Genomic DNA, 72,089 nt, shown 5'->3' with positions numbered 1-72,089 from the left:
AGAATGGGTGTACCTCACCATGACTTCTACATGATTTGTGGAAATGAAGAGAAATTGAGTTAATACAACACCTCCGCCTTGAAGCCGTGCCAAACATCGTGCGATTATTTCATTGCAGACCTGGGAAATTTGCAAAATGTCTCACTAGAGGCACTAGCAACCTTCTTAAAAAGATCTAAGTGGTTTAAGCAACTTAGATAGGGGAATGAAATTAAATGCAGATATGCCAATGGGCCTTAGGGCTACCGAGTGTTTAATGTTAGACAAGCAATCCAGCTAAACTAACCTTTGAAGAATGGCAACGTGATCAGGTCCAAAATACTACCACCCTAAGCTTTGATTCGCACCTATAACTTCCGCGTATCGGCTGTCGCTTGGCTTTTGGTGTGTTGTGATGAATCTGTAGTTTCCTCGCTGATTACGGAGGGCGCAAAAAATCATTCGGAATCGATCGAGTAAAGCCTGATACCACTTGAAAAAGCCCAGCGATTACGTTTATTGTCAATTTTGAGCAAATCTGGCATCTATTTTGCGAATATTTAGGTTAGGTTATGATGGTAGTTGGTCCGTATGACCAACTCAATTAGACCTTACAGGTCCGTTATGATGGCACTGCACGACACGGGAACTCATTTATTTTTCTTCGCGAAACCATTTTGTGGCTCTTATGAAGCGCAGATTTGGTCCAAGCACCACGACGAACAGTTCTGTAAGAGAGTTGGAAAAGTGTCTACTTAGAAAACCTGCTCTGATTTTAGCTAAGGCTGGCCAATTGCCAAGGAAGTGCTCAACTGTCTCTTCCTCATTTCTACAAATTCTACAATATTCAAAAAAACCAAAAAATCCTAGTCACAAGGAACGCCTGCCAAATAGCCAATGGTCGGTTATAGGACCCAGGACCCCTTAGCCTCTTGAATAATAATAGGACTATGAATAAGTTCGTTACGGTTTTACAACAGATGGCGTAACTTGATTATTATTCCATCGATCCACATTTCCAAACATTCATTGGAGAGCTACTGTCGTAAGGCACAAACGTCAGTATAAGTTTTTTATTTGAAGCGTAAACAACAATATTTTTACCACACTTGAAAATGTCGAATTTCGTGCCAAATAATGTGTTTTTGCGGGGAATTCTTCTTCATTATTTTAATATGAAGAAAAAAGCAGCCGAAAGTCATCGTATCTTGGTGGAAGTTTATGGTGAGCATGCTCTATCTGAGCGAACGTGCCAGAAGTGGTTTGCACGCTTTAAAAGTGGTGATTTTGGCTTGGAAGACGAAGAACGCGAGGGTGCGCCGCCAAAGTTCATGGATACCGAATTGGAGGAATTGCTCGATCAAGATCCGGCTCAAACGCAAGAAGAGGTTGCAAAAACTTTGGGAGTTGATCAATCAACCATTTCCAAACGTTTAAAAGCCATGGGAATGATCCGAAAGGTAGGCCATTGGGTGCCGTATGAATTGAAGCCAAGAGACGTTGAACGCCGTTTTATGGCATGCGAACAACTGCTTCAACGGCACAAAAGAAAGGGTTTTTTGCATCGAATTGTGACTGGCGATGAAAAGTGGGTCCATTACGACAATCCAAAACGTCGGGCAACGTATGGATACCCTGGCCATGCTTCAACATCGACGTCGGCGCAGAATATTCATGGCCTGAAGGTTATGCTGTGTATCTGGTGGGACCAGCTGGGTGTTGTGTATTATGAGCTACTGAAACCGAATGAAACGATTACGGGGGATGTCTACCGACGACAATTGATGCGTTTGAGCCGAGCACTGCGAGAAAAACGGCCGCAATACGCCGATAGACACGACAAAGTTATTTTGCAACATGACAATGCTCGGCCACATGTTGCACAAGTGGTCAAAACATACTTAGAAACGCTCAAATGGGATGTCCTACCCCACCCGCCGTATAGTCCAGACCTTGCGCCATCCGATTACTATCTCTTCCGATCGATGCAACATGGCCTGGCTGACCAGCACTTCCGTAATTACGATGAAGTCAAAAAATGGATCGATTCGTGGATTGCGGCAAAACCGACCGAATTTTTCACAAAGGTAATCCGTGAATTGCCAGAAAGATGGGAAAAAGTAGTAGTAAGCGATGGACAATATTTTGAATATTAAATTTGTAACCATTTTAAAAAGATTGAACAGACCTCATTTCGACTATTGTAGAAGCTGCCAGAATGAAGAGGAGAAAGAGTCTGTCAGACATCTTCTCTGGCACTGTCGTGCGTGGCATGCCACTAGGTTTAAGTGTCAGCCAGATCAATGCGTTTGCGGTTGAAACAAAATGGTTTAACGAATGGTAGCAGATAAACTGGTTTCACAATGAAACAGCAGCGATCTAAGTGAGTTGGTTTAAAGGCCGGCTGCCACTTCTACCTAACTACTTACCTCTCTAGGGACGAAAAGATCTTGTGACCATCCATGTGAGTTTTCTCGCCTAACACTCATTGAGCCGGCTCGAGGGTGATTTTTTCAAGAGCCATGAAGAGGTCATGAATAGTCAAGCGAAACTTCACTCTCTGTCCGCACTGAAATGTGTCTGTGATCTGGTATCCATTATAAGCCAAGTACAGGATGATTCAGTAAGATCGTAGATTTTCCTTTATAAATGATCAGTATACACACATGGTTTCAGCAAGATGGCGCCACGCCGCACGTGACCAGAGAAACCAAGGCATAGTGCTGCGTGATTCCTCCCCCATTCAGAACTTTTTTCTGTGGAAAGTAAAGTCTATGAAACAAACTCAGAGACTGTCTCAGCATTAAAGGAAAATATCCTACTCGAGGCTAACGACATTCTGATGTCATTTTTCTGGCGAATAGCATGGAGTGCGGAGACCATATTCGAAGAGTGTCTCCAAAGTAATGGTCAACATTTACCGGAAATTATTTAAAAAAAATTAAATCCGCTATTGTCTTCTTTGCAATAATTATTGAAATACCCTATGATCAGAAAGTACCGAGAATGTTTAATTTAAACGAACCGCGCACGTGGGAAACGGCCCATTTTTTTGTCTTATGTTGGTAGGACTGTAAGACACACATCTGTCGCTTTTTAGCGCCATCGGATTTTATAGATGCTGTACGTCGCAAACGGCCGAAAATGTGGGCAAACAATTCTTGGATGTTGCATGATGATAACGCGCCATCGCACCGAACCCAAATTGTGCTGGATTATTTGACCAAACACCAAGTAAATAACATCGTGCAAGCACCGAGTTCACCTGATATGGCCCTGTGCGACTTTTTTTTTGTTCCTCTAATTGAAATTACCACTTCGTGGAAGAAGATTTTAGTCGATAGAGGAGCCCAAAGAGAATGCGACGAAGGAGCTGAAGGCCATCCCTTCGTCGACCTACCAAGCGTGCATGGAGGACTGGGTTAAACGTTGGCAAATGTGTGTTGCTTCATACGGGTCATATTTTGAAGGAGATAAAATAAATTTGCCTGAAATTTAATTCTATTTTGTTTTATCCAAAAATTCCAGGTACTTTCAGAGCATAAGGCACACTTTTGTCATTCGTAACTCTTTTTTTTAATTTAGCTTTCAATTCCCAATTCCTCCACAGCACGCTCAGCATTTTCAAAAAGGTCCTTCTAAATAATAAATAAAATAAATCAAGTCATCGCGGGAATTCTCTTATTGTCTATGCACTTTGAGTCGTAAATGCACTTTAAAATAAGGCCACCGCAAGCAGCTGAGTAAATGTAAATTTTATGCACACTAGTCAATTGGAGGAGCCGCCTCTCCGACCCCCTTCTGATAAGCAAATATTTAACTGAGCAAATAAGGCAGTTTGCGTGCGATGTGAATCTTTTGAAGGGTGTGAAGTGGACTTAGCGCAATATTTTTTTCCTTTCTGGACATGAAAAACGAGTAGAAGAGTAAAGAGAAAAAAATAAAGAAATACAAAAACACATCGCTTCAACGCAATTCAACTGTACATAACTGTTTATCATACTTAAGTAGCGGCAATTAAATGGCCAAAGAAGTGAAAAGGTTTCCACAATATGCCAAATGCGGCAAAAGGCCAACTGACATATGATCCTTCTCGTATATAACAACAAATACAAAGCAAAGTCCTTCCCAAGCACCCAATGCACTGCCGCCTTCCTTGCAATTTTTTTGTTTGTATGCGTGCTGCCGTTAAGCAGCAGCTACTTACATAAATGGACGTGAGGGTGCGAGAAATTAAATATAAAAGGCGCGTCGATGCTCTTGCGTATGCATCGGTGCTTATGAATAAATTAAACTCCAACTTTCATGGGAAAAATACGAAAGTGTATTTATGCTACTAAATACTAAATATGTACAAAGGCAACAACAGGCAACCATAGCAGAAGCAAAAAAGTAAGTTATAAAGAAAGCAGCTCTTTAGGAAAAAAACTGCTGCTATTTCACTCAAATTAACGCGCAAAGTTTCTGCTTTGCACTCTGGCAGCGATTTGACGTGCGGGTGATGGGTCACTAGAGAGCAAACACTTATAAAATATCCCAAACGAAAGTATATGTACGACCTACTCCACCCTACTAATGTGCCACTGAGAGGTCAAAAAAGCACGCGCAATCTGCCGCACATACCCACGAACAACTGACTCATCTGGTCGTACGCCTGACTGCCTGGAGTTGTAAATGTAATTAAATTAATTAAGTTAAGTGAGTACCATTAGAATGTTTCTTGTTTTTTTTTTTTGTCTTTTTAAGAGTTGGGATTTTTTACATTTTACTGGCGCTTATTTTCAACTTTATTCCGGCACTCGATTTTTTCTTATCTGTGCCTTTATTCTGCTTTCTTTCTTTCTTTGAGAGGATAATAAACCCATCACGGCGTGTTTGAAGTATCATGAAACAAATTTGTAAATTGCGCCTAAAATTAGGCATAATTAAGTGCGTGGTATTAGGGAAGCAAGTAAATGCGCAGGATTAAAGTGGCCTCAATAGACAGGCCAGAGCATTAAATTAGCGCGGAAATATAAAAAAATGCGTAAATTAAGTAAAAATGGATAGTCAATTTTGAAAATCAAATTGTGCCTGCTAGAATTTAAATTTACGCGCAACTTTCTCTTTTGTGTCAATATTAAATCGAAATACTCGAAAACAGCACACAATGCCACACGGATACGTGAATAAGAGCACAACTTAGTGCGATGATTTTCATGCTTCACTCGCGCCTAGTAGGTGAATTGTAATTGCTGTAAGCGGTATTGTACCAGTAGGTTTCATTCGTCGCTATGCATATGAATTTTCTGTTCCGTATGCCTATAAACTGCTCTTTAGTGCTCTTGTTCGTTCTCACCTAGAGAACGCGAGAACGCAGTTATCATTTGGAGACCTTAAGACCAACTTTTGATAAGTACAATAGAGTGCATTCTATTCTTAGTTCTTAACCAGACATTACGTTCCCTACGATTTGAATCGCCTGTTCCATCCCATAATTCTCAGCTACAGCTGATTAATCTAGTCCTTTCATTTTCACAAAGTAGTTTTTGCCATGTTTACCCTTTTTATGGGGAGAACTAAATTTGCGAGTAATTCAACCATCGCTCGCGCCCTTCTTCTTCCATGCTTTTATCCCATTTCACTTGGGGTCAGCTCTCCTAGTACTAGTAATCTCCAGATTCTTCGATCCTGGCTCGTCTCGGTGTTTAAGCTCGCACGTTTTAGTCACTTCATACTACATAGGCCAGCATTCGGCTCCATCTAACAAAGTGGGACGCAAGGCGGTTTTATATATTTTGCCTTGTAGGTGAAGTAACATTCTTTTGTCACATAGCACCCCAGTTAAAGCCTTCCATTTTAACCATGCCGAGTTAACCCTACTCTGCACCTCTTCATTAACTTCTTCATTATTCCAACAAAATTGGTGTTAAACTTGTTGTTGTTGAGTTGGTGGAAAACTCGCAGCACATAACCTCTGTCTTTTTCCTGCTTATTTTTAGATCATGCGACTCGAGGTTGTTTTCTCATTCATTTAGTGTGGCTTGGAGATCATTTGCCTCTTCGCTCACTAGCACAATATCATCTGCGTATGGTCCACGAGACGTCGCGTTTAACGCTGGCGGTTTTGTAGTCAATGATCAGGTTGAATAGAAGAGGGCTAAATAGGGAACCTTGGTGTATCCACTTTTACGGCAAACTCATTGTTTTCTCCAGCTGTTGCTCTAACTTTTGAGACGAATTAACAAAATAGTATTGAACTTATTTCGCTTACAAGCAAGGAGTTCATACGAGAAAAATAAGTTCCTTCGATACTGAATGGAAAGTCCAGGATAGGGGCAGGCAAAGCAGCTTAGCCCTGCTTCTAGAAAAGCATCACAAGCATCTCCTAAACCTGGATAGAGAGCAATTACGAACTCTCAGTAGATGCTATATGGGGCACTGTGGTCTTCGTTACCATTTCAGCAAACTAGAATTAATAGAAATAGGCGCATGTCGATTTTACGAACTGATTAATGAATCTCCATATCACATGCTCTGTGAATATGCAGTTCTTGCAAGAGGAAAACTCACACATCTTTGTGGTACGACTCTAAATCTATCTATTTTAATTCCCTGCTCAAAAATTTGTTTGTCCTTGGAGCCAAAATACGTTTCGATATCCCTTTTTATAGCTTCTTTTAAGGAGAAGTTTTTCTTGCTCGTTGTCGTGGTGAAACAAAACTTTGCGTATATTCACTAAAGACGGCCGATTTTTGTTAAGTGCCTCATTCAGGTTTGATAGCTGATGGGAATAATAATCACCAGTTATCGTCTGGTTTGGTTCCAGAAGTTCATAACAAACAATACCGGCCATATCCCACCAAATAGACAGGAGAATCTTCTTGGGGTGAAGACCAACTCTAGGGGTCGGTTCTGGTGTTTCGTCTTTATCTAACCATTGGCATTTGCGAACAGGATTATTGTAAGAGACCCAGTTTTCATCACCAGTAACGATACGGTTCAAAATACTTTCATTTTGAAGCCGTTGCAGCAGCTGAGAACACACATTCACTCTCTGCTGAAGGTTGGCGACGGAAAGTTTATGCGGAACCCATTTTCCTAGCTTTGAAACCTTTCCCAACTGAACCAGGTGCCTGTGAACTGTTCCATGCGATGAATTTAACCTCTGAGCTATCATATCGACTGTCAAATTTGGCTCAGCTTCCACGAGTTCGAGCAAGGCGTCGGAGTTAAAGACTTCAGGACGAACAGTTTGAAAATCACTTTTGCGCAGTCCTTATACTCACGGTATCCTCTCCGTGAACAGTGTTTATTTCTGCAGTAGCAGTTGTTGCATTTTTACCACTTTTATAAAAAAATACAAAATATGCCTCTTATACGCGTTCGAAGATTCCATTTTATTTTTAACAACACGTGCTTCTATTCGCGATTAGAATCACTTGTTGAATGCACAATATATCAAAGAAAATATAAATATTTCCGTTATATCCCGCAAAAATCGTACAAAAGTGAAATTATGGGTAAAATACGCACGAACTTATGGACTGACTTGGTATTTAAGCTTACAAATAAACCAATTCTTAAAAGAATTGACGACATGCACCCATTGACGAGGAAATGCTCTAATGATTTTCATAGTATACAACGATCCACAAGACCTATAGGACTAAGCCATGAAGTACAACCATTTTGCCTATTTTTTAAATTTGTCGATGTCACTTGCATATTGTGACCCCCGATAGTTAAATCCGTTTTTCGTCGCGGCACAAACTTTCTCAACGTCTTATATCTTATAAACTCAAGCACTGGACAATCAGAAGGGAGCCTTTTTCTGCCTAGTTCAGGGCATTTGGACAGAATTTGTTCTGAATTTTCAGTGTCCATTTTGCAGTGATCGGCAGATGATGGCTAATTTTGATTAAATGAAATCGCAGGCTACAGAAGACTGTAAAGTAACCAGTTAAAAGTGATTTTCAGATATGAAGGGGAGATGCGAATAAGTAATTCTTTACAAATAAGTGGTCGCGAAAAAGCAGCAGATAGGAATAATAAGTACGGCCAGTAAGTCAATAATCCCACAACGTGGGATAATTCGTCCGACTGGCAAGGCCAACTTATACATAAATAAGCATTCTGCTCTAATTTCACATCGTAGAGTCTGTCTTCATGTGACGAGCAGATCAAACTGCGTCGGTCTCGTAGCGAGAAATTATTTTTGAAAATGCTATTATTTGCAAGAGCAGCCGCATCGCGAGAATAGGGATTCTAGGCTAACTACCTATTACTCCGAAATCACATTGTAGGTGAAGCCAGACTGGCACTATGCATCCAGTGATCGGCGGCATTGGAATTATTTATCAACATCAAGTCGGTTGGGAGCATCAAACTAAGAGATGTCTCAGAAAATAAATAAATTTTTTTAAATAAAAGAAGAAAAATTAGTCCTCTGATGATATGGGGTACAAAGATATATATATATGTAGATATTGGGTTGCGGAAAAAGTAATGTCGTATTTTGTCAATAGAGCGCGACATTTAAACATATCTTGCGTTGTACTTATTGCATCGGGTCACACTAAACGGCGATTTCAAGACGATAATCTGTACTACAAGTGTCTCTTTGACAGTATTGTGATCGTAAGTTCCAGTCTTAAGTTATAGCGCGTCAAAGATGGAGTCCACCAAGCAAGAAATTCGTCACATTTTACCTTTTTTACTACCTTAGAGGTAAAAATGCAACGAAGGCGGCGGCAAAAATTTGTGAAGTGTATGGGCCTGATACTGTAACGATTCGCACAGCGCAGTGTTGGTTCGATCGATTTCATTCTAGTGTAGTAGATGTCGAAGATGCACCCACGTACTGGTAGGCCAATCGTCGTAGAGACTGATAAATCGTTGACATTATCCAAAGAGGCCGGCATGTGAGCATTCGCTCGATTAGTCAGGAACTAGGTGTAGTCCACAAAACCGTTTGGAGCTGGTTGTTTGGGTGCAACACGTGTTGACGCAAAAAAATCTCTTGCACCGAATCAACGCTTGCGATTCTCTGCTAAAACGGAACGAACTTGACTCATTTTAGAAGCGGATGGTGACTGGCGATGAAAAATGGATCACGTACGACAACGCCAATAGAAAAAGATCGTGGTCGAGAAGCGGCGAGCCGGTCCAAACCATCGCCAAGCCTGGATTGACCGCCAGGAAGGTTTTGCTTGTGTTTAGTGGGATTGAAAGGGAATTATCCACTATGAGCTGCTCAACTATGACCAGACCCTTAATTCGGTCCTCTACTGTGAGCAACTTGACCGTTTGAAGCAGGCGATTGACCAGAAGCTGCCAGAATTGGTCAATAGGAATGGTGTTGTGTTCCACCAGGACAACGCTCGTCCTCACACATCTTTGATGACTCGCCAGAAGCTACGGGAACTCGGATGGGATGTCCTATCGCACCCTCCATATAGTCCGGACCTGGCACCAAGTGACTATCATCTCTTCCGGTCCATGCAAAACGCCCTTGATGATGCCAAGTTGGCCTCAAAAGAGGCTTGCGAAAACTGGTTGTCTGAGTTTTTTGCAAATAAGGAGGGGGGTTTTATAAAGGGGGGATAATGAAGTTGCCTTCTAAATGGCAATAAGTTTGCGAACAAAACGGGGCATATTTGACTTGAATCGGATAATTCTAAGTAAAATAAAGCGTCAAATTTCGATCACAAATACGAAATTTCTTTTCCCCCAACCCAATATATAATTGGCGCGTACACCCTTTTTGGGTATTTGGCCGAGCTCCTCCTCCAATTTGTGGTGTGCATCCTGATGTTGTTCCACAAATGGAGGCACATACAGTTTCAAGCCGACTCCGAACGGCAGATATTTTTTTATGAGGAGCTTTTTCATGGCACAAATACACTCGGAGGTTGGTCATTGCCTGCCGACTGTCGACCGCTATTAGAAAACAAATTTTCTTCATTTTGGTCTTTCAATGAGACTCGAACCTACTTTCGCTCTGAATTCCGAATGGCAGTCGCGCACCAACCCTCTCGGCTACGGCGGCCGATATGAAGCATAGAAAAGCAAAAAACTCAGCCTTAAAAAGATATGGAGAAATGTTTCAAAGTAACTTTTAAGTTCGTTAATTTACAGAGGAACACCAAATAAATAAAATCTCAAAAGCCGGTTAAAAAAGTAAAAAAAAATATTATTTTTTTAAATCAAAAAGAAAAATGTGTCCACTAATAATTTGGTAAATGAATCCCCCTTAAGAAAATCGATAATATTTCAGCCTTTTGAGCTGGCATCAATTTTATTCGTTGTTTGCCAATGGAATTACTCTCCAAATTGTATATCTCTTTAATACTTAACGCACAATTACACAACCCCTCTTCCACCTGTCCCTCCCCCCAGGTATGTCACGAAATCATCAACATTGCCGGAGAGGATTTATGGGGCATAATCAACAGCAACCGAAAATCGTGCTGCAATCACAACAGATTTAATGCAACAGCGCGTATGTGAGTTGACAGCTGAATGAATGCAACAACAACCACAACAACAACGGTAACATAAATTGAACAGCAGCTAAATGGCAGAACAGGAAATTTTCAAACAACAAACAGTTCAATAACATTTGGCTGAGTGCAAGTGCTTAGAGATTTGAGCCATTAAGTTGAAGTTGAATAAATCTGCGCGCGCCACACGAATGGCAAGTACAAGTGCACCCAGATTAGAGCATTTAACATGCAGAAACTTTACGTGCAAACACATGTGCACGATATGTTATATGTATGTGTTAATGTGAAATCACATACACACTTGTCTGTATATTTCGTATGCACACACACATATATAGTATATATACTTATATGGCAGAGTGTGAAAGTATGTGTCTATATATGCAAATGCATATGTGCCACTAGATACAGATATGCCCAGCCATAGGCATGTGCACTCACCCACTAAAGAAAGTGAACGCTACGTGCTTGCTAAATAGGAATATCGGAAGTCGCGTATACGCCACGTACGCCACATCAATTTAAATTTTCATCTCTGGGGGATATAATGCAAATTCAACATTTTCTATGAATACAAGGCGTGCGAAGTGAAAAGCGTTATTGCGCCTACCCGCATACACAGCTATATTTGTAAATATGCATATGTATGCATACAAGTAGAGACATAACATTCGCATGGAGACATGACGCAGGTGGCTACAAGTTAATTAGTGAGGCAGTGAGAATGTTCAAAGTGGCAAAAAATTTGCATATTCTCATGTCAACTAAGAGTTTTTACACAACTTTCGAATTTTACTTCTAAAATGTCCGTAAAATTTGCATGCATTTCGGCATATTATTTACATAAAGCTGGAGTACATTCCATGAGGCGAAAAAGTCTGCTTTGGTTAGAGGTGCCACTGATAGATGTAAGATGATCATAACTATAGCAAAAACCTTATAGAATGGCTGCCTATAGAACTTGATTCCAACTTGATTCCTAGAAGATGTATTTCCAACTTGTACTGGGGCCAAACTGCGAACGTAAGACTACAAAATGATGTGACGAGTGATGTAGCAATCAAACGGGGAGCTCGCAAAGGATGTGCTTAATCACCGATTCTCTTCAAAGGAACCTTTGGCATCAGTCAACTTAGTAATAATAAATAACCAATAATAATGAATAAATAATACGATTTGCCGATGGCACCACAATATTGGCCGACATAATTAATGACCTGCAGTATCTCGTTAAAGAAGTCAGCGAAAAACCTAAGCACTACGGCCTAAGTATTAACACCCAAAAAACCAAATTCATGGTTGTTTCACAAAACTCCTCAAATATTTTAATTTATGGCAATTCCATTGAAAGAGTATCCCGATGTAAGTACCGAGAATGTTGGCTTAGTGAAACATGGGCAAATTACTCGCTGTCGGATTGAAGCAGCGAGGGAAGCTTTCTTCAATTGCAGAAAAGTTATTTCCAATAAAAGCTTGAACATAAAATCACGTCTTAATCACATCCTTAAATGGTTTCGTCTGTTTTGTTGTACTGCGGCATGGGCACTAAAGTTAGGAATATGACTAAATTAGAGGCGGTGCTATCGGCGGATGATAGAAATATCGTGAAAAGACAAAGTTAGTAACAAAGAAGTCTTAAAGAAACTTAGAAAGGATAGAGAGCTGTTACTAACGATAAAGCACCGCAAAACCATATATTTTGGAACTGGTAAAATTGAAGGCAAACGAGGAATTCGAAGGAAGCAAATGTCTTGGCTGCGTAACATAAGGCAGTGGACAAGGTTAAGGACTATTGGGCCGTTTGGTTGATGCAGCAGGAAGCAGCGACAGGTATCTAATATTTGATAGTTTTTCATATTTGATAGATGTAAAAAAGAAGAATGAGTTATTTATCATATTTGTATCAAAATTAATGAATAGTTTAAAGAATTTGCAAATAATAAAGAAAATAGAAGCGAACTACTCACGTGGTATACTTCAGGCTTAGTATGGTTTGCTGGTTATGACGACATCACCGACAATTGCGCTGTGGTCGAGCTATCAAGAAAAGTTATTGAATCAAACTGAACGAACTCTGCCTTAAGAGTAGGTGAGCGACTTTTAATTAAAGGTCAAATTGTGATCCAACCAATACTGTTTTGTTCCCTCTTTAAGAGCCTCCACAAGCAGGTAAACGGACGCTTTTATTTATTGTATTATTAAAACCCATGGCAGTCGGTTCTACGTAACCACAACGACCCGGATTTATATCCGACGACCACTGAATGGATTGGTGCGTGGCTATCATTCGGAAGTGCGTAACACCAAAATGAAGAAAAAGTTGTTTCTAATAACAGTCGGCAGGCAACCGCAAACCCCCGAGTGTATTTCTGCCATGAAAAAGCTCCTCATAAGAAATATTTGCCGTTCGGAGTCGGGTAAAAACTTAAGGCCCCTCCATTTGTGAAACAACATCAAGACATACGCCACGAATAGGAGGAGGAGCTCGGTCAAACACCCAAAACATGGTGTAAGCGCCAGTTATATATATAAGGAATGTACTTCAGCCACGTTCTCCACTTATGTATAGGGAATCTTTATGCTACTACAACAACAACAACAACAACGCTTTTATTTGCCTTGATAAATTGTAAAAAATAAAGAGACGCATTCTAGGTTAGATAAGGTTAAATTGATACTCATGTAAGAGTCCACTTGTACCATACAAAAGAAAACAGAAGGAGGAGAACAAAACAAAGGACAAAAAGAATGAGGGAGCTTTAGATTAGGGAAGATGACGACCAAACGGTTTGCTAATTACAATTGCGTTAACCGCTTTAAGCTACTGATGAGATTCACCAGGTGAGTGACCAACTGGTGTAGCAAAAAAAGCAGAGCCAAAATGTCTGAATTTTATACCGACGAGAGCAGAACAGCAGAGAAGAAGGAGCTAAAATAATTCCTTCTAATTTTGCAGACAGCTACTGCATAAAGAACTTAAAGAAATCCCAAGTCTCCCCGCATTGCCACCTAACGGACAGCATTCAATAAGGGTACCCAAGTAGATCGAAGGAGCTTGAGAGAACTTCAAAGGCTATCAAAGCCACATCTCTCGAATTTTGTGGGTACCCTTATTGAATGCTGTCCGTTAGGTGGCAATGCGGGGAGACTTGGGATTTCTTTAAGTTCTTTATGCAAAATTAGAAGGAATTATTTTAGCTCCTCCTTCTCAGCTGATTCGAGAGATGTGGCTTTGATAGCCTTAGAAGTTCTCTCGAGCTCCTTGGAGGTACTCGTGCCCAGAAAGATCTCGCGGCTTTGCACATTTGCGCACTAACCCAGTGGCCGCTATGTAAACGCGAAGTCCATCTTTTCAGGCACAATTTAAGAGCAGTTGCTAATTTGGCGCTTCGAACCGAATTTTGAAATCGAAGAAAAAAGAAAAAGTTGTCCCGCTGTAGTGAAGCCTCTTCGATTTTTCAATCATGGGTTTCAAATAAAATCACGCGCATTCATTACTTCGCACATCTCAAATTTATTCTAGCAGAGAAATAAAAATTAAAAGTATCTTCAAGTTTTGAACCTTGCTCGCGCATATCTCCAACTCCCGACGTGCAGAGACCGATGTAATAGCTAAAAATGTGTAATGTGAAATAGAGAATAAGTTATATCACAGCTGCAGAGTCGAGGCGGGAGTGGTGAGCAGATTTCTGTCTCTATCGCTATCCAGCACTAGTTCGGACACTTTATCGACACAGAAAGGTAAAGTAAAAGCGAAGCTAGAGCTCTTTCTTACGTGACACAAAGAGAACCAAATGGTATAACTGTTTTTTCCCAAATACGGAGCGGCATTCACCGAAACCGATGCTCAACCAATGCCCTAGGATAGAGGGTTTGATTGAAAAGTAATGAGCCTTATTTTTTTTAAGCAGTTTTATTAAACCTTTTGGCTTATACAACTAATATTCTTCAAAATAGGACCCTTGAGCGTGAATACACCGCTGGTAGCGGTCCTTCCACTGCAGGAAACATTTTTTAAACTCATCCGCTGGAATCGCGTTCAATTCGGCTGTCATATTTTTTTGGATCGCCTCGATGGAGTCAAAACGCCTCCGCTTCAGCTTTCTTTTCAGGCGCGGGAACAAGAAGAAGTCCGGAGTGGACAGGTCGGGGCTGTAGGGAGGGCGGGGAAGCACCATCTTGGCCAATGCAGAGGTGCAGAGGAAGCCGGTGTACGCCGGCGAATTGTCGTGATGAAGGGTCTAATTGTTAACGAGGTCGGGCCGAACCCGGGTGAGCGGTTTTTCAGCAGAAGGAGCACTTCTTTGTAAATTGCCGCGTTTACAGTGCTTCCTGGAGGTACAAACTCCTTGTGGATGATGCCTCGAGAGTCTAGCTTTACGCAAAATTTGATCGAGTAACCTTGCTCCACCGATCGCTGCATTTTCGCCACTGCATATTCCTAACACACTTTTAAAACAGTTTTCTCGCGCGGAGCGATGTTGACTGCACCGCTGTTGCCAGTGAACTGGGACCGGTTTCTAGTGGAAGGGGAAGGTCCAACGATCATTTTCCCCCACCAGCCTATTCGGTTGATCGCTTGGCAGACGCTCCGCGCGGGAAGGCTCATTACTTTTCTATCAAACCCTGTAGAAACTGTATGGCATATACCCGAAAGAGGCCTTCCTCTTCCTTTGCTACCACCAGCTGGTACCGCATCGAATACTTTTAGACCCGGAGCGTTTGTATCCGTTCGAACGACATAACCCAGCCCACGAAACCGTTGGATCTTTATTCGCTGTGCTTTGTCTATATCGTCGTAAAGCTCATACAGCCCATTATTCTACTAGATGGCGATACTCGCCCTCGCTAACATGCAAAGGTCAGAAAATCTTCCGCAGAATCTTTGCCTCAAGCACTCCAAGGGACGCTTCACCGAATGAGTCATCATCCATAATTCTGCGCCATACGATACGACGAGCATGATCAAAACCTTTCTCGTACCGATGCGTGTAATTAGTCCCTGCGTCCTTAGTAAATTCTCAACCGAGCTTCTCGTTCAATTGTTATGATTCCAAGGGTCTCGATTGGTTCGAAGTTTCTCGACTTACCTGCAGCACTATTTTGAAAAGTTGAACTTGAAGTCAGCTCAGTAAGCGATGGCGAACACTAATAAGTGCAAATGGAAGAGGCTATTCTGCCTAGAAGTGAAACGCAGTTGGTCGAAAAAGCTCCGCAGTTTCACCGCAGTTCAGCCATAACCCTCACCTTAGCTAGGTTCTGTTCGCAGGAAACCATGTCAGAGATTCCGAATCCTTTCAAGTCCCTCTTGTTTGAACCATTTGGAAAGCGACCACGTGGACTCAAATTCTTCTCAATTTAAGCATCTTCACTGCCACTTTACCAATGCTACTGAGAATTTTACAGAGAAGGGATATTAGAAATCCTTAATTTTCTTCCAAGCACTTATCGGTTCTCAAACTAACCTTTTTATGACTGTTTACTTTTACTTTTTCTTTCCCTTTCTTCCATTCCTTTTCTCTTTCTAGTAAATTAAAAGTCTTTGTGTACCTAAGTGTCACCTTAATGTAACCTTACTTGACCTGTGGCTATGCGGATGCTCGCTTTAATTTGTTTATTAACTGTACTTGCCTAATCTGGAACATGGAAGTAAGCTATCGCTGTACTCTCAGCATTTTTTACCACAAGAATGAAATTACATATTTGAAATTTGTCAAGAAAATATATTTTATTTAAGCCCAAATTTGTATCACTCCAGCGCCTACCAAAGTATGTAAATATGTATGTATATACCACCGTCCATACGAAATTCTCAGCATCCAACGCCAATATGCGCTTTAATGATTTCATTACATTAACTGTATTGTGGCAGCAGCAGCATCAGCAATAGCGACAGAAAAAAAAACAGAAAATGTAGACGACAACGCCTCGCAAATCCCGCACAAATCCCATTTTATCAACGCTCAAGTGCAATACGGAGCAAAAAACGCACACAATAAAATGGCGCATATGTAAGTGCCAAAGATAAAGAATCATTATCTGTGCGATTAGGCAGCAGCAACAACAACAACAGTAACAATAACAACAGGTGTTAAGGCGTGCCAGCAGCCGCTGCCTTGCAACGCCAATGCCCTTCCAAACATATGTACTGTACTGTAGTGTTGCTCTTGTTGTTGCCGATTACAGCATTGCTGCCGCTACACCTCCTCCCACGCCAAGTGTCGCAGACTTCATTTCTCATTCTCTTTTCTATTCGCCTGCCGGCTGTGGAAGCGTGAAAGTGCGCGTTGAAATTCACAGCTCAATGAAGCACCAGCAATGAAGCGTTACGCCGAAATCCAACGCAGCAGGAGATACAAACGCTTCAGGTTTGCCTCCAATAACTACATGCGTTGTTGCCAGTGAGTCGCTGTTTGTATGCTCATGATGACATGGCAATCGATATTATGCAAAGCAGATGAGCAGATGAACAGCGGCAAAGCACACACGTACTTGCTTGGAATATTTCTGCCTATTGCGCAACCTGCTGTGGGTTGAAATTGGAAGGGTCTTATGAAGGGACTAGTCCCACACCATCCATTTTGGCACCGGTTCTCAATTCTCAATTGGAGTAGAATACAGAAAATGCAAAATGGGCCAGTTGGTGCTCGGTTTTATGGAAGAAAAGTGGATGGATATTTTACAGCTGGTGGAAATTTATTGAGCTCAAACGTATACATACACATTGCAAAAACTGGACTTGAATCTCTATCAAAAAAGTGATGATGAACGTCATTTTTCTCTATGGCAGTATGAATCGGTCTTCCAGTTTAGGTAGAGGTAAAACCTCAGAGGACAAAGAAGTTTAATCCTAAAAGCATTACTTATCTGTCCAACTACGTCCAAAATAGTTCGTATTTGCAAGTACCGCTGACTTTGTGACTAGTCACAAAGGATGAGGGACTAAAAGTGTTCCAAAATTATAAAAGTACCTGCGACGACATCGGATACTCGGCCGCAGAACTCTGTCCTCTCATTTCACGCACTCCTCCCATCAGTCGTTGCTCAGACGGCAACTAAGTAACAGGAGCGAAGGCTGTGTTGATTTTGTTTACATATAAACAACACAATTTCAGTTTTTTCGTAAGCAAACAGCTGCCATATCACCTGCTAGGTCAGCTAATCAGCTGATCCCTTCATCGGCTAACGGTGTAATGTTCATCACACCTCTGAGTTCTATGCATCGTGACTAGTTACTTGTATATAACGAATTCTGAGAACGTGCTGCCTTTCACGAACGTCTGTGGTTCAGCATTACATCCAGCAGCTCACCCATTTTGGATACTCCAACTTTGTCTTCGTTGCTAGTGTTCTTTTGATGTCTGAACGCCTACTGCATAGACCTTATCACTAGCTTACGTTGGGAGATCGCATCTTCCTCCATCCACCTCATGTTTTGTGTTAGCTCGAGCCAAGGAGGCATTTCAATGGGATTGACGAGCCGATCTGCAAAGAGTGCTGGTTGACGTATGCTGCACTGATTGTAGCTTTCCAACGACGGTATTGGAGGCATCCCTTATCTGAAAGCTGATGTTGCTGTCCCCGTTGCCGTTTGCGGGGCCATCAGCTTTGACATTTTTTAACGCAGTGCGTGCGGGCTTGTCTGCTTCCAGCTGCATTAAGGATTGGTGCTTTCTTTGCCGGCGGGGACCTTAGCAGTAAACTACTTTTTCTGAAGACCGCTCTTGGATCCTCATTGTCATTTCGACCATCTCTGATTCCTTCGTCTGTTTTTTGCTCGGTGGTTTGTTTTCTATTTTGGGTATTCATTTTTAATTATTTTGTGTCCCGACTTAAGGCCGCTATCCTTACACGAAAGAGCAGTTTCCCTAAGTGTCCCCATGGTAATCTATGCGAGCAGGGACGTCATGCGAGGGTTGACTCTACGCTTCATGAGCAATAGAGTTCAGAGCCAGGACAGGAACTAGTCAGGATTTCTCAACTGAGCCTGCACCACCAACTTAATGGTGACGTGTAAGAAACGTACCCGAAGGCTTGCCAGAGTTTTCACGGGACGGAGACCATTTCGGTGAGGTGTCACACTCCTGTACTGAGGTTATAGAATACTACTTTCAGCAGCCCATAGACTTCCTAATCTAACAATATTTTTCAGTATATCGTAATCAGGATCTTACTGGTCTCGATCCTGATGAGCTTTACAGCCCTGCCGCTGGAGATACTCGGGGTATATGAGGCCTTTCAAGCCAAGCCCCTTCCTCTCCTGCCGGATTTTAACTTCAAGAAAGATTTGAGCTCGTGTAGTAAGTAGAGTAAGTAGTTAGGCAAGCCCCACATTATTAGAACTTCACTTTCTTATGACACAATTCTTCCTCGTGTTTCTACGAAGAAACCCACGGTTCAAGAATTCTCTTTAGGTACAGTGAATGGAGTAAATTTGCAACTTCTTTCAGCGGATAGATCTTCCTCCAGTCTGCGGTGTACATCTGGACGTTCTTTGACAAATAAAACGACCTTTAGTTTTATGACGCCCTCAATCGATGGTTTTCTATGAGAACTTTTTTTAACCACCAATGAAGCTTTACATTTTTTATTAGTTAGTGACGGCCGCCGTAGCCGAATGAGTTTTTCGCGTGACTGCCATTCGGTTGTGTACGGGCCCGAAAACTGCTATTGGCATGAAACATCAAATTATAGAAGAGGTTTTTTTCTAATAGATGTCACCCCCCGGCAGGCATATTTCATACCTTCGAGTGTAACTCAGCCATGAAAAAAGCCACTCATAAAAACCATCTGCCGTTCGGAGTCGACAGAAACATAGATTCTTTCATTCGCAAAAAGCACATCAAGACGGTGATTGCCTTGGTGAGTAAAACAACTCAGGATGGTTATAAATGATTTTAAATCCCCAAACGTTTAAAATTTTCATTAATGACACGCCGTAAAATTAGTGATAAGACTAAAGAATATCTTAATCTAAATGAATGCCTTATTGAGACCCACTCATTATCAACATACAACGATCTAAAAGGAAATCAAAAGCGGACAGCTTAACTCTTAAATACCGATCGAGGCCAATTATTGTTTAAAAAATGTATGCAATGCAAAATTTTGAGCTTTTCTTTGAATTTAAATGCAAATTTCTTAAACCAAAATTATTGGGCGAAATTGTAGGTATACATTCGTATTCTATATACAGGGGCGCAAAATTAGTCAGCCTATACGAATATTTATAATTTTTGCAAGCAATACAGTATACTCGTATAAACAGACAATCAATGGAGAGCGTGAAGATCAAAATAGAGATTTTCATCACTCAGTCATTTTGCGCCATCTTGCACATTAACAATAATTTCTTAATGACCCCAGGCAGTTGTAATAGGTATTAAAGGAAGCACAGAGAAAAAAAGCAAAAAAAAATGTAAAGTATTGTTAATAAAAAATATAAAAAATATAAAAAAAAGACAATAAAATGGCTTAAGAGGTAATTTTATAAAAAGTGGTTTTAATTTAAAAGCTACAGAGGGCGTTCTCTGAAATTATTCCTTTACTACCTAAAAATTTTATATTTCAGAAAAAAAGTTTACAACAATAAAAAAAATATTGGGTTGGTCAACTAAGTAATTGCGGATTTCACTCATAGATGGCTTCAGTTGAATTTTTAGGTTCATAGTTGGCATTTCAGCTGTTAATCAGTAAAAAAAAGTTGTTTGATCTGTTGTGAAGTTTTCGTTTGGCGTTCGTTGAAAAATGGAAAAACAAAAGGAATATTTTCGTCATATTTTGCTTTTTTATTTCCGCAAAGGGAAAACTGCATCGCAAACTCATAAAAAGTTATGTGCTGTTTATGGTGACTAAGGCTTAAAAGAACGGCAGTGTCAAAATTGGTTTGGCAAATTTCGTTCTGGTGATTTTTCACTCAAAGATAAAAACCACTCGGGTCGTCCAGTTGAAGGTGATGACGCCCTAATCAAAGCAATAATCGATTCGGATCGTCACAGTACAACTCATGAGATTGTAAAGAAGCTTCATGTACCACACATGTACATGCATTGAAAATCATTTAAAACAACTTGGCTATGTTCAAAACTCGATAAATGTGTTCCATACGTACCGAAAGAAACGCATTTAACGCAACGCATTAGCAGCTGCGATTTGCTACAGAAACTTAATGAAAATGATCCATTTTTAAAACGACTGATAACTGGCTATGAAAAATGGGTTGTTTACAAGAATATGAAGCGGGAAAGATCGTGGAGCATGCCAGGTGAACCAACTCAAGCAACATCAAAAGCTGACATTCATTAAAAAAAGGTTTAGTTATCAGTTTGGTGGGATTACAAAGGAATTGTCTACTTTGAACTCTTACCACCCAGCCGAACGATCAATTCTGATGACCACATTGAACAATTAACGAAATTAAACAATGGAGTTGAAGGAAAGCGGCCCGAATTGACAAACCGAGCACGGCCACACACATCTTTGGCCACTCGGCAAAAATTATTGGAGCTTGGTTGGGATAGTTTGCCGCAGTCACCATATAGTCTTGACCTTACACCATCTGATTACTTTTTGTTTCGATCTTTACAAAACTCCTTGAATGGTAAAAATTTCAATAATGGCGATGATGTCAAATCGTACCTGATTCAGTTTTTTGCTAATAAAAACCAGAAGTTTTATGAACGTGGGATTATGGTTCTGCATGAAAGATGGCAAAAGGTCATTGATCAAAATGAGCAATACATTACAGAATAAAGTTATTTAGTTCCAGGAAAAAATGGTCTTTGTTTTTCTAAAAAAATCCGCAATTACTTAGTTGCCAACCCAATCTGATATTATAAAAAATTTTCCAGAGTCGAAATTTTTTACTATCTACAAAATCTCTCTCTCAATAATTAGCAAAAAATATTTTTTTTTATTTTCTATTAAAATTTGCTCGGGAAATCTAACAAAATAAAGGGTTTTTTTTATAAAACGCGAGATCTTTGTAAATATTTGAAGTATAACTTTTGCGGCTTCGGTAGTCTAGAGTAAGTGCACTAGCCTGCCATCCCAGAAGCTGTGGCTTCAAAACCCACGTAAAGCACGGTCCTCGCACTTTTCCAAACTTACCTACTTTCCAAGTTTCTATATAAAAAAACCCACAACCCCAACAAGCAAGAGAAGCGGGCAATCGCGGTAATAGCGCAGACACACCAAATTTAGCGAAGTCCTCAACCATCTGTGTGATCCTTCTGCCAGAAAAATGTGACACACAGATGGCGCTTCAAGCAGTAAGAAGGCGTTGTTCCTAAGCAACGATAAGTGGGTATTTCCACCACTTAGGACAGGTAGCAGCAGGCTAATCACCTACCCTGTCAGAAATCAAAACAGTTTAACGAGGCCAACGCAAGACTGAGTCTTCTCGGGAGCATAGGACCCGAGACGAGTGAACAAGGAAAAAACAAACCTTTGGACAGTTAATGTCACATAACAACCTGTTTTTATTTTGTATCTTTACAGATACCGCAAGTGTATAATAGTTATTGCAGAGAATTATATTAAGTTGAGCGGGAATTATTAGGATTTCTATTGAGTTTTCAACCTGAGAAGATTAGCGGGCAGACTTACTAACGCGAAAAGTGTTATTAACACCACCGATAACTCGAAGAGGCAAAAGGAGCACCTTGTTCATTTTTTGGAATTTAGTTGGAATTGCCTCTTCTTAGCACACACAGAGGGCATTACCATACAACAGGCAAATACATCCTTAAGTGGGAGTATCTGATTAGTCTTTCATTCAGTCTCAACATGCAACATTTGAAGCCGCTATCACAAATAAAGCAAATCTATCGTTCAGCTATGATTCGGAGATATGAAGAAGATGTGCAAGGTGGCGTAAAATTAATCACCCAATAATTTAAAATTTTTGTAAATGACGTCGGACGTCAATCATTTTTGCCACTTGTGAACTAGACAGCTGCGTAATAATAAAGAGACAAGCATTGGAGTGCATAAATATCAGAATACATATTTTTTTAATCGCTAAAAATAAGTTTTTAGTTTCTTTTTTTATTTAGTAAAAAGCTACAATATTAAAAAAGTGGATGATTAATTTTGTGCCACGTTGTATATAAGTGAGCTAGCTTTAGAAAGTCTAACTAACAATCTCATATTTTAGTTTTTAGCTGAAGAAAGCAATTTAGATAATTTTGAGTATTGTAGATGTGGTATTTTTAGCGGCTCAACCACCTGGGCATGATTGCATAAATACAGAATTCCTGCTTTCATTCCATCCTCATTGAAAGGTAAAAGAGTTCATCAAGCATAGTTACAAAATACACAAAAAGGAGCTAAAAAATGTTCGTAAAAAATATTATCTCATTATGAAAAATTTTATTAAAATCAATGGACTAGTACTATACTCAAATGGTACAGTTCTGCGCTTACCCGCTAGTTTACCCCACGTACTCATGCCATTTTATATATATATACACACACACATATGCTTTAAGCGATTTGCTTCCTTTTCTGCTCCTTTACGCATTTTTTGCTCTCTGACGCGTCAGCCAGTCAGCCCATTTAGTGAAATGTGATGATAAATCCGTGCTGATACGAAGAACGCGAAGCGTACCATGACATTATGCTGATAACAAAATTAAGCGTGGTGGGGTGGTATAGAGGGGTGCGATTATTGGAGTGCAAATACTTTTGTCAAAAGTGAGATTTTGCGAATTCATTTAGCAAAGACATTCAGTGGCTTGTGAAGGCGTTTTAAAGTTCCAAGTGATTGGTTTCTATTATTTTCTTTTCTTTTTTTTAGTTCATTTGTATATAAAAAATAACATAAAATAGAATTATAGATTATATTCTATTCTTTTGAGCATTTCCAAAACTTTCATTTAATTCGAAGTATCACCAGAAGGACTAAATATGAAATAGATTTACTCGTTTGGCCACAAAAATTTTAGTATTTCGAGTATCATTTTTTATGATGCGACAGAGAAATGAGAGAGAACTAAGCTGACTGAACCTATCCAAATTGCGAAAATTTGTAAACAAAAATGTAATGGACCCATCACGGAGATGTACGGCATCTAATACTTCCAGTCCTCCAACGTTTGTATCTATTCGTGCATGCGGAGCCATCGAGTCTTTATCACCTGCATTGTTGCCTATGGTATTCCACTATTTCGTCCATATTTAGAGCGCATCATCTCACGGTCTACTTTCATTCTATTGCATTCGCTGTGACCAACGCGCAATGGCTCATAAATCTTTCGCTCGATGACTCCAAAGCCCAGATGTTAGCATCGTCTCATATAACAGGAAGGGCACTATGACTAACCTTTGAAGTGTAATTTTTTTTGGGCAAGAATGGACTTGACTTTTAAATTATCTTATCGGTAAAAAGTAGAACTTTTTGGTAAAAGAGATCCTCTCTTGGATTTCCAGGCTGATTCCGAATTAAATATTCTTTTCTATCTTTAACAATTTTTAATTTCTTTTCTCACTCATGAGAAAATTGATAGTTTCAGTTGGGAACCAGCATTAAAGAAATTATCCTAATTTGAGGAAGGTCAAGAGATTTCAAAAATATATTTGTTTTCGTAACAATCCTTGCCGAAAAATGTGAAACATGTTTCTGTTTTTAAATTATCGTCCACAAAGTTATAACTATCGGTGGTGACGTAGGTGTTGACACATTTATGAGTTCAAGATTATGTTTTTTTTATAATGGAGATGCCTCGTTTATCAAAGAATCCATTCGTTTCGCTTCTTTATCTAACTTAGAAAATACTGAACTAATAGTAGATGATATCATCATCAACCGGCGGCAACAGTTTTACGCTTTTATAAAAGTTTCTTTCGCCAGCCGTCTCTATCTAAGCTATTTCCTTCCACCGTCGCACGTTCAACTTTCCAAGGTCATCTTCAACGTCTTCGAGCCATCTTTTTCTGGGGCGTCCTCTTCTTCGGCCTCCAACTGGGCGTAATTCAACTGCCTTTCAAGTTGTTCTCTCCTTGGGCATTCTAAACACGTGTCCAAGCGATCTTATTTTCTGTGAGTTTATAAATCTTACCACAGTTTCGTGTTTTGCTAAAAGTTCCAGCTCATGATTATATCTTATTGATAAGCTTTAGCATCCCGCATCCCGAAAGAAGGTCATTCTATCTAAAGCCTCGCTTGATATCAAACTGCTCGGAGAGGTCCCTTCCAATTCGCACCGAGCAGCTGGGATCGCTCAACATCGTTTTACACAGTCATATTAGTTTTATGGTGAAAACAAATTCAGGATTTGCAGCTCTTGGGCAAGTCCGTCTCTTACTATCAAAAGCGAATTTAGAATCAACAAAAATAATTTATGTGCCCACTCCTCTTTCTAGGGTCTTTCCTAAAATTTTACGTATTGGAAGTATCTGATTGAAGATCAACAATCCATTCACTAGTCTTGAAATGTATGTTTGGCTTTCAAAGAACGTCATTCTAGTGGAAATACCTGTCACTTTGGTTAACTTCAATTTGAAATTATGTGCAAAATTATGTCGTCAGTAAAATGGCATAATGAAAACCAGACATTGGTCTTTCCCATAAAGTAGTGGGTAGAGACTTTTTTGAATTTGGCACTTAAGTTCTAAAGACAAGAAAGCGTTCACCTGATCATATTTTTCATAGAAGTTGATAGATACACACATTGTAGAGAGAGTTCAGAAGGTGTGGCCAACATCAAAACACTACTCGGTTCTCAGCGATTTTGAATCAATCAGCGGATTTACTTACGAAGCAGGAGATGGGACAGCGATTGGCTTACGCAAAAACTGAGACTGTATTAGTGATATACGAAAAAAATTAACGCAGCCATTGCTTAAATTACTTCGTTGCCGTCTGAACAAATACTGTTCAGATGAGTGTAAGAATACGTGTAAAATAAGCAGAGACAGTTCTGCTGACGAATCTTCTATGACGTGGCAGCCGAAGTTACTCTCACAATTTCGCATCGAATGGCTAAACCTTGTAATCTATCATCCTAGACTGGCCGTAACTTTTTTTTTGTGGAAATCCATAAATTTTCGGGTCTTAACACATGAGGTTAGGAGTAATGAAAACCGGTGTAATTTTTTAACCCAATCCGATGATGCCTAACCGTGCCCATTTGATCCCAAAGTATGGACAATTTCAAAAAATCACAATTTTTACAACATTTTTTTTTGTTTCCAATTTATATAATTTAATTTAATTTAATATGTATATTATATACTTAATATATATTATATATAATTTAACTTTATTTATATAATTTATTTTAATTGAATAAAATTTTAATTAAAAAATTAGATTGTCTATTTAATGAGAGATGTTTTGGTGTAAGACGGATACAATTGCCTGTAGTGCTCAACCACTTGCAGTAAGTACTGTTTATCTTCTTCATTATAAGTAAGCGATCTGTTGTAGTCTGTGATCAATTTCAATGCTTTCTCTGCAGCGTCATTAACTACATACAAATGCTGACAAATTCGTTTTCTCGCTATATAGTCTTTACTTTCTTGCCATGTTGAAGGATCTGATTCCAAAAAACTTGTTTTAATTCCTAAGCGGGTAAAGAATGTTTTAGTTCTTGATGAAATAAAATCATTTATATTCTTGCCGCCGTAAAGCGTTATTTCTGACATTGTTGCAACAACTCTCTTTGGAACAGCATCTTCCATCTTGCTTCCACCATTTTTCGCTTAATATGTGAAGGAATTTGATCAACAAAAAATGAAAGGCCAACCGCCTCTTCCGACAAATACCATAAATGATTTTTAATTTTATGTAACAAGGCATTGGATACATTCTTATCGAAATATACAATCACATCTTGAATGAGCTTAAGGTCATTTTGTGGAGCAGCTATTGGATCCACACAACGAAACCAATATGGAACGTAGATGCAGGTTAAAAAAATACAAACGCTTCTTAGACTCTTTATTTCTGAAGTCGTTAACACGAATTGCTCGCGAAACAGAAACATTTTGTAGCAATATAGGCACTTCGACATAAACCTTGCGTGTGATGTTGCACCAGGTGACCGTACTTGTGAAAAATTTGGTACGTCTTCCCCAACAAAGAGCAACGAGTTGTAGTAATTCTTTATAATCGGCACGAGTGTGGTGACTATTTAATGCAGTTAGACAAAAATTCTTAAAAATTTCCACTTCAGCTATTGTAAAGACTTTCCGAACTCCATTTTCCGATATTCCACTTTAGAATGACTTAGAATTAATGTTTTTCCAGCTGTTAAAGAAACGATTGAATAAGGGAACTTCCTGTGCTGATGATTTGCCAAAATTTAGTTCGAACACTGCTTTGACTAGCAACTCACTAACATGGTGACGACAGGGAAAGAAAAGTAGATTTCGGCCCAACCTTTTTTCAAGCAAGAACGCTGCTCCATTATTAACTCCCGTGTTAGCAGCTGTTGTATCAAATGATACAATTTCCACTAAATCATCGAGCTTCCACTTGCACAAAAAATTATGTATTATTGCAGCTATTGCATCTCCCGTTGAACTTTCAATTTTTGGTATCCCCAGCAGTTTTTCCATATTTCCTCCTGTGACAACGAGAGACAATCGATCTTTCTTTTCTGTGCCTCGGATTTCTGCAAGCAGCTTGCCATCCCAGTGAAGGACAAAAACGTCAGGAATCTACAAACAAGTAAAAAGAAAGTTCAAGAATACAAAATCTTATAAACATATTCAGTAAAACCATTACATTGAATCCATTAATAATCTCTTGAGCTTGTATGCGACGATAATCTCTCCTCATCGAATGTAATGTTGTTCGATTAAGAATTAAATCTTCCATTTTTATTGACGGCGTTCCATTAACACTTTGCATGGTATTTATGAAGGCAGCAACCGTTGCACTCACCAAATGCATGGTATCTCTTGTTGAGAGTTACATTTTTCCATGCATGCAAGCATTCTATCATCAATATAATTAATTTTTCCTCGATTTGCCTTTTTCGGCCTTCATTCATATCTTTTGCTGCATTTTCTTCGCCAGCTGAAATATCCTTTTCAGCGTCCTCGGTATCAGAGACTTCAAGAGCATAATTAGCTTCAAATGGGATCAAATATTAAAAAAAAGAGCCAGTAAAGCTTAACTTTAATAAACTTACGATGAACTAAATGCTTTTCAACGCGCTTTCTTTATTCTTCCATTCGTTGCTCTTTGCGTTTTTCTTTTCTTGTGAGTACAGTATCGGCACCGTACTATACATACTACCTGGGCGTCCTCTATTTCTTTGGAGCAAAAGAAAGTCTTTATCTTCGTGCATTTTCATTATACCTAGGGCATCCATGGCTGCAATGTCAAATATGAAGTTTTCAATTTTATCCTTAAACTCTGCTTCATTTTTACGACACTTCTCGTTAGGAGTCCTGGAATGTTTTTGTAAATTTCTCCATTCCTCGTAAAGATGTTTAAGTTTTTTAATACAATTTTTTTATTGCGCCGTGGGAATTTTAGCTTTTTCCCAAAATTCAATCGTGGCACCAATAGTGTATTTCATACTGCTTTCGAAAGTCAAGTTTTCGTGCCTCATTTTGTAAAACAATAATTGGAGCACCTGTTTCATTGCTGGCAACTTGGCCCCCAAAATCACACTTTCACATTCACCCACAAGAAATATTTTTTGCTCAGAACGTAATATTTTTTTCCGAATGCCTGATAATGATTTCGAACTAATTTTTTCACTAACTAATTACTTTTGTACTATTAAACGCATAAGACAACTGAAACTGAATAAAAATGCAATATCAAAGCCTACTAATTCAAATGTCGAGTAAAAATTCAAAACTTTTAGCGTATTCAGCGAACACAACAGTTGATGAATTGTTAAGTGATCACTAAAGTGTTGATTATGAAACAAATTTTTATTTTTATTATTATAGTGAAGTGTGAAAAATTATTTAAAAAGTTCCTTTGCATAAAATTTAAAAATAACTATTTCATTTAGCAACTGGCTCAACACACCGTTCATAAAACACAATTTCTATTACTCAACTGACGGTGACATATTTTCCACGTATCACTAATCAGTTATGTGTGCTGAAAGCGCCTTTTGTCAGGTGGCTTTCGCGATATAAATTGGGCCATACCGCAATAAAGTAAACAAGATCATTAATTAAAATCGCATCACATCAATAAATATAAGATTCGAACAAAAAAATAAGAAACGAAAAAAATTAGTAAAAATTGTGATTTTTTCAAATTTTCCATACTTTGGGATCAAATGGGCACGGTTAGACATCATCGGATCGGGCTGAAAAAATATACCGTTCTTTATTGCATCTAACCTCATGTTTTACGACCCGAAAACTTTTGGATTTGCAATTTTTATTTTTCTTCATACAAGCAGCGGCGAGTCTAATAAACACACATGTAGTAACATTTTCCAGTTACAATCTATAGTTTAATAATTATTTAACATCATGATTTTCAATTACTCACATTAAAAATACTTATATTTTAAAAAGCATTAATAAACATAGAATTTTTTTTCCTTTTCGCTATCAATCACCCATTCAAACATTTTTTTTATCTTCGTGAAACTAACGGCAACCACGGATTCTCTTGTGCAGGTGAAAGAAAGATTGGGCTTATAACTGATAACGCCCACTAAATAGTGTTTACCCCTGTATTTAGTAATTACTCCGGCACCACTGTCACCTTGACAAAGCTGCCCCCGCCTAAGGGTTGGGCGTACACAAAATTGGTCGTCTGTCAAATTGGCATTGCATTGGGAGACAATGACCCTGGTTTCGCTAAATTTTGTAACACCATCATATTCTCTTATTACTGGCCACTTATTCACAAAACCACTACTATAAGCAAAATCCCACGGAACACATATTGGTCTGATGTTTTTATTCAAAGTAAATGGTTTGGCTAATTTAAGCAGGGCAACATCGCTAGATCTACATAAAGAGAGAGAGAGAGAGAGGGAGAAAAGGAGTGAGTTATAAAATTTATTTATAAGTTTATGAGTTTGTATATAAAAATTTAAATTTATTTAAGGGTGTTATAAGAAGGTAAGACTTGAGAAAAACTGTAGATCTCATCATCTTCTTAACCAGTTAGGAAAGCCTTCATTGCCTTATAAAGTGTCGTTCAAAAGACGTGTCTAGATGTTATTTTAAAATAAAATATCAAACAATTTTGATTATTTCTATTTGGTATGCAAAATGCGGCACTTAACAATGAAATGTGGAAAATTATTAGGTTGAGGAATAAATTTGTAGCGTCTTCACCCAAGATTTTTATTTAAACAAAAGACAATAATTGAATCAATAAGTTGCTCAATTATAGATTCGCCGTTGCTGTTTATAACCTCTTGCCACTTCTCGACCAATTCGTTGATGCCGTTCCGCTTTGTGCCGACTTGTGCAACATTGGGCCTGACATTGCCATGAAGGAGTATGGTTTGACCATGTCGATCAGGTATTTTCAGACCAATAGCCTCATTCACGCGGTGTAGCTGGACAATGTAGAGCTCCTTGTTGACCGTGACTTTCTTTTCGAACATTTCTCAGTGCACCATACCCTCCCAGTCGCACCATACACATATCATTATCTTCTTTGGATGAAGATCCGACTTGACTCTCGGCTTTGGCGTATTTCCTGGAGCCACCCACTCCTTTCTTTGGCACCATTTCTCATCTCCCATGAAGTTTCGCTACAAAAGCGCTGTTTATGACCGCGTGTTGTTCGATGGCGGGCGAGTTGCTGAGAAACAATTTGTTTTTTCGTTGAGCTCGTGAGGCACCCAGGCTCCCAATTTTTAAGTACGCCCCATTGAATGAAGGGGATTGAGAATCGTTTTACGATCGCAGTTCTTTTTTCCGCCAATTTACGACTGGTTTGGCGACCGTTCTCCTCCAAATGTGATTGAGACGTTCGCATTCAGAAAGCTTCCTAGGATATTCCAATTCCAGGCCTCAAAACTAGTAAAAAATTAAATAACTCAACAATACAATTAGTTTTGTAGAGCAGAAAGAGTTTTATTGCATGAATACTTTGCCAAACAGCAAACAAATCGTTGTAAGAAAATTAACGTATAAAAACGCTACAAACTTATTCCCCACCCCAATACTGAAATGTGGAAAACATAAGGAAACACAAGGAAAGAATAAATGGATAATTAACGGTTTTGATTTCTAAATCTGCTGATTTGTTATTGCGTTGTTCACTTACACTTTTTTACTTTGTTTGTTAGTTTTATTATGAACTAATTTACAGGCTTGATACGAGAAGGTGTGATGCATTTGTAACAGCTGGATTTTTATAAATTTAATTCATACCTATTAGGATATATTCGATCCACCTTTATAGTAATTATATTAATGCTGTTGTTTGCAAACTCTTTAGCGGCCATTACTTGAATAGACTTAGCTTCAAGAGCTTCACTACTTTCATCAAGGAGACAATGATATGCTGTAATAGGACCAAAAACAAATATTTCAATGCAGTTCATAATTCATAAATACATTTCATGTTAAAAATTTTTATGTTTATTTAACCGTCCGTTGTGTGATGTGGCCTACGCAGGCCATTCCGAATTTTAGAGGGGTATATCTTTTTGTTTCGTAAAGTTTTCAAAAAACGGCGAAAATATACCATACAGATCTGTTATATGAATCTTCTGAAAATTTTATAACCATTTCCAGCGAAGTGATTATGAAAAAAATACCATTTTACACAAAAACTTCATATGTTAGGGTAAATGGCCTGCACAGGCCACCGCTGCAATTTTAGTATAGTCATGCACCGTCCTTGGTCTTCTGACTAATTAGAGTACAAGAAAGAGGGAATACGGTTCTCTCTCACTCAGAAGTTGAAACTTTAGTCGCTCTCTCGCTCTCACAGCGAGAACAGGCGCCAGATATATGCCGTTAGAATTGAATTTGGTTCTATTTATTACAGGTGCACATTTTATTGTGTATGATTGATTTTGCTTTTTGATTCAAACGAAGTAGATAGGGCTCTATTAGCTATCGGTAGAAGAAGTAATCGTCTATCAAGTGAGCAAATGCGCCATCACGAGGAAGTGTTGAGCAAATTTATTGCAGCGGAGGATCAGGAAGATGATCCGTTTGTCACCGACGACGATAATGATAAGGATTATGTTCCTGTTGATGACGGAGAGGTGTCTGATATTGAGAATGAGCTTGAGGTTGAAGAAGAATTGCCTGAAAACGAAGAAATTTACGAAGTTGAATGGAATGGAGTAATCGAACCAGAGCCTAGTGTCTCAAATCTTACCAGTGGATTGAATCGATCTAGGTGTAAAAGAGCAATGTTACGAGGGCAAGATTGGCAATATGTTTTGGAGAAAGGAGCCGCCAGCACCTAGAGCACGCCATTGGAACCGATTTACCAGTACCAGCACCAGACCAGTAGGACCTGCTCATCGATTTCTGCCAAATCCAGTGTCTATTTTGCGTGACATAATGTCACCTGAAATAGGCGATATAATTGTTCGTCAGACGAATCGGAAAGCAGGAGAAATGATCAAGACCTGGAACGAGGCTAATCCAACATGTAAACCAAAAGAGTGGAAGCCCACAGACCAAATGGAAATGTATGCTTGGTTTGGATTGCTATTATTTTCCGCTGTGTTCCACTGTAATAATATGCAAGCAAAAGATGGCCTTCTCGGCATTTTGATATTTATAATGCAACAATGCGTTAGATCGATTCAAAATGTTGCTTCGTTTGTTCGTTTTGATGGAGCTAATACTCGTTCTGAACGTATGCTGTTGAGTAAATCTGCACCAATCGACGACATTTGGACTATGATGAATCACAATCTGCAAGAAGCATATACTCCAAATGCAGCAATAACAGTAGATGAGCAACTATTTCCGTACCGTGGGCGAATTGATTTACGCAGTATATTTTGTCTAAGCCGGCAAAGTACGGAATAAAAATTTGGTGGGTCTGCGATTCTTCAACAAACTACCCTCTCAAGGGACAGATTAACACAGGAAAACGACCAAATGAAGAACGAGAAATTAACCAAGGTGAAAGAGTGGTACTGGATTTGGTAGAGAGGTATCGTAATTCCGGCCGAACGGTGTATTGCGATAACTTTTCCACAACACTCGAATTGGCCAAGTCTCTTATGCAGAAAGGATTAGCTGTGTGCCTACGACATAGAAAATTGGTTCCTCTATGCTTTCCGCTGAACAAAAAGACAAGGCCGTATAAAAAATTTCGACCTCTATATCAGACTTTGTTTGCTTTCCTGGATGAAAATGTATCTATGTTATCATACGTTACCAAAGTAGACAAATATGTGCTAGTATTGTCGACACAACATTACTCGCAAGCCACAGAAACTTCAAACAAATATAAACCTGCAGCTGTCTTAGACTACAATGAAAATAAGTCTGGGGTTGATACAATGGACAAAATGTTTTCTGGCTACAGTTGCAAACGCGCAACATACCGGTGGCCAACGAAGGGATTTTATATTAGAATTGGCTGAACACCTGACAATCCCCCTTATGGAAACACGTGCAGCAAATCCCAGGGTATATGGTAGACCAGGAATTAAAATAGCAATGCAAAAGTTCTTTGTATTTTATGTAAGTATTCATACGAACATCCGAATTCGTATTGAAATATATAATTAATTTAAATAATGTATCTCTCACAGGATCCACCATCAACTTCGACGGCCCCAGCACAAAAAACTGCACCAAAACCCGTAAGCTTACAGTACCGGCCATTGTGCAAGCTATGTACCAAACTGGATAAGTTTAAAAGAAAAACCCGATTTACTTGCCACATTTGCAAAGATGCAATGTGGTTAACTCACGGTTTAGAAACCAAAACCTACACTTGCAGCATATGTCTAGCTGCAGTAACTACGTCAAGTTCATAAGCAACTTTTAAAATTTTATATTTTTATTTATAAATTGAATTTTTCAAATAATTTAAAAAAAATAGTAAGAAGGATGAACCTTGATAAATAAATTTCTTTTAACACTAATCAATCTGCTTTTTTATTAATCGGTATTACACTTAAATTGATTACCGACATAATTTTCGTACCAGCCTATAAATAAAGCACGTGTTCTCATAGGTGGCCTGGCCAGGCCATTTTAAACAACGAAAGAATATAAAACTTTCACACAACGGACGGTTAAAATATAGATACAAACACGAAATTTGGCTACAGAGAAAACAAGACTGACGCTTCGATACATTATTTTCATTTCACACATACATATTTTCTTAATTCATCATCTTCGAAATCCTTTACGGAATGATTGAATTGCCTTTCTGCGCGACAGTCAGGCGGCACTCAAGACTCTGCCATCCTGTGAGATAAAGTCCTCACTGATCCGTGAGTGTAATAAGAAACCGAATCTGTTTGGAACGCACATTCGCATCCGACTCCTTTGTGTCCTAGAACACAGGGGTATTGCTGGGAACAAAGTAGCTGACGCAAGAGCAAGAGAGGATGCAGCCTCGTTATTAATAGGACCCGCACCTTTCCTTGCTATGGGTCAACACCCTATCAAGGAGAAGCTCAGGAGTGAATAGTTAAGGCTAAGATCTGTTAACTGGCGCCAAACTATAGGACTACGCCAGGCGAAGTCCTTACTGGTGGAGTACTACCAAAACAAGTTTAACTCTTCGCAGTCGTATGTCTACTCTCAGCCACCACAGTGAGGATACATACTAATATTGTACTGTATTTATATAAAGAATTAATAAATCTTGTTTATCCTTCACAGTCTTACATCTAATATATCACTGCTCTTTCAACGGAAATTAATTCTTTCCAGTACGACACCCACGTCGAAATTTAATAGGACCGCAAAGGTTTAAAAAACTCATAACCCTCCCCAAGGTTAAGCTGAAAATGCTCACGGACATTCCTAAAGGTTATTGCAGATTGCGCAGTTATCTGCACATGATCGGGATATGGTCCACTGATTCATGTCGTTTCTGCGACCAATATCAGGATACTCGAATGCACCTTCTCCTTTGAGACATCTCGGCCATTGCAGCCAGGAAAAAGGCACTTGCGCTTAGTGCAATCCAGCTCTATTTTGAGTTTAATAAGGGAGCTGGGTCTGGATGAGGTACTGCAATGTCTCTATTTAGTTAGAGTGGCCACATGGACCCAACATTTAAAAAGCAAAGAAAAAACTGCAGAATTTTGTGAAAATTAATATTTTGATTCGAATATTTTTAATGTATACCGGAAAGGCCGAGATTCCCAGAAAACAGGATTGTCAAGGAGATGTGGCATTTGATGACGGTATCCATCATCATTGGAGCATTTAAACAACGAGAACATACTTCTGGATCAGAGTGACGTCTTGGTACATGGGAGCTCCAGTATTCACATCTAAACTACCTACATAAATTCCACCGGCCAGTCCAGATAGTTTGTACAAGGCGGTCGATGGCAATGAAATCAAAACGAATCCAAAACCATTCTAGCGTTATGTCAAATCCAGAAAGTCCTGCTCTAATGAAACTCTCTCGAAAGAGAGTTGGCAGCTTTGGAAATAGTGAGTTATACCAGTTTTATGAAGTATAAACATATTCGCTGTTGGCGAAACCTGCTCGATAACTTTGTTGAAACCAAGTTGTTGAAGTTTAAGTCAAGTGAGCACAATCCAGAGAGCAGAGATGTGGCGAATCGAAGGCGCCTAATATCAAGGCAGCCGCCGAAAGGGGTTTATGTGCACTGCTACCATCTGAAAGTGCTGGGGTTCGAGCCTTCGTACATGAAACAGCAAAATGATAGAAACTGTTTTTTCTACTAGTGGTCGCCCCTCAGCAGACAATGGCAAACCTGCGAGTATATTTCTGCTATGAAAAAGCTCCTCATAAAAACCATTTGCATTTCCATTTAAAATCGATGAGACTCGATTCTTTAATTAAATATGAGGTATCAAATAACTAAGAAACGATATCTGAAGACATTTCTTTTACATTTCTAATTAATTTAGGTGATGACGATTTTTAAAACATTAAGCCGCGACGTTATTTAGATCTGGCTGGCGCTTACAAGAGTTGGAATGACTTGAAATTGATTTAAAACCTTTTAAATCGTCTGCATATAATCTGCATTAATAAAGATGATGAAGATCAAAGGGCCCAGAATACTGTCGTAAGGGACACAAGAAGAGACAACGAAACAAAGAGGAGGAGCATTATCAACAACAACTACAAACTTACAGCAAGAAAATTGCGACTTTACCTATTTCCCAAAAAACAAAAAAAAGTGTAAAGAGGGGCTGCAAAGAGAAGACTGGGCTTTTACTGCAGGCGTATGTAAATATGTCTTCTATGCCAGTTCTCAGAAAGCAGATTGGCGGCATCGCGCCGTGGAACATAATCAGCAAAATACTCGAAAGCGAGGACAACTGGAACGCGGCAAAGCGATACACCGAGGACGCACTACGAAAACAAAAGATAGACCTCCACACAACAAAGCAAAGCCTCACAGACAGAGACCTAAGAAGAAGCTGACTACAAATAAAGTGGACCCAAACGTGGGTGAATAGAATAGGTCCTTTATGGATGCCGTTCGGGGCCTTGCCGAAGTAATGCAGAAAGGAGAGGAGGGACTGGTTTAGTGGTCACACCACTCAGAGCAGTAGAGGACGGTCGCATGTAAGTGCGAAGGCGCTTTGAACCCTTCCTAATGCACCAAAAATAAAAAAAGAGCAGTGCCAGCCTCGTTATTTAATAGTCACGACTCGAGATTGTGTTGGTGATATACGAAAAAATCAACAACGAACATTTATGTTACTTCGTTGCCGACTGAGCAACAGCTGATCGGATGAGCATAAAATACACGCAAAATGAGCGGGCAGAATTCTGTTGCCGAATCGTCGTTGACGTGGCAGCGGAAGTGGCATTCACAATTTTTGTTCGGATCCCCAAACCCTGTAATCTATCTTCCCTGGTATGATCCGATATGTTATAAGTGAATGTATGTATACTCGTATACCGTGTGATATGTAAGTATCACTATAAACAACTAACGGAAACAACACAGAATTTTTACTTCGCCTTATTAGTATCGGCAGTTCATCTGCTTAGGAGCAGATTAAAAAATAAAACAGTTTACTTACCCGTTATCACAAGATTTGGTGAAATTATGGTGCCTCCACATACATCGTACGATTGAGCTATGATACGAACAAACCATGGAGCATTGGAGGCTGTAGGCTCAATTTCACTTTCCCCACAAATAGGCTCACAATTGATCTTTTTCCTGTTCCAGTTAGAGTCGTCTGTACACCCCATATAATAGACGCCATTTCGACTATGAATAAAAACAAAAGCATACACAAATACAGATAAAAGCACTTGCTCAATAAACATCTACATCTACGGGTTTTATGCGGGTTGTATGCGCCAATTATTATTATTATTATTATTATTATTATTATTACTATTTTTTTTTTGCACCTGTTTTTCTTCACACAACTTATAGGTGAAAATTCGCATTGTTCTATCGTGCAAAATTCTACATCTGTGCGCTCGCCAAGTGTCGAAGTATGTCATCACAATAGGCAACGTATAGGAATTATTCACTACCGACATCTAAACGTCAGTTTTGAAAGACCCTTTCCATACGTATTTACATATGCTTTTACATAAGGCTCGCAACCTACCATAATTTTGATTAAATAAAGAAGTAGCGCCAACTTACTTGCCGCAAATTTTGCCTCATTTCGAGGTTACAGGTTGTTTGAAAAGTATCGAAAGCGACACCTATTAATCGGTAGAGTAACCAAAATTAGACACCGTTTTAATACCTCATCTTGAATTTGAGAAAAAATAATATATTATTCATGAAGAATTGAGTATCGAACAATTGTTTTCACATTCAATCGAACAAAATCAGGGGAGCAGTATTTTCGAAATCTTCCGGAAACTGATTGCAGAGATGATGTAATACTATTGGAGAATGGTTGGAATAAATATATTCAAGTTGAGGGAGATTATATTGAATAAAAACAATGCATTCCATTAAAATCCACATTCTGTAATTTTTGTTTTAAATACTTTTCAGTCAACCTGTAATACCATGAATTGTTATCTGGTTCATTGGATTTTTCTGTTCTGGGCGCTGCGTTTGCTCACTGTTGATGATTCTTAGCAATCAAAACAATGGCAAAACTAAATAAGTTGAGCTTCGAATTGCTGCCACATCCAACGTATGCGCCAGATTTGGCTTCCAGCGACAACTGGCTGTTCGCAGATTTAACAAAAATGCTCGCCGCAGCATCATTCTCTGCCCGTGTATGCAGCAACAACAACATATATGACTCGTATAGAAAATTTTAAAGTAGAATTGAAGTCGAAATTGCGAATACTTTGAAACGAGTAATAAAAAATAAATTTAGTCCAATTAACCACGAATGCAAGCCGCAAGGAGTTGGCTCTGCAGAATACTAATTTCCTTCTTTTTTTGCATGATTATAATTGCGCGATATTTTATTAAAGTGTCTACTCAATTTTGTGATATGAACTTGTAATTATTTTAGTTGTCAATAAAGTTTTTTTGTATCTAATTTGAAAAAATTGTTTTTCATTTTCTTCCTATAAGTTCATTAAATTTTCACCAAAAAAAAAATCATAATAATAATAATTACAATAACATTTGCCCACTCCATACGCAGACATGTGTGAAGTTTTATTTCCAATCAGCTTGAATTTTGTAAGTAACTGTACATATGCTCGTGATTGCACCCAGCCATAGAGATATACATATACAGCAAAAGTGGCCGATTAATTTTCGAATTTCCTGAGGAAAGACGTTCGATCTCATTACTCGCCTTGTTATCTCATTTAAAACTCGCTGCGGCATTTAAAAGTAGAATAATAACAAAAGTATCACCCGAACCTTAAGCTGTCCGGCATTTGGTAACTATCGGCACACATGACCATCACTTCCGTACGAGGTTTTATATCCTTGCAATCTACCTTCATATTCCCATAAAGGCAATCGACAGTCGTTGAATTACTTCTATGTAGTAATTCTGCATTACAAAATTCTGAAAGAGAGAGTAAATTTAATGTTTCAGTACATGTACACATGTGTAATTAATTTACGGTTATGAAATGGCAATAACTTATCCTAGCCGAATTAATCAAAATATTTATTTAAATAGCAAAATAATTAGTTAAAGAGCAAATAAATAATAGACAGTGGAATAACAGCACAGCGAAGAAAAGTAAAAACTAAAATGATCGTGTAACTTCTAATCTCCATTGCAAGGTGGTTCACAAAACACGAAGTAAGAAATCCGTTCGATTTTTGAAACGAAAACATTTCCTTCGCGTTCGACATTTTTGCAGCGGGTATAACCATATTTATATGTTCGTTTACAGCTTGCCGTCTTTATTAGCGAGAATGTAGCTGTAGCTGTAACAGAATCTTCGCTGTTGAACAACAACGCACAGAACACACCGAACCGTCATTTGCAAACATATGTGCGTATATACATATATTTATATATAATATATATGTGTGTGGGTGTGTGTTCATGCATCCAGAGAACTTATAAAATTGTATTTGTGAGTTGATTTGCCAAAGAAGCGATTGCTTGCCGAAGTAAAGTAGTATTTGAACAATTGTTAATTCTTATAAAATTTGATGTTTTGTAGGTCCAAATCTTTGCTTCTTTTGAGGTTATGAAGAATATTGAATACACATATTCTTCTTCCAACGCTTCTTAACATTTAAAATCTTTCTATAAATTTTAAAAAACCTTTGAATTCACAGAATACGAATTAAGGCCGTAGAAGTGTATTCATAGTAAAAAAAATACCAGGTAATACTGAAGAAACCATAACCACCTTTTTGAGAAAGGCGTGCCATATCTTATTACATAACCTAAAATATAGCAAAAATATGATCTTCGGCTAATAAAAATTTGGTATTTTCTACTCTTTAAATGGACATTTTAGTGTTTTTTGTATCCAAAACTAGGCAACACGGCACTTGCGAGAGGGAAATTTGACTGCTCGAAGGTGAAGAACAAACTTGGAAAAAATGTAAATAAAGCGAAGAAATGTGACACACAATAAACACCAACATCAATCGCAATCGCAATCGCCGAAATTGTGTCCAGATGATAAAGAAAGTAAAGCTAAGTTGACCTGAATAAATTATTGGACTAATTAAAAAAATATATATATTTTACATAATTATAAACATCACATTTGAATTAAAAGAGACTAGAAAAATGTTAGGAAGAAAGATCTAAAATTCTAGCACCCGGAGCAAAAGAACAAAAAACGCAATGCTAAATCAAGTTACAAAAATGGTAATCTGGTCACGCTGATCACCAATGGCACCAGTGTCGCGTAACGAAAATCAGCAGACATTGTCAAATTCGCTAAGGGCAAAGTAGCGGTGCCACGATCGGCGTCGCCTTATTGTCCTCTCCATAGTGGGTTGTCTGCAGCGGCGCTTATGAATACATTTTTTTCTAAGAACATGAGTAAACCGATTAATTATTATTTTTAATTTTTTAATTATTATTTTTTCATGTGATTTGGTTTGGTTGCCACAAATATTTTCTTTTTATGGGCATTTGTATCGGCTGTTTTTTAACTGCATGAGGTTTGGCAAAAAATTTACTTTGAAAAAAAAAAAAAAAAAAATCTGTACGCGAGGTTCATAGAGCACTGGCGGCATTAACGCCCCTTATTTCGAAATGAGGAAGGAACAGCAGTTACGAATAATGGCGGGCGCTATCGAGCCATGCTGACTAAACTTTCGTTTCCAAAAATTAATCAGCTAAACATCAACCATTGTGAGGGTTCCAACTTGCCATTCAGTGCGCTTAAAAATCGATTTATTACAATATTCAAGCCACAATTGACGCCATACGGCGGACAGAAAAACCTAGTTATGCGAAATGTTTAAGGGAATATCAACCGACCTTTAAATGTATCGGCCCGAGAGTTTAATAAGCGATTGAGAAAATAAAAATGCGCTTACGAATGCGATAAAGTGTCTTGTAAAGTTAGGGGTGAATTGAAAAAGCAGCCCTTAGACCGGCAATAATTTGGCTTGCAATTAAAAAAACACAACAACCAAAATATCAAAAATTTTCAAACAGTATAGCATGACAGCCCTTCAATATTTCCTCTTTATGCATCCTTAGTAGAGCATCTTTACCAAATTTCAGCGTTTGACACTAGACGTGTTTTGCCAGCAGGAGTATTCGAAATAAGCTGAATTTTAAAACTTCGCGTGCAACGTACTTTGGATTTTCGATTATTTATTTCTTTATTTGCGCCAAGATGGAACAAAAAATAATATATTTAGATTACGAAAATATCGCTGAAAACTCACAGGAGAGCTGTCGTTCTCGCCGCTTTTGTCGCAATTGCTTTGTCTGCTGTAAAGCGGCACTGGAAATTTTTGCCAGAACTTCACACAGTTAATAAAGACTATTTAAGGGCGTTATGGGAAGTTTACGTGAAACAATTCGCCATCAAAAAAAAACCGATTTGTGGGAATACAACTCATGGATTTTGCACCAGAAACGAAGCGAATACCATCCAACAGCCATCGAGTTCTACTTATATGGCTCCCTGCGGTTATTTTCTCTTTAATCGAGGGAAACATTTTAACAGCTGAAAGGAAGTAATAGAAAAATTGAACACGGCTCTGATGGCTATACCGAAGATAGACTTCCAGAAATATTTCGCGAGCGAGGTCCATGTCAAGACTAATTAGAGATGATTTCCACATGAAAGCCTTCCGTGGCTCAACTGGTGGTATTTTGTCAAAGCGTTTAAAGAAAATTGGACTCGACAGATGCGTGCAGCTTCTTGGGTGACACGCATCAACGGCCATGAAATGAGAAAATTGGCACTGTTGAAGAAGTTTTTAACAATCAAAAGACTAAAAACGCAACAACTTCTAAAGACTCAAAAAATGTTGTTCCAAGGGTTCAGCGTGGCCACCATCCAGCCTCCGTAATGGTGTGGCGCGGAGTGGCTTGTAAAGGCGTTGCATCTTGTAATTTCTGCGAAAAACGGATTAAAATCGGGATAAAAGGGGGAGCACTAAATACCATATTACGTTCACACTGCTTGACAGCAACTGACGCTAGCGACAGGCGGGAAAAAAATGCACACATGTGCAGGAATGTTACAGGTCTGCTTATGCAAGCGCGCGTAATTCAAATTTGTCAGGTGTTAGAAATAAGAAACAAAGTCGGATACTTTTGTAACAGACCTCGTATAGATACTTAAAATTTGATCAATCTATAAAATTCCAGTCAATGTTCATTAACCTGAAAAAACTTTTGTTTTTCACCGCGCAAAACACGAATTTCTTCTAAATTTTGTTTTAACTTCAGTTACATATTTATCTTTATAGAAATGTACTTGTACATTCTTTGCCGATACTCACTAAAACACTTCGGTATCACATCATTCCAACCCTGTTGACCGCAAATGCGCACCACTTTCGGTTTATTGGCTGCTATTGTGTAATTATTTTTGCATGTTAAAATGATTCGAGTTTTACTGTCAAAGTAACCGAGTTTTGAATAACAGGCAAAAGTCAACATTTTCGACACCTGCTTTTCGTTGCTTTTCATCGAGGTCAAAAAGCTGTCGAAGCAGTCTGGGACATTGCGACGTGTATGGCGAAGGCGTGATAGACGAGTTCACAGTACGGAAATGGCAACTTTGACTCGTCCCGCAGCGGAGGACCTTCTGAATTCAATGAAGAATGTATAAATCACTTTTGAAGGAGAACGGTCGTCTAACTAGTCAATTCTCAATCCCCTTCATTCAATGGGATTTACGGAAAAATTGAGAACCTGGGTGCCTCACGAGCTCAATGAAAAAACAAAGAAAGTCGCCTTCAAATTGTTTCTCAGCATCTCGCCCGCCATCGAACAACACGCAGTCATAAACAGCGCTTTTGTACCGAATCGTCAAGAAAGATAAGAAATGGTGCCTATACTCTTACTTCAATATGAAGCAAAGAAAGGAAGGTGGCTCCAGGAAATACGCCAAAGTCGAGAGTCAAGTAGGATCTTCATCCAAAGAAGATCATGCTGTGTGTTTGGTGAGACTGGGAGGGTATGGTGCACTGAGAAATGTTCGAAAAGAAAGTCACGGTCAACAAGGGGCTCTACATTGTCCAGCTACACCGCGTGAATGAGGCTATTGGACTGAAAATACCTGATCGACATGGTCAAACCATACTCCTTCACGACAACGCCAGGTCCAAAGTTGCGACCCCAGCTGGTCAGGGGTTAGAATTTGCCCAAGGTAAGGTATGCCTGTCGTAAAAGGCGACTAAAATCCAGGGTGACCAGTCCCTGAGTTGGGGAGCTCAACTGGTAGTGTCCGCGGGTGCAAGGTCTGACCAAGACTTAATCTCAGTACCACGAGGAACACAACCCCTCAGAGTCTGCTCCTACACTAAGCGTCAAAAACGGAGAGCGCGGCATAAGAGAACGCGTGTATAAAATGCTATCTCGTTAAGGTCTCTGTGTTAAAGGAGATTCAACACCGCCCTCAATAAAAAAAAGAAAAGAGGAAAGAAAAAAACAAAAAAAAAAGTGTCCCCATCACCGCATGGTGAACAATAGAAAAATCCAGAAGCGACTGACCCACAGTGGGCGGCTACCTGGTCAGCGTCTGTTCTCCGTGTTAGGAGCGGCTGTCCTTTGAATGATGTGGAGTGGCTTGCGAGCCATCAGGATTGACTCCAGTAAGATCTTGATTATGGCATACTGGAATTGAAGCAGTTTGCGATTGGGCTGGGGTATTGAATCTCTGTGATCTTAGTAAGTGGAGTCGAATCCAACTGAAACGGCTCACAGAAGGGTTCACTGCCTCTCCATCCTACTAAAACTTGGCAAGTCTCACGATACGTTCAATGCCTGTCGCCACCTTTAGTGGCCACTTAGGTTGGGTTGAGATGACTCCCCATTAGTTCCGGTCTGAGGTCTGGCTCTGAACACTGTACCCCATAAAAGGCAGTGTCAACCCTCGCTTGGCCTCGCTGAACTCATAGATAACCATGGGACTTACGGAAGCTACGTATACTAGCGGAGATAGCGGTCGTGAGTTGGGACCCTTACAGCATGGAAAAACATTTTAAACCTACAAATAAAAACGAAGAAATAAAAACAGCAGGTGGCATCGAAGCCTTTAGGAGAAGTTCGGTTATTCGGAGATCCGCGGAGGAGGCACAATCGGTACGTAGCAATCCTCTAATAGTTACTGCTGAGGAAATGAAAGGGGTGCCCCAAGTGCAACCGGAGCCATGCAGCACGCCGTTAGTAAAATGCATTGCCAGAGAACTAATAAAGACCGAAGACGTAACGCCCCAAAGCAGCGTGATAAGGCCAACAACACGGCATATAAGAGGCTCAGACGAAGCAAAAAACAAAGAGATGGAAACACCAGTGGGTGGGTGCTGCATCGGAAAACCCACTGGAGAAGAAAAATGTGCAACTGAAAAGAAGAAGGCGCTACAGGTAAAAATGATGAGTCTAGAAGAAGCTATTGACTCTCTCCTGGCGTACTACAAAGGCCGTCACAATGTGCATCACGAAATAAAAAAGGCACACCGAAGCTATTATGGCGATGGAAGAGTGTGGGAAACAGCAGACAACTCCAAAAAAGAATACGTCAAAAACCTCAGACGTTAACAATATTAGAAAAGAATGTTCCAGTATAATTACACAATCGGTTAAAAGGGCGAGAACAAGAAACAGTCCCAGCACGCAAGGAACTGGCAACCCGGTCGTGAACGCACTATCGCCTGCGGCAAAAAAAAAAGGTGTGCAACGGCAGCGATTCATCAGACAAAACCAGTACAGGCACCAATTAAAGGCCAAAATGCCGGTTGGATGGTTGTCAAACCAAGAAAAGAAAAGAAGCCGCCTAAATCGGTGAGGACAAGGCCTGATGCTATAATCATATCCAAGTCTGAAAATGCTACGTATGCTGACATTCTGCGTAAGGTAAAAGCATCGGACTCTCTCAAGACTCTCGGAGAAGATGTAAAAGCAATCCGTAGAACAGCTAAACAGGAATTGATTGAGCTTAAAGGGGCACCGTACGGAAAAACATCAGAATATCAGACAGCGATTGAAGATGTTCTGAAAACCGCAGCAAAAGTGACGGTTAAAACTCACACTGTAACAGTACAGTGCAGAGATCTGGATGAGGTAACCACTGCAGAAGAATTGTGTCATGCCCAATGCAATATTAAACGTCCAGATACAGCGGTGGTAAGAAGCCTAAGAACGGTGTACAACGGTACACAGACGGCTTTCATTGTCCTCCCAGCCGGATATGCGAGAAGGTGTTAGAGGTTCAACGTGTGCGAATTGGATGGGTGTCATGCCGGGTACGAAAGGTCGATTCTCCTAGCTAAAAAGGCGCGAAGAGAAGCCATCCAATGAGGGTTTTACAGCTTAATCTCATCCACTGTCAAACTGCCCAAGAACTCTTGGAGCAGACCATGCAAGAGCACAAAATAGATATTGCACTTATATCCGAGCAATACAAAAACATCGATGGTTATTCCTGGACGTCGGATGGTTCAAACAAGTCGGCGATTTGGACAAGGGGACATATTGAGCCGCAGAGCAAAATGATGACTGCTAAACACGGCTTTACATGGGTTAAGACGAAAGGCATCTATGTTATTTCTTCAGTTGTTATGCTCCACCGAGCCTCACCGCAGAAGAATATGAACGAATGCTGGCAGCCTTGGCATTTGAGGGACGTGGCAAGCAACCAGTACTTATAGCCTGCGATTTCAATGCCTGGTCTCCTACCTGGGGAAGTACGCGTACTAGCAGACGTGGCAGAGTCCTTTTGGAAAGCCTGGCACCATTTGACCTGGAATTGCTTAATGTGCCTGGTAAATTCACTTTTCAAACCGAAAGACGATGCTCAATAGGGGATCTCGCCTTCGCCTATAGCGTGCAACGCAACATGGACTGTAAGCTCCATCTACACATACAGCGATCATAAGGCAATAACCATCGATATATACTAATGAGTGTAGAAAATAGCGATTTTCGCCCTCAAAGAGCACAGCAAAGAGGATGGAAGAGACAATCTTTTGATCCCAAAGTTTTCAACATGAGAGCTGGAACGCTTGCCTAACTCTAGATAGCGCTGGGGAAATGAAAGCAGTAGGCATGACGGCGGTCATAAGCAACTGTCTCAGCAAGGCCTGCGACGCGACCATGCCTAGGTTATCGGGAAGGCCACACAGAAAAGCAGTATATTGGTGGAATAGTCACATCGCAAAAATAAGAGGAGACTGCAATCGAGTGCGCAGAAAGCTGAAGCGAGCTCGTGGTACACCAGCCGTCGACGCATTATTAGCACAACATAAAACCTGTAAAGCTACACTTAAAAAAACTATACAGGCTTGCAAAAATCGCTGTTTTAAAGAGCTTTGCGACAGCGTGAACGTCGACCCCTGGGGAATGGGATATAAGGTTGTAATGAGAACTATCAAGAATCCAAGAGGACCACAGCCAACGTGCCCAGCCCTATTGCGAGTAGTGGTTTCCACATTATTTCCATATCAGCTGGAGTCAAATCCATGACAGGCACAATGGGTGATGGCGGCTAACATCCCAGAAGTCACCACACAAGAAGTGCTTTCCACAGTACAGCGCATTGCAGATAACAAAGCTCCGGGCTTAGATGGCTTGCCAAATGTAGCTGTGAAAGCAGCAATTAAATCAACACCCGAGGTTTTTGCTAAACTGTACAACACATGTCTCAACGAAGGCGTTTTCCCAAAAGTGTGGAAGAAACAGAGGTTGGTACTGCTACCCAAACCAAGAAAGCCGCCGGACCATCCATCGTCATACCGTCCACTCTGTATGCTAGATACACTCGGCAAAATACTAGAACGCATCATATGTAACAGAATGCAAGAGTTTCTAGAGAAGCCAACAGGGCTTTCCCCAAACCAATACGGCTTTAGAAAAGGCCGCTCAACCGTGGACGATACAAGCTGTAATGAGTATTGCTCGTCAAGCCACTAGCCGCAGGAAATGGAAAGGAGGGACGAAGAAATACTGCGCTGTTGTTACCTTATATATAAAAAATGCGTCCAACTCCGCAAGCTGGCCCCCAAGCATCTGGACGTGTTGGAAGCGTTATGCAACGATGCAATTGTAAGAATTAGAAGATGGCTTAAAAATGTGAAGTTAGAACTTGCAGCTCAAGAAACTGAAGTCGTATTACTTGGGTACGTGAAGAGTTAGTGATTACGGTAGCTGACCATGACATAAGGCCGCAGCCATATATCAAATACCTGGGAGTACTCATTGACTCGAAAATGACCTTTGTGCATCATTTAGAGTCAGTCAGTGAAAATGCCGTAAGAATAAATAACGCGTTGACTAGACTAATGCGTAATATTGGCAGCCCTCGCGCAAGTATACGGAGACTTCTGTTAACATTCACAAGCTCAGTGATTCTGTACGCAGCACCAATCTGGGTAAACGCAAAGCCATCGTACCTCCATCACATATGAGCCACATACAGACTTGGCGCCCTGCGAGTAGCCAGTGCCTATCGCACTGTCTCAGATGACGCAATCCATGTGCCAACGGGAATGGTGTCTATCGACCTTCTCGCGGTTGAGATGTATAGGTTACATAATACCATTGGGCAGAAACCGTCAAACGTGGCTAAAAAAGAAGAAAGGCTGCGAACAATTGAAGAATGGCAGATACGATGGGAGCAATCCGAGAAAGGTAGGTGGACCTTTGAACTGATTCCAAACATTGCGAGGTGGATTGAGCAAAAACACGTGGAAATTGATTTTTGTATCACACAGTTGCTGACTGGACACGGTTGCTTTAAAGCATACCTACACAGGTTCCATCTTGAGAACGACCCGTACTGCCAGCAGTGCCCCGAAGAACAAGAAACGGAGAGGCATATCTTGTTTCAATGCCCGCGGTTTATTAATGAGTGAAATATACTTGAGGGAGCGTTTGGTGAAAACATAAATGAGACAAATCTTATCCCACACATGTGCGAAATCGAAGAAAACTGGAAAATTACATGTGTAGTGGCCGCAAATATCATGAAGAACCTTTAATACGCGGAATATTCACGTAGGTCCCTAGAAAGAGCTCCTTAACACAATGTACAGAACAGAATGACAATAACAGACGATTGAGTAATAATATACTCACAACAGCCTCCTGACGTACTATTTAACGGTGAAGTTCCAGGAGGACATACCGTAGGACATGAGGGGGGGGGGGGGGGGGGGGGGGGGGTTTAGTTGGGTTAAAGTCCCACACCACTTTTGATGCTTCCCCTCCTCCACAAAAACAAAAAACAAAACAAAACAAAAGGTCCAAAGTTGCACAAGTCGTCATAGCAGCACTCCAAGGTCTCGAATGAGACGTCCTTCAGCATCCACCGTGTCCTTCGGACTTTGCACCGACCAATTGCCATCCTTTCCGCTCTCTGTCAAACCATCGGCATCCCCCTGACTGTTGTTAGAAATAATTGTACAACTTATTTCTCAGGAAAGCACAGAAGAAATAGAGCTCCATTTCGAAAACCCTTTGGCCCCTCTACAGTGGACGTAGAACGCAGAAAGTTCTGAGAACTCCACGCCACTCAATTTCCTAACTCGTAGCTATGTTTACCGGTCATTGGTGATCGGCACATACGCAAAAACGCTAGGTTTACCATTTAACACACATTGCCGAAGCTGTGGGGACCTTTCGGAGAAGGAGACTGTTGAGCACTCTATGTATAAATGTCCGGGTTTGCCAGCTAGGCAATTAAGGTCACTGGCTGCTCCTTTCTTCGACAGCCTGAGACAGTGTGCCAACCTAAATCCCATCAATCTTCTCCATACATCAACATCTTTGACTGGCTGTAGATATCTGCCTGTTGGAGGTCTCATAATGGTATCAAACCGACTGAACTTCCAGCAAAACAATGCTTATTAAGGGTTAATTCGGTGTAAAACAAGCATATTTTTCGAAATTTTTTTTGTCGACACAGTTGATTTATTCAAAATTTTAAAATTACTTCATTATAAAGTCATATTTAAAGAATATTGTGTGAAATTTTCATTGATTTTTATGAAGAAATGAGTTGGTGGCAGCGAATCTTCGCGGACGTCTCATAAAAAAGTTTTATTGCGGTGTCCCTCAGAACTCATTACTGGATCAACTAAAATCAAAGAACCAAATTGATTTCATCAGCCAATAAAGTTTCGCAGGTAACAACGTCGAATTTTTTTTTTTTTTTTTTTTTTTAATTTTTTAAAGCGCTTTGAAGTCAAAACACCGATTTTTCATAAAAAAAAACTTGAAAACTTTGTTGTTTTAAAATATGACAAAATTAAAAAAAAAAAAACTCGACGTCATTACCTCGTGAATAAAGTAAAGAAACAAAAAAACCAAATTTGAAAAGAATCGGTGCAGTAGATATGAATCTACAGTGGACACCGACCGTAAAAAAGGCAAGTGTGAGAAAAACGCGTTTAAAGATTTGTGAAGATTTTTACAGCGTGAAATCCGGTTGGAGAGGTAGATACTGAATCCTTTGTGTCTTTGTCAATTTTACTCTAATGCACTTCAAACTTTCACACAATAATCTTAAGATGTTATAGAATAATTTAAAAAAAAAAAAACAAAAAAAATGAAAAAAAAAAATACCATACTACCCCCTTAATATACACATACGCGTGTACATATAACCGCACACACAGGGCACTCACTTTATTCCTTTAAATGCGTATGTCGTCCAAAGCTAAAATTCTATGCCTAACGAGTACAAGAACAAAATGCTTTAATAGGCGCAGCCGTATCGTATCATTCTAGTGCTGAACAGTCTGAAATAGTCTCGGCGGCGCCGAACAGTTTGAACTATTGTACTATATAACAAAATCTCATCATAAAATATATATAAGGCATAGCTCTCTCTCTCCTTTTCCTCTACGTCATATCTTTTTTCTCTCTCGCGGAACGAAAATTCCTAAAACGTTGCATGGCCTTGAAATTTTACTCTCCATTCTCGCTCGCCCATCGACGCCTAGGAAGTTTCACTTCAAAAATTACACGCAGTACTTCTCCTATTGCAATAGTAAAAAATTACATACGATTTGCTTTGTGACGACTTTGCGATTATTTTAAATAAAAATAGATATAAGTTTTTTATTTGCAAACGAAAGAAATTCTCAGCATACTATGCAAAAAGAATTGAAGGAAATCAATAAACTCAGTGATTGATGTCGTAAATCTAAAAAATTAGTTCGGGAGCGGCATCCACTAAGTGCTGCAGCTGCAGCTAAGTTTATTCGGGAATGAGGAGGAGATGAAGAGCGTTGAACCTCTTCTACCACTGTTGTGCTCTTACCAGAACGCGTTATCGATGTCTAGCAGACTTGGGATCGGTATTTTAAGAGCCACTGCAATCAACACTAAAATGGCACACAACAAAAAGTTCTGGTTGTGTTTATAGTTACACATATCAAACTCTTCAATAGGAACGTCAGATGGCGCCTGAAAACACTAGAAATGCCCAAGGTCGGATATATATGTAAATAGTAACCCTCATATAATTATCTGAAACAATTGACAGTCACTGAATGGCCTCGTGGTGCACGCACGTAACTGTTGCTTTGGCCACTTGTTTATTCTGTAATTTTATTTTGTCCTACTAAGAAATATGAGAAAATTAAACAGATGACCTTAGTGTAGCAGAGGCAAAAAGAGGGTAAAAGATAATATTAGGCAACCCCAAGAAGCAAAGTAACTTTCTTTTGGCGGCACAACAAAGTTGACTAACATTTCGACAGTTTCATAAAACATTTTTTGTAAAGTCCTTTATATTAATTTTATTTGTCGCAATGAAATTTAAATTGTTATTATTTTTAATTGCCAATGATTTCTCGTGAAGCTTAACAATGGCTTTTCAAGCTCAAGCGTTTTCTGCTGCATTTTACGAGAAATGTGACTTATACAGAAATGCACATAGCAGTGATACCAGTCAAAGAATGTGCCTGATTATTTGCTAAAAATATTAAGAATGTTTCATTTTTCTTTTGAAAGGTTAAAAAACATCGCGAAGTTATTTATTTACACATGCGAATATTTCGTCTTGACCAGTAACATTAAGCACCCGAACTATATTAGCTTTTATCCAGCTATTTCTTACAGAACACACAAGCAAAGAAAAACCTAAGTCCTCCACTGAAAGTCTGGGATTTTCTAGACGCTTTTTCCGGAGGCAATTTCAAAACTCATTGATTCTCCGATGAGATTTGCCTGCTAACCTAATGCCTATGTCAATACAACAAATTGCCGAATTCTGAACTGAGTTTACAGAAGTGGTTCTTTAACGGCGCGTGCATTGATCAAGTTACATCGTTTGTAATGAATTTCCGACTGGCAGCGTGATTGGACCGTTCATCTTCGAGAATATGACGTTCAGCTCATTAAGTTGATCATAAATACGTAGCCACATTAAGCAGAAAATTCCTGGAATATATTAAAAAAATTCAAGACACAAGTTTATTCCTAAAAAGTTATATTATCGCCTTCAAACTAGTCCTCATCAGCTACAACGCATTGAAGTTAGCCTTTGATGCAGCTCTCGAAACATTTCTGGAACTTTATTTTCGGTGTAGGCATCAGAGCCGATCGATTTTTCGATTACTTCCTTTCAGCTGTTGACATCTGTTCACTCGTTCAAAGAGGAAATAATCGCAGGAAGCCATAGCGGGTGAATTCAATGCTTGTTGGATGGTATTCGTTTCGTTTCTGGTCAAAAATCCACTGACTAAATTCATGATGATGGCACTCTGCGACGGTGCGTCATCGTGGTGCAAAATCCACAAGTTGTTTTCCCACCGATTCCTTTTTTGTTGGCAAATTGTTTCACGTTAATGTCTCATAATAGCCTTTGTTAACAGTCTGAGCTTCTGGCGAAAATTGTAGTGTACAATGCCGTTGTAATCAATAAAAACTTTGAGCATCGCCTCCTTTGGCGTTAATAATGCGGGCCCTTTTTTGATATAAAATTCAAGTCTAAGTCCAGTCAAGTGAAATTGAGAGCTTTGGAACCAACTTTGCAGCAAAACGGCGCAAGCCCAAATCATTAATAAAATATCTCAAATGGATTCATAAGGAAGATTCCAATCCTCTACCATCTCTCTAATGGTTAATTTCGACATTTGTTTTCCTTTGAGTTTTTGCTTAACTTTTACTTAAAATTTTTTCAATTGGATTGACATTAGACGACTGTAGAAGTGAATTCAATATTTTAATCCCATTTTTTTGTGCCCACTCGGGATCCATTTGGCTTCGATGCTTGGGATTGTTGTCCTCCTGTAAAATTCATGGTTGGCTAGTCTTCTAAATATCTTCGCAGCTGACGGTAGTAACGCTTTTTGGAAAATTTTATTCATCAAAACTGCATTCAAATTGTACGTACATTTTGTTAGTGAATTTTCTAGGTAAATAAAAAAAACATAGAAATGTATCGTGACACCATTACTGGTGTGGTTGAGAAACTGCAAAATAAAAATCAGAAAAGAATTTCAAGAAATAAAATAAGAAATATATGGAATAATGTAAGTGACGATTTAAATAATTCATTTAAATATTCACCAGAGAAATAGCAGACATATATTGCCGTGATATTGCCACAATGGCAAAGTTAATTTGCCACCACTAACACACACAATTTTTTTAAAGAGCTTTTTGTGGTCTTTCCTCTTCAAATACCTCAATTAAAAACAGGTCGAAAAACTATTTTGAAAATATCTGGCCATATCATTCATATTTAGCCAAGGTGAGTTCAGAAGCTAAATTGGGCGAGGCAGTTTTAGGTGAAATCCACCATATCAAATTTCTGACGTCTCAATATCGACTGCGGATGGCCGATCGCCGCACTAAGCGCAACTTTACATTTTCGACGCTAACACAAAAAATGCGCGGAAAATCACATGTTAGATGAGATGCTGATTTGATGAGCGACTTATTTTTTTAATAAGATTGCAGTAGTAAATTTGTTCGCTCATACTGAGTGCTGTGCAAAATAAAAATTAATATTTGGACAATTTTAATGTGCAGTGATTTGCGCCAAATTAAAAAACACCCTATATGTATATAAATGGTGCTTACATGCTGGGTATTTGGCGGAGCTAATCCTCCGATTTGTGGTGTGCACAACACTTTTATACAACCTCCAAACGGCAGTTGAGTTTTTATGTGAAATTTTGTCATGGCCAAATACTTTGCCATTGCCTGCCGAGGGGTACCGACCGCTATTAGAAAGAATCCTTTCCATCATTTTGGTGTTTCGTGCAAGCATAATAATTACTCTATCGAATTCTGATCAAAGCAAAGATGAAAAATGCATGCTGTTATAGAAATCCGATATCTGCTGATTTTTTATTGTGTGGATTAATACTATTTCCTAAATAGTCCCTTCAACAACGGTCAAGGACACCAATGTCTGAGATCGGGACAGCAGAAACCGGTTCTATCAGCGCCTTACTGGCAAGCTCATCGGCAAATTTATTTCCCTCTATGCTACCATGTCCTAGAACACAAATACCAGAAATGTTTCCTGCACGTTTGAGACGTTACAACTTCACCTTACAGGAGTGGTCCAGTAGAGAGCTGCAACATGGCGACGACAGGCCCTTAATCGCAGCTTGACTATCGGAAAATATATTTATAGCTCCCTCCCTAAAGGTTTGTTGGTGTAGTTAGGATTTGTACGTAAATTTAAGTGTTGTATGCAACTTTTCCTCACACTGGTATTACCTGCCTTGAAAATAGATGAACAAAAAGTACATTCTTACTGTAGTCTTGCCATAGTTTTGAAGCCACCAAATTTTTATTTATCAAACCTGAGCTTTATTAACTCGATGAGAAAAAAGACACTACGCATTAAAACACTCAATTAGTTAAGAATAAAATTAATGGCTTTTACATAAAACAGTATAGAATGCCGCATTACTGCAGTCTCCATCGCAATGTTTGTTAAGCAGCTGGAAAGTTGGGACATTCCCAAAAAGCAATGCAAGACTGCGATACTGATTATCACCTTCTACTTAATTGGTTATGGCAAACTTTTTATGAGTTTAGTTAATATTTTATAGATAGTAGTTTTTACTTTGACCACATTTTTATTAACAACATTTTTTTTTACCCGAGTCTTGACATCGAATACCGTAGAACATCACACTTAGAATCATTATTGAAATAGTTTCTTTTAACATTTTTCTTTTTTTAGTTGCTGCGTTGAAAAACTTAAAACTGGACACTTTTAGTTTTACAAACGTCTTCGTTTATATTAAATTTGTATATGCACTTTTTGGATTACTTTCGGCCTGTATAAATAGCGTTCATCCGTTACCGAACAAAGCTTTGCCTTCTTTAAGCTCGCAGCATGCAACTGAAACTTCGATTGTTCGGCATGACGATGTTGTATTGCCGTTTAAGGGTAAATGTGTATGCATACATACTTGGACATTTGGCTGCCATGACCGCATAACGTTGTGCGTGACTAGCAGTCGGTATGGCTCCAGTTCGAATCCTCGCTCATTAAAAACCAACTGCCATTGGAGGCGGCGTAAATCTCTAGATCTCTATATTTGAGGAACAACATCAAGACGGCCACCACTTATTGGAGGAAGAGCTCGGCCAAAAATAACCGACAAATGGTGCTCGTGCCAATAATATATGTCTATATGTATATGTATACAAATACACTCTCGACTTTCTTGATAACGCTAAAAAAACGCTTAAAATTCTCTTACAAAATAAAATCGCATATCAGCAGAAAGCCTCCGATGCTAGCGCTGAACTACTTTTAGTTTGTATAATAATTTTATTGTTATGTAAACCTTTATAAAATAAAATAAAAAAAAATAAAATCGCATGCATTTATTGGTACATACAGTGGTGTGCACAAATTAGTACAGGTTTGTACTCCGTACACTTCCAAGTGCATAACAGTAACAACAATAAAGCAATTCGCAAAATTTTTTTTCAATTTAATTTTTTATTCAATTCTTAGTAAAATAAATAACAACACAAAACAAAAAAGAGCAAATTCTAGGAAATAAGCGAATAAAACAAAAACGTCTTCTATGTACTCAATTTTGCACCTTTCACCAATTGTACGGATGGAGTATGTTTTTAGTATTTTGTCCATAAACCTTTATTACCTATGACATTTTTCATACGGTTTGGCATACTTCCTACTAAATTTTGTGTAATTTCAGCCGGAATAGTTTGCCATTCGTGCTGTACACGCCGCCACAATTCGTCTGTATTGGTTGGGGCTCTTTGATATTGACCTAACCGTCTTTTCACAATTGACCACAAGTTCTCAATCGGATTGAGGTCAGGACTTTGAGCGGGCCACTGCATTACCTCAAAATTTTGCCCAGCTAGCCATTCTTTCACAATTTTGGACGTATGTTTGGGGTCGCCATCCTGTTGAAATATTACTTCTTCTTCAGGATAAGCGGCTATGTCAACAAAATGGGGAAGATGAGTCTTTAGAATAAGCAAAAATTCCTTCTTCCTCATTATTCCGTCAATTTTTTGCAATGGCCCAACTTGCCACCACGTGAAACAGCCCCATACCATGACGTTTCCGCCACCGTGTTTCACCGTTTCTTTAATATGGTGTCTTTGTATGGTTTCTCCGGGACGGCGCCAGCAATCCTGCTTACCATCGGACTGAAATCGATTAAATTTTGATTCATCTAACCAGATTACCCGCTTCCAGTCATCTTCAGTCCAATTTTGAATGAGTACATGGCGAACTTCTACCGCGCCTTAACATTTCGTTCCGACAGTGCAGGTTTTGGTTTTTTTACCGCTGAGATATAGCCGATGTTATGAAGGGCTCTTGCTGCAGTCCATCGGCTAACGGGTTTGTTTATAGCTATAGCCACGTCCTTTGGAGTTAAACATTTGTCCTTTTTCAATTGTGACATCATGACACGTACATCCGAATCCGTTAAAAGTTTTCGGCGACCTCTAACTTGTGATTTAGTGACCACCCCTCCCCTTTTCTGGACTCTTATAACGACTGATTGTTCATGGATATAACACTGTCCTCAATTTGTCACGATAATTTCTTCATGACTTTAATTACGTATTAAATTGTTTCACTAACTTCCTCTACTTTATTAAATTTTAATGTGCCGCGTTCACAGTTTGCTTTAAACTAAGTAATCTTAAAATTTTCTAGAAAAATGAAAAAAAGAAAAATTTTGGGTAAATGAATTTTTTCGCTGATATTATTGAGAGAAAACTGAGATCTTGCAGGTGCAAAATTGAGTACATAGGAGTTGTTTTTGTTTTATCCGCTCATTTCCTAGAATTTGTTCCTTTTTGTTTTGTGTTATTATTTATTTTACTAAGAATTGAATAAAAAATTAAATTGAAAAAAAATTTTGCGAATTGCTTTATTGTTGTTACTGTTATGCACTTGGAAGTGTACGGAGTACAAACATGTACTAATTTGTGCACACCACTGTATGTATGTATATGTCTCTTTGTACAGATTTTTTTCGAATTTTCAGTTTAACCGGGAAGAAACATATATGTATGTATAAGTTTACAAATTTTATTGTTCAATGTTAGGCACAGTGTGATATTTTTAGACTTTTCCCACCAAAATTGATAGGGAAATGACAAGAAGTAGGTTGTTCAATAAGTTTTGGGGTTCGATAAGAAAAACACAATTTTATGTATTGAAACGCACTATATTATTCAGTATAGTCCTCCTAGCATCAATACTTTTTCTTTTTTTTTTGTCGGGACAACTAGCAAGTGCAGCACTCAGACATTAATTAAGTCCATTGTACTACACTTGAATTCCCTTTTAATTTTCTTTAAATCTACCCGATCTCCGAAGAAATCTGAGTAGATCTTGTGGTGCCAAGGAGCCAAGGCGGTCGCTTCTTAACACATCCGTGCCAAAGACCTCAAACCTGATTCGAGCGAAGGCGGGGCAGACGCACAGGAAGGGGCCCGCCGTCTCATCCTCCTCTTCATAAGCTGGGCAGAGTACACTGTCTGAGATGCCCAACCTTTCCATGTGCTTCGCCCACAGAAAGTGGCCCGTCATCAGTCCAACCAGCCGTCTGCACTCCCCTCTGCTTAATGGCTGAAGGGTTTGCAACAGTCGATCGAACATGGCAGGTAACATCAGTTTAGTCCATCTGCAGCCTCTCTCAGGGTGGCAGTTACCCATTTGCTAACCGTGGCTGTGATGGCCGCAGAAGGGAGTGGCAAAACGGGCTCTGGGCCAAAGAAGTTGGGCTAAGAGTCAGAGGTCTCGTTACCCGCGATACCCACGTGTCCCGGGCCCCATGTTAGCATCAGGCTATTATGTCTACCGACATAGTTCAGCCTGGATTTACAGGACTTGACTACCCCTGATGTGGTTGGAGGGCTGTCTAAGGCCATAAGCATCAGTACCCTTGCACCAACAGGATTTCAATTTATGAATTCTATCCCTGAAGAGAGCATCTGGAAGGGCTGCAGAATATGCTTCCACAGCTGTTATGACCTCATCATTTGATGATAAAAGCTTTCCACGCATGAAATTTCTTAGGCCTGGAAACAGATGGAAGTCGCTAGAATCCAAATCTAGTGAGTCCGGTGGATGCTTCAATTGTCAAAATGCTCTTGTTATACGGTACATAGTCCTGATGAATCATTTTTTTTTTCTTTCGCAAACTGACTATTTTTTCACAATTTTCTCCTTCAGTTTGTCTAAAAGATTCAATAATATTTAGAATTTCTTGTTTTACCAGTTTGCAAGTAAAGAAAATTCCTTTCTTTCGCATTCCAAAGAACTGATGTTAACACCTCTTGGCCGGATCATTTTCATGCATTTCAACGACCCAATCAGCAAAGACACGACATTGTTAACAGGACTTTATAAGCCTTAAGACCCAAATCTTTATGCAAAATACGATGTACTGACGTTTGTAAAATGCCTAATTTCAAATAACGACGAGGAATGGACAAACCTGGACTACACTTTCGGCTACAGCAGCAGGATTTTCGGCTGTTCACTAACTTGTCCCAGCAGCTCAAATTTTTTCACCGAGATCTGTTTTGCGGTCCGACAAGGTGCTTCACGATGACCCAAAAACGTTCGAGTTGTACGGACCGTCTCTGCCAAATTTTTTCCATTTTCATAGTGAATTTCAATAATTTCAATAACACCTGTTATTGGAAAACCGTTCATAATAAATTTTTTATTTCTCATTAGCTTTATTTACAATCCGTCGTAAGACAATAGGTAAATGGTAATGAAACATATAAGTAAAGTTGGTGCATCATTTGCAATTTGTCCTTTAAAGAATTTGTCAAAAGAATTCTAAAAATAGGTATTAACATTGCTAAATTAGACGTAAGGTCTAAACGGCAAATCCAAGGGATGTCATCTATGTAATATAGTCGTCGTGTTTCTTCGCTGTTGTCTAGCAAGTTGATGGCGAGAGCGTTAGGATAACAGTGTAATCTATTTATATATCTTGTGCTTTATTTTTTTATTTCATCTATCATAACTGCTATATTTAAGTCTTTGTGTATGTGCTTCTTTTAATATACCAGGGAGCATTCGCTATTAGTCGTTGTGTTTTTGACTGAAACCTTTGGAGCACAGCTACGCTCGATTTGAATAGCGTACGACCAAACCGGTTTTAACATAATCTTGTAAAAAAGAATTTTATGCTCAAGCAGCCAGTACATTTTACGAGTTTTTGTATATATACCTCCTGTCACCTGCTGCCCAGCAAGATATCACCCTGATAGAGGTGCGCTCATCAGAGGTGAAAACCGATTGGTAGTAGGTGACTTCAATGCATATCACGATCTTTGGCATTCAAGCCTACCAAACGATCGTAGGGGACATCAATTGGCAGAGCAGATAGACGATTCGACACTCACGGCGCCCCTACCAGAGTAGAGGGCATCAGCGGCTCGCCTGACATAACAAGTGCTAGCGCAGGTCTGATAAATAGCAGAACCGGTGACCTATGTTATCGCTTACATCAGACCACTTGCCCATTATTATCTCAATCTCGATCGATCTCGATCAGCAGGCTAATCAGTCCATATGAGGAGAACTCATTTTCAGGCTAGTTTGGCTTGATGAATTATAAACTATTTCATGGACAGCGCTGCGAAAAATTTTGCTGCATACATTAACCTCCTAACACACATTTCTATCATCTTGGCATTTTAGTCCGGGGTGGACATTGCCTCCTCTACAATACGGTTCCATTCTTCCCGACAGCCCGCTTTAGCTCTATGTTGTGAAATTCTCACCTTTCGTATATCGTCCTCTACGCCTTGCAATCATCGTCTCCTTGGCCGGCGTCTTCTTCTTGCTCCTTCAGGATTTGCTTCAAATACTTTTTTGGTCGTTCTATCGCTGCTCATTATAAAAACGTGTCTCTACCGCCGTAATCCTTGGGACTTTATAAACTGAGTTACATTTCCTCCCGTGATTAAAACACTGAACTCGTGGCTATACCGCATGTGGTATATACTTCTTCTTCTTTATTTGGTAATTCAATTCCGAATATAGGCGATCATACAATTTATATGGTATGTACACATTTCTATAATAATGAAAAAAAAACCGGAACATTTTTAGTACTAATTTCGGTCCGATAAACTCAATTATGAATCGTTTATTTATCGTGTTAACCGGTGTCGGTTGGAAACACCAAGTCCTTCTCTTACGTGGAAGCTCAAGTCTCTACTTACGCCTTGTATGAATGCAAGGACGCTATTAGCAAACCTTTCGCCTAGAGTTGCATTTCGGCTCTATATTACCATTATAAAGCCAATTTTGTTGTATGGTGTCATAGTTTGGTGGAACTCACTAAAGAAGACGACATTGGTGAAGAAGCTGGAGAGAGTTCAAAGGACTGCACTCATTGGAATCAGTGGGCCACTCCGAACTACTCCTATTCTAGCGCTTAACGCAATGTTAAATGTAGGCGGTCCTTCATCAAGGTAGGAGTAGTAGCTACATTTGGATACAGGGCCTAGTGAATCTGTTCACAGATGGATCGAAGTTGGAAGGAAAGTTTGGTAGAGGCATACTCTGCGAGACGCTCCCCATTATACTCCAATTTTGGTTACCGAACCACTGCATTGTGTTTTCCTTGACAGCCAGCGGTCTGCTCCTGGAAAGATGGACTTCGCACCGACTCAGCGAGCACTGGGCATGTACACAAACTTGTAAAGCCGCAAAATCCTTCTGACCACGTGTGGATCGGAAGCGTTTGAGCGATATCCTAGGTTGACAAAATCTCAGCTTTCAAACTTCGTGGGTGTTTTCACAAAACACTATCCGCGAGGTGTACATGATGTGAAACTAGGAATTACCTCGAGTCCTTCTCCATAGCTGCCCTGCTCTCACGGGGCTAAGATTTTGGCATCTCGTCTCCTACTGATACTAAAAATCTGCTGAACTACATCAGCAGCATAAAACGGTTAACGCAAATGTAACACAATCATCGTTCATGATCCACATCTGCTATTCCCATCATAATCCCCGTAAAGCTCATCCAGCTCATTGTTCCATCGTCTACGTTACTCGCCGTCACCAAAGTGCAAAAGTCCAAAAATCTTCGAAGAATCTTGCTCTCAAACACTCCAAGGGACGCCTCATCGGATGTTTTCATCGTCGAAGCTTCTGCGCCATGCGTTGGAACGGACATGATGAGAGCCTCATAATGTGTTCGTTGTGTTCGTCCAGAGAGGACTTTAGTACTCAATTGCCTACTTAGTCCAAAGTATCACTTATTAGCAAGAGAAATTCTCCGTTAGATTTCAAAGCTGGCATTATTAGCGGTGTTAATGCTGGTTCCTAAATAAACGAAGTATTTTGCAGCCTCGAAATCATAAATGTTAACAGAGATGTGGGTGCCGATACGCGAGTGCGCCGACTGTTTGTTTGATGACAGGAGGTGCTTCGTTTTGTCCTTTTTCACCATCCGACCTATTCAATTTGCTTCTTTAATCAGTTTGAAAAAGGCAGAACTAAAAGTGCAGTTGTTAAGTTGTTAAGGACTATGAAAATATTGTCGGCATACGCAGTACGCAGTACAATTAACAGTATTAGGTTTGTGGGGATACCAAATTTGTAAAGTTATCTACCAGACTATAATAAAACAATTCATTCCTACAATATTACTGTTTTGTGTTATGATTTCAAGTTCTCAAGCTCTTAAAAAACACCTGGTAATTTTTATTAATGCCGTTAAAACCTACCATTTCTAGAAATTTATAAAAATACATTTTTTGATGTGCCAAACTAATTTTGTTGAAAATGTGACTGTTACATTTGCTAACTTTAGCGGTGTCCTGGTGGCACATATCGCACCCTAAATACAAAAGGGTCACAACTCAAAATGTACTTCTGCTCAAATATGAACGAGACGTTATCAATAAAACGGTCCGCGGATGACATAAGGCAAAAATAAATTTTTTGTTTTTTGGTAGGACTGTTATAAGCTTACATGGCAAATTTCAGCGTGATATGTTACATAGTTTGTTTTCTGTGCTACTGTAAACAAGTCAAGCTCGAGTGTGGAAAATTTTGAGTTGTGCCCCTTTTGTATTTAGGGTGCGATATTTTCTTATAGTGAAACTTCGGATGATTTTTTTTTAATTGATAAATTTTACAAATTTTTACAACAATAACAAAGATTCACATTACAGAGAACATTTTTTTCGAATTTTGCCCACTGAGGCGGTACTCTGCACGGGTTCGTTCCACTAATAAGACCCAGTGGGATTTTCTACTCATCAACGCGCCGCGGAATTCTCCTTTGAAAGCGCTGTAGTGGCGGATGTGTTACATGCATTCCTAAAAACTTACTTTTATTTTGCCCCATATCATTTCACAAAATATCTTTTTCTCTGCAATGCGTAAATGCGGAAGGTCGATGAGGGGCAGGCGTTTGATTTCCCCAAGTAGTGGATTTGTATGGTTAAATCTGCATGCATGTCCTTTTTTCGCTATAAAATAAAATAAAAGTGTATAAATTTTGAAATTGCATAGGCATCACGAATTCCACTTGATTATTTTGTAGCTGTATCGGGAAGAATTTAGCAGAACGAGAACTCAATAAAACTGTAAATGCAGTGACAGGACTTAACCTTATGATTCATTACCCTTTCGAATTCCTTAATTCATTTAAAGCTTCGGGAATGACACACATAATTTTAAACTCTTACACCAACATTATTTTTACATATTATATATATATGTATATACATATAATTGGCGCGTACACCCTTTTTGGGAGTTTGGCTTTTTGTGCTGTGCATCTTGATGTTTTCCACAAACACAGACCTGCAGTTTTAAACTGACTCCAACGGCAGATATTTTTTATGAGATGCTTTTTCATGACAGAAATACACGCGGAGGTTTGGCATTGGCTGCCGAAGTGCGACCGCTATTAGAAAAAACGTTTTCTATAATTTTGGTGTTTGATGCAGGGATATTCGAACCTGTGAAGCTACTCAGCCATATTTTTGCCTAACGGAATTAAAGTGGTTACTGAAAAATCGAAAATCACCGCAACAGTTTAATTAAAAGAAAAACAGAGATTAGCAGTAATTCGCAGACAAAGTGGCAAATTTTTAGCCAGGAAATGCATCGAATTCGGCGCGTTCAATCACACAAGACTCAATGAATTGCCAAGAGATTCGAGTACGCGCTTTGAACGATTTTAGTGACATTACAAAAAATGTCCCAGTTACAGATAAATCCGTTGTCCTTCCGAAAATATGTTTTTTCACTGCTGCGATCCTGTTGGTATTTTATGGGCGGAGATTCAAACCTGTAGTCACTAACTAGCCCATTCGGCCACGATGGTACTCAATACTTACGTTTTTATTGCTACGCAAAGTTAAAATTTGTGTGTACCATATACATATATACGTATACAAATAACAATATGATGTTTTGTTTTTGTTAGGTTTTTATTTTTTATTTACTCATTTATATTTATATGTATATGTATGTATGTGTGTAGTAGTTGGATTAACCACCTATTACCCCTGGATTAATATCCATTTACTACTTCTCCTTTAATTTAAATTTTCATGCATTAAATGTGTATGCATGTATGTACGTTGCATAAATGTTACAGGTATACATTTATGCGCTGTCGAGTGATCTGCTGCCACATACAATATATTCAGTTTTTAGTTTTATTTAGTTTTGTTTTGTTTGGAATGCATTTATGTTCTTATTTTTTGATTTTGTTATACATTTTTTATATTTTTTTTTTGTTATTTTGCTTAAATGAAGTTTAAATTAATTTACCCATAATGGCTATACTTATTAAGTACAAGCGGTTGTATAAATTAATTATCACTACATTGATAACTTTAAAAAAAATAATTTTTTCCCGGAGCAACTCCGCCTTTATTTCACAACTGTAAATTATAAACTAAACTTTACAAAATTTCTTAAAGCTAATTTAACCAATGCATTCCCTCATTCACCTGTTATGCCGCGTGACCATATTCGCGGAAATTCGCTTGTTGCCGTTCACACGGTTTATTGCAGACATAGCGTCAGCGAAAAGATCGAGCAACTGAGGTGGATCAACTTTCAGCGGAAACGCGTGTAGTGGATGAACTTTTAACATAAGTAGCGTTAACTTATATAGCAATGAGTACATTTTTGGATGCTTTGATAGGTTTACATGCATACAAACACACATCTGCCAGCCGCGTAAATAGCTTTTCATTATTTACATCTAACAGTTGAGATAGAAACAAACGACGACCATGACGCGTCGTTCTTTGCTTAATCCTTTTGTGACATCTTTCGCTATTTATTCTCCATTGTATGCTTCTACATATATTTGTATGTATCAATTTTTTTTATTTTATTCCAAGCAAATGCCTATTTTTCCCATATGCTTAGTTTAAGACCCTTCCTTGAAGTAACTTTATTTCTTGCAGCTCCGCTCTTTATCTCTCTGAATCACAGAGAGTTTCTCACATTTTTCGTCAAGCATGAATTGTTTCTCTTTTTATTTTAAATTAAATTTTAAGGCTCTAAATAAAGTTCTCTCTAAATACAATTATTTTTATGCGTTTATTTGTGTGTGTATTTGTACAAGCATATGGTATGCTTATTTGCAGATTTTTTTCCATTTAAAAATCGCTGGCATAGAGAGATTTCATATTTTACTAAAAGCAAATGGCGTACTGGGCAAAGTTCGAGCGAAAAAGTTCGTTAAAGGTTGAATTAGAAATGTCATCACCAATGATCGCACCAACCTATGCGCAACACTGTAATCGATTAGCGGTGACATGACATAATCAGCCTGTGAAAATCATAAGCGTAACCGTACAGACCACTTGAATTTGGGTATTTCGCCGTTATCATAAACAGCTGATTGTCGATTTGCTGCATTATAAAGCCGATAAATTAAGCTCTTGCGCTGGAAATTAATTGTCAAAAGCCGTCGACTTATAACGAGTTCTTAGGTTAGCATAGATTTTCGGTTTTATAAATAGCCAACTAACTTAGACCATGTACCTCCGTTGTGGTACCACTTTGTAACACGGAAACTTCAATGTTTACATATTCATCATGGAACTATTCACATGCTCTTATGAAGCTTTGGATAGGTTTTATCCCAATATCGGATAGTTCCGTAATTTAGACAAAAGAGTATTTTCCTAACAACCTTCTTTCTTGAGAGGTTGAGCAATTCTCCTGACATTTTTTTTATCTAGCCTGTTTTCGTCTCTCTATGGCCTATTGTCCTTCTGGAGAATATTATTTTGCATCCTTAATTTGCTTCTGTTTTCAAGCAGTGGAAGATGAGTACCCTTTCTGGCTAGCTCATCGGCTGTGCAATTTCCTTCAATATCTCTATATCCCGGAACCCATAGAAGGCTGACCGTGAAGACGGTGATAATATCATTTAGAGTTCCCAGGCATTTCTGAGCAACCTTAACGAGCTCTTGCTTGGAATAATTTCTATTAAAAATGCGTATACGCACAATATTTAAATTAATAGTATATTAAAGAATTATTTTAATTCACAACTGAATGCAACAAACAAAAAACAGTAAAATAATTTTTTTAGCGTAAAATTTCACCTTGACAACGAACATAAACTTTAAATTGCTTGATGGGTACTTTAAAGCTCGTATCGATCACTACAGCCATCTACCGAGAATGTGCAGTGCATCAAGTTATTTCTCACATTCCCTTACAGTTTCGCTGTGCTTATTCCGTTTCGTGCATACCTGACATCTTCGTTAAGATTTTCGCCTACTTCATGTAGGAGGAATTTTTCTTGGGAAATGTCCCCACCGTTTTGCCTGCAAACCCAATGGTGTGTTATCTAAGTCGTTCCGTGTATTAGGAATTCAGGAATATTAATGTTTTCTAGATTTTCTTCTGCAATGTTCAGCCGAATTTTTGAAAATGAATATTTCCTAGAATTTGGAATTTGCTTTGCTTTTCGAAATAAAAATCTTGCTTTTTTACAGTTAATTCAGCAGGCGTACATTGCACATCTTATCTAGTCTAGAGCAGATTACAAAGTCGACATGCGTTGCAGGTCTTTCCAGCGCAAGAGATTCGTGAATAAATGACTGCTTCCGTGTTACTGGTCATGTTGCTGCCTTTTCTTTAGTTTCTGCACTTTCGAAATGAACAAATAAAAGATAATATATGAGCGTAAATATCAGCTGCTCGTGGCTGTGGTTAAGACTACCGCTAAGGTTATGACATTGCTGTATGGCACCTCTAATTTAACCTTAAATGACGCGCGAAGCTTTTATTGGATTGAGAGAGCTGAAAAGTTACTTGTGCTGGTATACAAGTACAGCTATAGTCAGCTAATTAGAAACGATGTGTACGATCAACTGAAATGTTTACTAAATTTTTCTTCAGCAGGTTTCAATTATTTTAATAAATGCACATTACACCGATGAATAGAGATTTGCAAATAGGTCTTAAAGACCTTACAAATCTTCATATAATCATTCACTCCTTACTCCTTACAACGCTACTTTTCAGGCTCAAATCAGCAACGCATTCAGGAAACCATTGTAACGGAGCTTCCATAGATAGATCGCAGCGCCACATAGACATTATAGCCACAATGGACGGCTAACTAAGAAGGATAAAATACCAGTAATTTATGGAATTTTCGACTAGTTCGGAACTAGAACACATCTGTAGAGTTGTATACCAATTTAAAAATTTCGAAAAAGAGAAAATTTAACCGTTTCTGATATAGAAATCAACGCAAAGCGAAGTTAACTAAAGCAGCACCCGAGTTGGACTATTGAGTTTATCTCTCTGACGACTTTGATAGATTTTTTCATTACATTGTTATTTTAGACTAGTAGGCTACTTGATAAAATTGTATTACATATTGCACTTTCGTTGGAGGAACGTAAAAAAGATATCGCAGAAACCGGCTTTGGAGTTTTCAACTTACTATGACTCCCCAAAGCAAAACCAATGTCACATTTTCTCATAAAGCAGATTTGATCAATTGATCCACCACAGTAGAGAGAATACAGTAAGTGTGGCCAACACCAGACCGTTAACCGGCTCTCAGCGGTTTTGAAGGGACCAGCTGATTTGCTGCCGTAACAGGGTACGTAGAAGCGGCTTGCTTATAACAGAGATCGGCAAAAACTGAGATGGCGTTGGTAATATACGCAAGCCAATTAATGGCGTGTGATCGACTGATTGGAAGACTAATTGTATTCAACTCATAACGTCACTTTACATATTTTGCTTACATTTCATTTGCCACACTCTTTTTTTTTGTTAAATTCTCTTTGACGTCACATACAAAGTTGTTCTAACAATTTTGATTCGTGCCTTCTAATCTATCATCCTTGGTCTTTACCACCAAAGAGTAACTTTTAAACTGGCTTGGCACCATGTAAATTGAGAAGAAATTACTAGAAGAAAAGAGACTACTAGTTGGAGTGGATTTCACACGTCGATTCAAGATACAGTCTCGAAAAAGTGCTAACCGCCTCATGATTTAGAGAAAATGCGGGTCACAAAACGCTGCTTTTCAGCTACGTTTCCCACAAGACTAATCTGTTAAAGGTGGTATCGGTAAATCAACTGATTTGTTTTTGTTTTCTCCTTTCGCCGTGTCCATGTGGCTGTCAGCCCAGAATGAAACAAGGCGAATGAATGAAGGCGAATTTTGTTTTCTACTTTGCTAATACTTTGACAATCAAATGTACAAAACATTGTTGTTGGTCTAGTGCCATCACCTTCAAGGAATGCGATTTGGTTTCCCAGTCAATTATGAATATCTAAAATTGCGTCGCCAATATTTATTTCAATTACATTTACTTATTCAAAATTTATTCGAGCGCTATACTAATTTTTGCTGCTAATTGCTGATTTTTAATAATTAAATTATTTATTATATTTTATGCAAATGAATAAAAAAAATGTTCAGTGATGTTTTACATTCAGTACGGCAATTAACAGCAATTGCCAACATAAAACTGTAAACTTACATAAATGTAAATTACCATTTTGCTGCACAAGCGTATTAAATGAGGCGCTAATGAACTACTACTTCGAAAACAAGTGTGTATGTGAAAGTCTGTACGAGTACACTTATTAACAGTCTCGATCTGTTTGGCTTACTCTCTCACTCATACCTGTTGACGCAAGGCCAAATATTCTCAAAATTCTGATGAGGTGCACAATTTTGTTTGGGGATATGAGTGGAATAATTGTATAACTCAAATTGGGAGGCTGACATATTTTTTTGAAACATTCAAAGAAATTTGGTACTTTAAAACAAAAATGCACATTTTAAGATAATAGGATTTTCAAGACTGGTGCCTGCAAACTTAATAGTTCCAAGGTACAAGTATACTTATTTAGTTATAAGAAAATGTGATTTTCAAGAGTGCGTTGACTTGAACATACTCCAATAAACTGCAATTCAAGCACTAAGCGGTTTTTTATTTTTTGCATTAAACATGTCAAATAGGTTATATGTTGGATGTAACTAATAATGAAAGAGTGGTTCACAACTGCAAATAAAAAAAATATATTTTTTGGTTTTCCTTTTGTCATCATTTCTAATTAGTTAACAGCAGGCGTTGGCATATATGTGATTAATTTACTTATAGTTATATGAATGTAGGAGTATTTACATTATTTTGTATTCATTATGTTTGAAATTATATACAGTATACTACCAAAAAATTAAAAAAACATAACTTAACAAAACAAAAACAAATCAGATTTCTTTCTATTCTACAGCCAGCAACGTTTGGGTGGTAGTCTGCAAGAGACAGCCCCACTGTAAGGATAGCAAAAAATGCAGCCTTTTGTCGCCTAGAAATGTACTTTTTCTACAACGATTACATAGATGCATGGGTTGGTAACAAAGAATGGCTGAATAGTAAGTAATGCTTAAGTTCTTCAATTTAATGAAACTTTTCCAAAAGACATTTGTCATGAAAAGTGCATTTTAAATGGCGTTTTTGGTGGAAAGTATTCTAGGTATAGACTTTTATCGAAATGCTTTTCTATTTAACATTAAGATCTGCTGGAAAAAAATTAAAAAAAGTAAGTCTTACACAACTATATTATTATATATTAATTTCCAAACGCTCTTAATATTTCGGCAGGTTACTGTACGCATGTGAGTATGCAATATTCGATAAATTCTTATATTATGTTTGTTTATAATTTGGTTACTCATTTGAAATTTGATTACTCTGAATGTGTACAGTGGGGAAACTTTCATTCAATGTACTTTCCTTTTATTAGTTTTCTAACCTGGTTTCACTTTATTTTATTAGGTTTCATTTTATTTTATTCCATTTGACTTTATTTTATTCTTCTTTTGCTTTTAATTTCATTTCATTTTAATAAATTTATAAAATGTTTTTAAATTTATTAAATTATTATTTATTGCTGTTCTTTATATTTACTATTTGCTTTTTATTTTATTTTACTTGTTTGTATTTATTTTTATTTTTATTATTTAAGTGCTTTATACATTTTTTACTTCCACTTTATAAAATTGGTTTCTTTAATTCAATTTGTTTTACTTTATCTAATTTTTTATTTTATTTCATTATTTATTTGTTTATGTATTATATTACATCTATTTTATTTTATATCATTCGATTTAATTTTGTTCTTTTATTTGCTTTTTAGCTGACTTTATTTTATTTTGTTTTATTTTAATATATATTTATTGTTTTATTTTATGTTATTTTACGTTATTTGTTTTTTTTTTACTTTTCTATTTTTATTATTTTGCGTTTTCTTTTTGAAATATATTTATTCAATTCAATTTATTCAATTGTTTTTTACTTCCATTTTATAAAATTTGTTCCTTTAATTCATTTAATTTTAGCTTATCTAATTTTTTTATTATATTTACGAAATATTTTTCTCCAATATTTTTATTTCAGTTCTATTATTTTATTTTATCATATTTAATTTTATTAAATTTTTTATTTTACTGTTTTCATGTTTTTAGTTTATTATTTTATTGTGATTTATAAATATATTGCTTTTCATTTCTTCTTTCAACATCCCTTAGGTTAGGTTAGGTTATGGTGGTAGTCGGTCTGCACGACCAACTAACTTAGGCCTTACAGGTCCGTTGTGATACCACTGTGCTACACGTGAACCTCATTTATCTTCCGTCGTGGGACCATTTTGTGGCTCTTATGAAGCGTAGTATTGATGCCAACCCCACGCCAGACAGTGCTCGACTGTTTCTTCCTCTTCCTCATCTCTGCAACCTCTGCAATATTCATGGGAGAAAACTCCTAGTCTCGAGGAATGCATGCCAAATAGCCAGTGACCGGTTAAACAAGCCACAACCTTCGAGATATTGTCTCTTGAGAGACTAAGCAATTCCTTTGTTCTTTTCTTGTTTATTTGCGGCCATAGTAGCCTAGTCACGTAACTTCATTTCTCCATGACCTATGGGCCTCTTGGATAATGTGGTTTTTTATTATTAGTTTACTCGTGGCCATGGGTATTCCAATGGCATCCCTTTTATTAAACTATTTTCTTTGATTCGTTTCATTTTAGTTTATTTAATTTTTTATTTTATTTTATTAGTTTTACTTTTTTATGCTTTATATTACATCTATTTTATGAAATATTTTCTTTAATTTATTTTATTTGATTTTCATTATTTTATTTAATTTTATTTTATTTACTTATTTTTTATTATTACTATTTTACTATTTTCTATTTTACTTTTTCAATTGATTTTTTATTTTTATTTTATTAAACTGTTTGTTTTAATTTATTTTATTTTAGTTTATCTTTTTATATTACTTTATTTCGTTTATTTATTGTGATCCCCAAACTCCTTTTCGAATGGTGTAATATTATTTCCAAATCTTAACATAACTATCAGACTACATACATACATATTTTATCTTTACAAATAATCTATGCACATCTGCTATATTTATATTTTTTCATTTTCTTTTATTTACTCTACTTTCACTTTATTGTACTGCTTATGGTTCGGTATCTGTTTCGGCTTTGCACACTCGCAGCTGTTATGGCTACGTTTTAAGCTTACATAAGTTTTCTTCACGATTTTATTCTGCACAGTTGAAGGATACAACTCTGCCTTTTAATCTTTGGTGCATGTGTATTAAACAACAAAAAACTTTTTTGCATATAGTATGTGGTTCTCTCTCGTATATTGAGAAATGTTAAGTATGCATACACTTTTCATGTTCTATGCGTGAGTTGCATTTGAGTAAATCGAAATGAATGTGTATATGTATATAAGAATCTGCTTATTACTCTCTGACGCTTTATTAGCACCGGCTAATAAGTTGAGAACACATTGAAAAACTTATAGAAAAGCTCTGCTCTCACATAAAAAGGTATTCCGTTCAAGACGGAAGCAAATTTTAAGATGCCAAAGTGTTTCTATTTCACATCTGCATCAGCATTGGGAATCAACAAAGGGAATTAGTTTCTCTGCACACACATTTGTGTGCAGTGTTGCCAACGCCAATAACTCTGAGTCGCTAGGGCCAATATCAAAAGTCGCTAGAAAGTCGCTAACTCCATCAGGGGCGGATCCTAAATTTCATTCTGAGAGATAGATTTAAATATTTTATATTTACTTAAAATTAATTAAAAAGTAAGTGAGCTAGAAGATAGTAAACAATCAACTGAGCCTATATCAATTCAATTGTTTCACGTACAGAACATAGTAAAATCCGGGGATTCCCCGACCGCATTGCTCGTATGTGATCAGTGGCAAAAATAATTTGGTTATTCATTACAATTGTGTGAAACAAGGTGTAATTGAATTAGATATATTTTATTATTTCTTAATACAACGTATGATTGTTGTTAATTTCATAAAAAAATTTAAGGTAAAAACAAATTTAAAATTTCAATTATAGATCGATAATTTATCAACGATAACACACCAATAGGTAGTGCGTTATTTTACCTATAGTCAGTAAATTGTTACTCTAGAGTATGGAAGGTAAAAGGCATTCACGGGTAATCAAGTTGAAAGAAAAGTATCTATTGCTTAAAACGGTTTTGATTTGCTCTCCAAAAGTCGCCAGATAAGTCGCTAAATCATTTTTGTCGTCAAAACTTTTTTTTTGCCGCCAAGACTCAAGCAAAAGTCGTCAATTCTAGCGACAAAGTCGCTAAATTGGCAACACTGTTTGTGTGTTATTATAATTATTTTTATATGTCTCTTGAGCGTAACAGAAATATCTTTCAGACGTAAAACAGAACTCTCATAATTAGCAAATGAATTCGCTTGACGTTAGCGGGCAATATAATATATCTTTTTCACCTGTATACGAAAGATTTGCATTGATTGAATTACAAAGATTGACGGCGAATCGTATATGCGGAAGTATTTAGGGAAATTTTGAATTTGTTGTTCTTTATACAAAAATAAATTGCAATGAATGCACATATACAGGTATATTACGTATAAATTCAGTCCATACATTTTACTCGAGGCAACGTTAATTCTGCACTCCCAATTCTATTTGTCTCCTGTATACTGTTTCATGTGCATAATGTTATTTATGAAGTTTTCCTTAGTTTTGTTTTTGTTTTTACTATATAATTTAACAGTATGGTATAATTTATTATTTTACACAAATACATATACAAATAATATATACAATTTTATAAGTTCATTTGGTGTTTTCATATTTTGTATTTTTATATAAACAAAGTTTCGAAAAGCTTTCAGCTAAGGTAATTGATTTGATGCAATCAATTTATTTTTCAGTGTCACACAAACAATTGCACATAAATCAGTGGTAAATAACACAAATTTTAAAATATTGACTTAAACACTTGGTTACATTACTTAAGTACTTATGTGTACATACATACATAATATTTTGAATGTAGTGTGTATAATGAATGTCGGTTTGAATATTTTTCCCAATGAGTATCTCAAGTTGTATATATGTGTGTAGATTATTGAATTTCTTTAAATTTATATCACTTATTTACAG

General features: G+C 38.3%; 2 protein-coding genes across 2 annotated transcripts; both read right to left on the bottom strand.

The window, feature by feature from the left end:
- Nucleotides 1-26,183: 26,183 nt before the first annotated feature.
- LOC128864173 (uncharacterized) lies at nucleotides 26,184-28,739 on the bottom strand. The gene is made up of 2 exons (XM_054103704.1): nucleotides 27,199-28,739; nucleotides 26,184-27,131 (listed from the first exon to the last, which is right to left on the bottom strand). The coding sequence occupies exons 1-2, from the start codon at nucleotides 27,364-27,366 to the stop codon at nucleotides 26,688-26,690; spliced, it is 612 nt and encodes a 203-aa protein (XP_053959679.1). The 5' UTR covers nucleotides 27,367-28,739; the 3' UTR covers nucleotides 26,184-26,687.
- Nucleotides 28,740-28,872: 133 nt separating this feature from the next.
- LOC128864172 (modular serine protease-like) lies at nucleotides 28,873-53,944 on the bottom strand. Its single transcript, XM_054103702.1, has 5 exons — nucleotides 53,704-53,944; nucleotides 38,381-38,531; nucleotides 36,600-36,793; nucleotides 30,792-30,924; nucleotides 28,873-29,408 (listed from the first exon to the last, which is right to left on the bottom strand). The coding sequence occupies exons 1-5, from the start codon at nucleotides 53,771-53,773 to the stop codon at nucleotides 28,970-28,972; spliced, it is 987 nt and encodes a 328-aa protein (XP_053959677.1). The 5' UTR covers nucleotides 53,774-53,944; the 3' UTR covers nucleotides 28,873-28,969.
- Between the last annotated feature and the right edge of the window lie 18,145 nt (nucleotides 53,945-72,089).

This window comes from Anastrepha ludens, chromosome 5 (genome assembly GCF_028408465.1).
Source record: "Anastrepha ludens isolate Willacy chromosome 5, idAnaLude1.1, whole genome shotgun sequence".
NCBI lineage: Eukaryota > Metazoa > Arthropoda > Insecta > Diptera > Tephritidae > Anastrepha > Anastrepha ludens.
Note: the sequence above shows the minus strand (reverse complement) of the source record. Positions and strands in the feature narration are given on the sequence as shown.

Coding starts and splice junctions, on each gene's coding strand:
- LOC128864173 (XM_054103704.1), bottom strand. CDS start 27,366: ATGCATTTGGTGAGTGCAACGGTTGCTGCCTTCATAAATACCATGCAA. Junction 27,132..27,198: donor AGATTATTAATGGATTCAAT/GTAATGGTTTTA, acceptor ACTTGTTTGTAG/ATTCCTGACGTTTTTGTCCT.
- LOC128864172 (XM_054103702.1), bottom strand. CDS start 53,773: ATGTTAAAAGAAACTATTTCAATAATGATTCTAAGTGTGATGTTCTAC. Junction 38,532..53,703: donor TATTCGATGTCAAGACTCGG/GTAAAAAAAAAT, acceptor TCTCTCTTTCAG/AATTTTGTAATGCAGAATTA. Junction 30,925..36,599: donor ACCAAATCTTGTGATAACGG/GTAAGTAAACTG, acceptor GTCCTATTACAG/CATATCATTGTCTCCTTGAT.